Source organism: Dioscorea cayenensis, chromosome 17, assembly GCF_009730915.1.
Source record: "Dioscorea cayenensis subsp. rotundata cultivar TDr96_F1 chromosome 17, TDr96_F1_v2_PseudoChromosome.rev07_lg8_w22 25.fasta, whole genome shotgun sequence".
In the NCBI taxonomy this organism is placed as follows: domain Eukaryota; kingdom Viridiplantae; phylum Streptophyta; class Magnoliopsida; order Dioscoreales; family Dioscoreaceae; genus Dioscorea; species Dioscorea cayenensis.
In genome coordinates this window covers 10,905,723-10,977,078 of record NC_052487.1, presented here as the reverse complement: position 1 = coordinate 10,977,078, position 71,356 = coordinate 10,905,723, and the positions used below count along the sequence as shown (strand labels likewise).

The following is a 71,356-nucleotide window of genomic DNA, read 5'->3' as shown; positions in this document are numbered from 1 at the left end:
CAAACCCGTGCACTTACGGGTCACACGCAAGGGGTTTGTCAGACCCTCTATGTATCGTATGCACAAGCTATGCACCTTTATAACATCTGAAAAACACACCAAAACTCTCAACAAGAAGCCCCAAACTAAAAACAAGAAAATTTTATCCAAGGGATCGAATTGACAAACAAAGAAAGGCCGAAATACATCACTCTACAAAAGAATGAAAAAATCAAACTACTACATCCACCATCTCTTTCCAAGTCTTGATCGACCCTGGAGCTAATGAAGTGAGCCATATGTAAGCGCCCCCTTCCCTTAAACTGAATGAAAACAACCTCAATCTAATCATGACATCAGACACAGAGTTTATCTTACATGTAGAGCATATCTAGAGGAAGCTAGATTGATGATAATGGTGATCTTCATCTACTAACCCATCAAAGTGGACAGAATTATAAATCATTCCAATTGTACTGCCCCTAATCTCAAAGTTGTTCATTGGCATTGTTAGATTGCACACTAAATTCATGGCTGGTGAATTATGGCCTCTCATAACTAGATAATGTCCTCCCAGGATTGGCCATAACTAAGGGTTCACTCTCTTCAATTTGATTCCCTTATTGTCCTAAACTTTCTAACCATTTCCTCAACCTTTGATGCAAGCTTATTTCAATTTCACTATCTGCTTCCAACAATCTTGATTGATTTCTTCTTTTCATCCAAATGATTCCTTGCACCAACCAAATAAGCAAAAAGTGTTAAACCAAAATAACTCAATCCATGGAAGAGAATAAAAGAAGTAATGATATAGAGACAACAAAGGGAAAATAATAAATATATACAATAAAGAAAAAATAAAAATAAGAGAAACAAATAAAATAAAATGGCTAAATCAACAGCTCCGAATTTTCTGAGTATTCCTTGAGTCCCAGGCAATGACGCCAAAAACTTGATTGACTACCTGTAAGTGCACGGGGTCGTTGAGTAATACCCTATGTGTCACATAGGGGTCATATTCCATGTTGCCAAGGAACTACCCTTACTTCTTTTCACTTGTTCTTTAACTGATGACAATGCCCCTTGCGTGTGACCAGCAAATGCTCTGGTTTGTTGAAGTAATAAATCCCAGGTGAGTGGGGTATTGTATCCACTGGGAATAAGGAATAGAAACACCAAGATTTCTACTTAACTAAGTGGAAATGAAACAATGATTTTGTCGATAAAGATCAAAACAAATAAACTAAGGAAAATAAGAAAGAGAGGCACAATAAAATAAGATAAAAGACAATCGATAAAAGTAGGGTACTCGGATATTGTTCCTCCTAGGATTATTTCTTCAAGTGAAAAACTAACTATTATGCTTCCTAACTAATTCTTAATGAGTCATGGACATCCTTAAATACACGGTCCCAAAACTAATGTCAACCGTGACTAACTCTACACTATGCCGCGGCGCAGAAATCAACAAGTCTCAACACCTCACACTGTGTAAAGTTGCAAGATGCTCTAGGGATTCCAACTGCTAAACCCTATTCCTATATGTAGATCTAACCGTTTGGTCCAGGGGAAAGACCCCTAATCACAATTAAGCCCCAGGTATTAAAGTTACTTCAACGCTTCACTCTATTGCTGGTGTAACTAAGCCCCAGCGAAGTTCATAGCATAACCCTTCACTCTATTGTGATCACAAAAAACTATTTGAATACGGAGGAAGGATAAATCACACCGGAGGGGAAAGGGGATGCTCCGCTACCTCTCGACTCACCCTCTCGTCCCTCTCCAATCTTAACCCTCATTATGTGTTACTCGCTCACAAGGATTACCAATGTAGACTCTCAACCCTAGTGTCACTCTAAGGGAGAAATCATTCAATAAGCATTCAAGATTGGAACTCAATTAAAGACACCAATTAAGAGAAACATAATAAAAGGTTAATGAAACAAATACATCCTAGCGTTCACAAATCCAAGTACCCATGAGGGGGTTTAGCTCTCCATGGAGCAAGATACAATTAATAATGAAATTGAAAGTAAAAACATGCAGTCCATGTTAAAACCCCCTTGGTATTCATGTCGATGGTCTTGTCGAGCAGCCTCGTCTTCTCCAAAGGTCCCCTTGTCAAGCCTAGGGACACCTCGTAGGATCGGTGCTAACAAAATCTCCCCCAATAACTATCTTGCAAGAAAAACGTGGTGTGAAAGCCGTAGAACCACTCCAAAAGACTTGCCAAAGCCTCTCAAACCCCTAGTCACCAGCCTCCCAAAAGTTGGAGAAAAGTTAGAAGAAAGGATGAAAGATTACTTCTGAAATCAGGGTTGTTCACGGCTTTATATATGCTGGAATCAGGAATCCACACGGGCGTGTGGAATTTCTCCACACCCCCTTGTGGATTTCTAGAAATCTGATTTTCTATGGGCTTTGAAAAGTAACTGTTACAGTAAATTGTTACAGTGATTTACTACATTGCCTGCTATAGTACTCCACCAGAATACTCCCGAATCCACACTTTTCATCGATGTATCATAAACGGGCACACGTCTATGTCGTAGATCGCATCGCTTCTTCAATAAAAGGTCTCATTGGTGAAGATCTTGGTATCATTACACAAGTCGGGACACGCAAATGTGACTACCTTTGAGCCCCTCCAAACCTTTGTAATTGTTTGAGCGCATGGAGGTTAGCACACCTTCACGTATCCTCAATCACAACTTGTGTCTTCACATTTGTTCACTCCAAGACTTTAAGAACAGTACAATCGCAATCCACTTTGGCTTCTTTCTTTCATATTTTGCTTCACAAACCTTCATGCACAAAAGTTCACAAATACACATGCATTAGCGCTAAAACCTGATAAAAGTAATGCTTATTGTAAGAAAGAGAATACTTCATATGATTAATACACAAGCACTTATCAAACTCCCCCACACTTAAGCTTTTGCTTGTCCTCAAGAAAAAATAAAACATTGAAGCATAGAAGAAGAAAATATTGAAAGTACTTGGCCTTAGGTTCACCAAAGCATGCGAGGGAAGCATTCTACAAGTAACGGAAATTTCAACACTAAATATGAAAAATCATTGCTCTAGCTAAAAACTCAAATAAAAAAGGACAACAAACGTGAAATTGTGTAAGTGTGTGAACTCACTCAAATCAACCCAAAGTATACTCATCAAAGTTCTAAGCATAAGGGGCTTATTTATATACAAAACAAAGTAAAGAGCTGGTAGTAGCCTCACACATCCTCTAAAGTAGCCTTTTCCAAAGCGGCCGCTAAGATGGCTTTCACACTTTCGAGATAGTAGCTCTTTCTACCGGGGTAGTAGCTTTCACGTAAGAATACAATCATTACAACTAAGGTGAACCACCATTGGCTATGTCAGCATGTACAATGAAAGTATAAGTATAAAGGACATGTGTAAAGCAAACTCCCGCCCACACTTAAGATGTACATTGCCCTCAATGTACACATGCAAGTATAATAAAAGTATAGCAATTAAGCATACATGTGGGAGTGGGCAATTAAAACAATACTCCCCTGAACTCCTAGTGGTGTGTTTGATGAAGCTAAATTCCTTGGGAGTGGATTTCCAACGGGTGGTGAAACACACACGGCCAAGTGTAAAAACACATTAGCCATGCCCATGACTACTTCTCAATTTCCATACTGACAAGACCATCTACACGCATGCACAAGAGGGATTCAGTGAAGCTCTACAAAAACAAACTAAACTTGAGTATATAAAAGATAGAGCAATAAAATACAACTCGAGAAAAAAATAAAAGATAAACTCAGAAAGAGGATCCTTTATGAGTATACAAGTCCAAAGTAGAATATGGAAATGGAATACAAAAATGTTAAAGTAAAGAAAAGTAAAGATGCATCAAGTATCGGTGTCTGGCTGAGGCTCCTCTACTGCTGCTGCTAATGTAGGTGATGATGCGAATGGTGGCGGATCAATCGATGCCTGAACTAGTGATGGTGGTGCTATGGACGCCTCAGGGGTTTGGGGTCTCATGATGAATGGTGAGGCGATGTCTCACTCAAATAGTTGCTATAGGATGTCGAGACGTGGCATCACCTCTATGTGTTGAGCGCCTTGTGTGGCACGAACCTTGGTGATCTCGGTCTGTAACACACCTACAGCACTCTCAAGCCTCTCAAAGCAATCGTAGGCTCAAGATAGGGAGAACATGCGCACTGGTGGTGGCTCCTATGCTGCAGGGGGTACCTTGGCCTCCATATGCTCCAGCTGAGGCTCTGGAACTGGCTAAGACCCCTCTATTGTCACTCCCTCGGCCTCTGCTATCTCAAAAGGGGGCATGGTCATCATATAAACTCATAGTCTGTATCTCCTGACCATCCCCATCAATCTCATAGTGTATATGCCAAATGGACTTGGTACAATGGCCTTCTCGGCCCTCCTAATAGCATCTAATAACCCCATCCCCATGATGAGTCTTTTGATGTAGGGGCCTGAGAACAGAACACCGACTCTGGCATACTGGCTCTAATGACGAAGATAATCGCCCACAATATGCCCCAGATGAATCAGCTCGCTCTACACCATTGAATATAGATAAAGTAGCTCCTGCCGACTCAGAACACCTGTGTTGTCACCTCGGTCGCTCAATGATCTACTGAGAAATGCATGTAAGTATCTGTAGCTCAGCCAAAATAGGCATGTGGCCTTAGACACTCCAGGCTTATACTATCCCTGTCCACATAAAGTGGTATATGCTCTCTGAGGAGTCAAACTACAAGGGTAATCAGTTGAAAATCGCTCATACTCCTCAGTGGCAGTATAAGTCTCGTCATATAGTCCCAACCGGATTGAAAACTGTATGATGCTCATAGTATAGTGATGTCCAAATACTCTGAACTGTATCCCGTCAGCACTATCAAATCTAGCATATGATCGGTCAAACTCAAATGATGAGAGAACCTCTAATGTCAGTGCACGGATAGCTGGCTCCCTGATCGATAATAACCTCCTCCAGCCACCCACAACCAATAGCTCCTCAATCTCATCAGCTAACTCGTCTCCCCGCTGAATCTCTCTCAATGCACTCAAGTTTGGAAATCTAAACTATCCAAACTTGAGTTTAGCTAATCGAGCAAAGTGAGCCTGATGCAACGGAATCGAGAAATCTATGTGCTCTGGCTCAGGGGAGGTCTCTCGGGGGCGCTTGCCGGCTGCTTTCTTAGTCCTAGAAGCTATATCTACAAGTATTGAAAAGAAATTCGATCAATTAAACTCACAAAACAATACTGTAAGAATCCACACAGCTGTGTGGAAATTCCATACGCCCGTGTGGATCCTGGGGCATGCAAGCCGCACGGTCGCATGATAAAAATCCAAAAATACACCTTAAAATCATTTCTAAACTCTTTCTAAACATACATAGGCCATATAATCACAAAAACGAAGCAACATTCACCATTTTAATCAACTAAACTCAAGTGTGGTGAAGAAAAGAGAGAAAGAAGTTATACCGATGAGATGAAAGCAAAAACTTTAAAGAAAACCCGCACTTCTTGATGTTCTGTATATCCATACGGGCGTGTGAAAATTACCCAAGCCAGTGTAATCCCACAAGGGAACCTCACAGGGGCAGACACACTCCCCTGTGTGCTCTCGGGATAACACTCTGAACCTCTGAACGCAACCATACGAGTGTGTGAAAATTACCCACGCCCGTGTATAACTCTCGGAGTATGCTACTGTCTAGATACTGAGTCTATCCAAACCGAAGTCTCGACAGATGCACAAAACGAGCCTAATGCTCGGGAATAGCGAAACTCATGTCCTCAGACTCGGAGGATGATTCCCGCGGATGTTTCTCTGCTTGCTTCTTTGACTTAGGTACCATATCCTCCAAATTTTTAAAGGAAATCAATCAAACAAGCTGGACAAATTCTGCTGCAGAAATCCACACGGTCGTGGGGAATTTCAGCACGCCCGTGTGGATCCGCAGGGCATGAAAAACCGCACAGCTGCGCCTCAAAAAGCTAACAAAACACTTCTAAAACTCTTCTAACTTCTTTCTAAGCATGCTCTTAAACTCTAATTGCAAAAACGAAGCATTCTTAGCAAGTTCATCGATTAAAATCAAGAATTGGCAAAGAAAATTAAAGATAGGGGCTTACCGACGAGTTGAGATGAGGAGAATAGGAATAGGCCGGAAAACCAAGTTAAAATCCTCAAAAATCGGCAATACGAGGTCGGAAATCAATGCTAGAGTATTCTGAAAAAAGTGGAAAGGATGTAGATGAAGAAAAACAAGTCTTCTTTAAAAAGAACTCGCGCCCCTTGGAATTCTGTATATCCACACGGGCGTGTGGAAATTCCACATGCCCGTGTGTCTCCATAGTGGAGAGCCACAGGGGCAGACTCACGCCCCTGTGTACTCTCGGGATAGCTCTTGCGGTCTCTGAAAACACTCGCACGGGTGTGTGGAAATTACCCACGCCAATGCGCTCGACCCACCGGGGAAGCCACACGCCCCTGTGCGCTCTCTGTCTAACCGAGAGAAAATCACTAAGTGTTTCACACGCCCGTGTGGAAATTCCGCACGGCCGTGGACAATCACAGTCCTAACTTACAGGGGTGAGGCATGCCCCTGTGTGCTCTCGGGATGGAGAAGGGATCATCTGCAGAAATCCACACGGGTGTGTGGAAAATACCCACGCCCGTGCGTTGGTCACAAGGTTGCCCACAGGGGCGAGTGCACGCCCCTGTGTGGTCTCGGGAAAAATCCCCATGTTTCTACAGAACAACGCACGCCCGTGCGGTAATTCTGCACGGTGATGCCATAATCGCCAGGTCACTCACAGGGGCAAGTGCACGCCCCTGTGCCTTCTCTGGATAACTTGAAAAACTCTGCAAGCTCTGCAGAAATTCTCTAAACATGTTTACACATTCAAGGCTGCTCTTTTATGCAATAATTACCGGTGAAAAACAATAGAAACAAACTCAAACGAATAAATATTCACCAAATCTACATGAAAACACACGATGACACAGAAATCCACCAAAATGAACATAGCACAAACATCTACACATGACGACACCAACATTTAACAAGTTATTTACGCAAAACTAAACTATGACTAGGAAAAACAGTAAACACTTGGGTTGCCTCCCAAGAAGCGCTTGTTTAACGTCACTAAGCTTGATGTACCTTGTCTTACCTCACAGGGGTTCATAGATGGAAGTTGCCCTCTTACCCATGGCTTGAAAGCATGATGATCAAAGTCTCTTGAGAGCCGAAGGTGAAATGTCGAGCTTAGGACTACCTAGAAACGGTTCACCATTCGGTTCGCACACACCTCCAACATTCTTGGAGTGTTTCTGGTGGTGTCTCCTTGCCCTCTTCATCTTTCGGAGCACCTTCTTTAAGATCCCCGGCGTAGACGGTTCTTCTTTAGTCGAACCAAGTATCATTACTTCTTCGATTTCCTCCTCTTGGTCGAACAAATCCTCATACGGGTCCGGATTGAACATTTCCTGCATGTATTTATCAACAATCTCATCAGTAGTGCCTAAAAAATACAAAGTATCATCAAAATGAAGAGAATGCCGCATGGCTTCAGCAAGGCGGTATGTGAGCTTGTCATCTCCGACTCTCAAAGTTAGCTCCCCACCGTCCATGTCAATCAATACTTTGGAAGTCCACAAGAATGGTCTCCCAAGTATCAAGAGTACATTTGCATCCTCATCGACGTCGAGCATTACTTTTCTCGGCCTTTTACACTAATATGTATTTTTGTATGTTACTTTCGTGCAGGTAGGGTTGTGAGGCCGAGTATGAAGGAAAGAAGCCAATGTGGATCATAATGCACCGATTTTAGAGGAAATCTTGCTAAGGTTCAAACGCGAAGACATAGGTCGGGTGCGAGACGCTAGAGTGTATGCCAACCTCCTCGTATTTGAGTTAGCACAACCATTTGGAGGGGCACAAGGGCAGTCACACTCAAGCACTCTGACTTATGCACATAGAACAAGATCTCCACCAACTTGTCCGTCATTAAAGAAGCAAAGCGATCCATGACGTGAACGTGTGCCCGTTTGCGTCACCTCGATGAAAGTATGGACTCGGGAAGTATTTTAGGCCAGGTACTGTAACAAAACATTGTAGCGAAAGTACTGTAATAGCACTGTTCCAAGCCGGCCGAGAAAATAGGAATTCAGAGAATCCACACGGGCGTGTGGAAATTATACACGCCCGTGTGGAAATTCCACATGGGCGTGTGAAAAATCCACAGGCCCGTGTAGTCGCCCGATTCTAGCCCTATTTAAAGCCGATTCAGTCCCGATTTCAGCATTCTTTTCTCCATCTTTTCCCAAACTTGAGAGAGGGTTTCGGCTAGGGTTTTGAGATATATTAGCTAAGGTTTTGGAGAGGTTCTATGGCTCCGCCATCGCCATTCCTGAGGAAGAAGGTTGGTAGGGAGCTTCCATCGAGGTGTATCATATACCGGACAAGGGAATCCTTGGACGACGAGTAGAGGACTTTCCAAAAGACCATCGACATGACTATCAAGGGGGTTTCTCTATGGATTCATTGCTTTTACATTCTATTTCTTTGATTGTACTTAGCTCCATGGAGAGCTAAACCCCTAGTAGGTACTTGGGTATTTGTGAACCCTAGGATGTATTTGTTTCATTGAATCTCTTTATTATGCTTTCAATTAATTGATGTTTGTTGTGATTTCCAACCTTGAATGCTTGATTGTATGAATATTTCCCCTAGAGTGACACTAGGATTGAGAGTTCTTGTTGGTAACCTTGTGACTGAGTGACACACCACGAGTGTTAGACAAAGCTAGGTTGGAGAGGGTTGAGAGGGTGAGTAGAGAGGTACAGGAGTGTCCCCTTTCCCCTCCGATGTGATACATTCTACCTCCGTTCCTCGAGTTCTTTGCGGCCATAATAGAGCGAATGGTCTAAGGGATGACTCTCCGCTGGGCTTAGTTACGCTTGCAACGGAGTGAAGTGTTGAGGTGATCTTAGTATCTAGGGCTTAATCCAGGTTAGGGACCTTCCACCTGGACCAAAGGGTTAGGTCTATAATTAGGAAGAGATTTATCACTTGGAATCCCTAGAGCTCTTTGCAACTCTATTCGAGTGCGAGGTTGAGAGGTTATCTAATCTCTCCTCCGGGACATGTATAGAATTAGGCATAGTTGACCTTAGATTTGGGACTATGTAATTAAGGATTTCCATGACTCACCATTAAATTGATTAGGAAGCATAATAGAGGGTTCTTGCACTTGAAACAATTATCCTAGGTAGAGCATAATCGGAGTACCCCATCTTTATTGATTGCCTTACCTCCTCCTTTACTCGTGCTCTCTTACTTATTGGTTTTACTTTTGAGAATTGAATTATTGTCACACTTATCACTATTGATCTTTCACATAGCTAAGAAGCGGATTAAGTGTTTTTATTCCCTACTCCCTGTGGATTCGATACCTGTTCATCGGGGATTATTACTTCGACAAACCCGTGCACTTGCATGATATACGCAAGGGGACCTTGTCAATTACATGGAATGATAAAGCTTCCGGGTCTTTCTTCTTGTTCGGCATGTTCTTTTGCAACACCGCCGAGCAAGATGCATCTAAAATCACTAAAGCACTCTCCTCCAACTTCCTCTTGTTAGTCAACAAGTCTTTCAAGAATTTTGCATACTTAGGCATTTGAGCTAATACCTCGATAAAAGGAATATTGATGTGGAGTTGCTTGAATAAACTCAGAAACTTCTTGTACTGTTCATCCCCTTGGTCATTCTTCAATCTAGAGGGATAAGGGATTCTCGGCGTGAAAGGTGGGGTTGCCACTTCCTTCTCTTTGCTTGTTCCCTCTTCAACGTCTATAACCTCGGGTGCGTGTTCTTTTGGCTTCTCACCCGGAACCCTACCTTCAACCTCACGACCACTTCTCAAAGTGATTGCCTTCACATGCTCTCTAGGGTTGGTCTCGATATTGCTCGGCAAGCTTCCATGTGGCCTTTCCGAGAGAGACTTCGCAATCTGCCCCGCCTGATTTTCAAGGTTATGTAAAGTGGCGGTGTAATTGCGAAGTGTAGCCTCAACTAATTCAAACCTTGTATTTGAAGATTGCACAAATCTAGTCAAGGCCTTCTCCAAATCATTCATTCGGGTTTCCAAACCAGAAACTCTGTTTTCCACGTTCGGGGCTTGTTCTTGGAAACCAAGTGGCCCCATGGCCTTTTGTGGATCTTGGTTACTCCACAAGAAATTGGGATGATTATTCCAACATGGATTGTAGGTATTGCTATATGGGTTTTCTTGAGTCCTCATACCATTACCTACAAAATCGATGTTCTCAACCGAAGATGCATCACCAATAGAGATCGGGCAATCGGAGGGAGCATGCCCTCCACCACATCCGGTACAAGTACTCATGGCCGCTACTCTGTTTAAAGTTAGAATATCTAACTTCTTACTCAAATTTTCCACTTGCGCCGCCAATGAAGTTACTATATCTATGTCATTAAGACCTGCCACCTTTTTCTTCTCCCTGGCATTCCATTGGTAGCTGTTTAACCTCATTTCTTCAATAAATTGACGGGCCTCATCGGGAGTCATGCTACCTAAGGTACCTCCTACTGCCGCATCAGAGAGTTGTCTTGTACTCGGATTCAACCCATTGTAAAACGTCTGAACAATCATCCACTCCGGGAATCCGTATTGTGGGTACCTTCTCAGGAGCTCCTTTAACCTTTCCCATGTCTCGAATAGAGACTCCAATTTCGACTATACAAAGAATGACATCTCATTCCTAAGCTTTGCAGATTTTCCAGGAGGGAAATAACAGGCTAGAAAAGATTCTACCATCTCCTCCCTTGTAGTAATCGAGGCTCTAGGTAATGAGTGTAGCCACTGCTTTGCTCTCCCTTTTCGGGAAAATGGGAAGGCTCTCAACTTGATGGCATCATCCATCACCCCGTTTATCTTGAGCATATCACACACCTCGAGAAAGTTCTCTATGTGACTGTTTGGATCCTCATCGGCTAAACAATGGAACTGTGCGGATTGCTGCAACATGTGGATGAATGCCGGCTTTAGCTCAAAATTCTGAGCTGTAATTGGGGGTCGCGCAATACTCGATTGTGTGCCCAAAACTGACGGTCTAGCATAATCAGAGAGTGTCCTCTGCTGCTTATTCTCTTCTACCATATTATCTAGCACTTCAACTTCCAAATCAGCTAGATTAGATTGTTCTTATACAGGTCTTTTCCCTTTTCTTCTAAGTGTTCTTTCAAGCTCGGGATATCCTCCAATCAATATTGAGGGGTTCCCTCGGGTCATCAACCAGAAGCTGCACAAAGGAAAGAAAACAAATCAGAATGATAATAGAAAAGAAAATGTGAAATAGAATGGATAAAGGAATAGCTAAGGAAACAAAAGTGCAAAGTATCTCTAAACCCCTCTTCCCCGGCAACGGCGCCAAAAACTTGACAAAAGTGCATGGAGTTGTCGAAGTAATAAATCCCAGGTGAGTGGGGTATCGTATCCACAGGGAAAAGGGAATAAAAATACTTAATTTGGTTCTTAACTATATGAAAGATGAATAGTGATATGTGTGACAAGATTCAATTCTTAAAAGTTAGATAACCCGAAAGAGAGCAAAAGTAAAGGTGAAGGCAAGGCAATCGATAAAGATGCGATACCCGGGTATTAATCTGCCTAGCAAAATCGTTTCAAGTGCAAGAACTCTCTGTTATGCTTCCTAACTAATGAAATGGTGAGTCAGGGACAATACAAATGAAAATCGTTTCATTTGGTTCAGAAGAAAGGTCCCTAACCACGATTAAGCCCTAGATGCTAAAATCACCTCAACGCTTCACTCCGTTGCACTCGCAACTAAGCCCCAGTGGAGGGTCATCCCTTATCTCATTCGCTCTATTATGGCTGCAAAGAACTCGAGGAACGGAGGTAGAATCTATCACACCAGAAGGGAAAGGGGACGCTCCTGTACCTCTTGACTCACCCTCTCAACCCTCTCCAATCAAGCTTTCTCTAACTCTCGTGGTGTGTCACTCACTTACAAGAGTTACCACATGAACTCTCAACCTTAGTGGTCACTCTAAGAGAGTATTCAAACAATCAAACATTCAAGATTCGAACTCACAATCACATCAATTAATTGAAAGCATAATAAAAAGACTCAATGAAACTAATACACCCTAGGGTTCACAAATACCCAAGTACCCACTAGGGGTTTAGCTCTCCATGGAGCACAATACAAACGATAATGAAAAAAAAATGTAAAAGAAAGCAATCCAAAGGAAAAAAAACACCTCGATAGTCGTGGTGATGGTCTTGTGGAGAGTCCTCTACTCGTCACATGATCCCCTTGTCCGGTATAAGATACGCCTCACAGAATCAATCCAACGGAAGCTCCCTTACCCACCTTCTTCCAAAGAGATAACGATGTCGGAGCCGTAGAACCTCTCTAAATTCTTAGCCAATACCTCTCAAAACCCTAGCCACAATCCCCTCTCAAGTTACGAAAAAGATGGAGAAAAGAATGTTGAAATTGGGGTTAAAATCGGTCTTAAATAGGGCTGGAATCGGGATTCCACAAGCCCTTGTGGATATTCCACACGGGCCAGTGGAATTAAAGCACGGGCGTGTGGAATTTCCACACACCCGTGTGGCTTCTCTGTTTCACTCTTTCTTCAGCCAGCTGTGAACAGTACCTGCTACAGTAACGGTCCGAAATACTCCCGAATCCATGCTTTCATCGAGGTAGCGTAAACGAGCACATGTTCACATCGTAGATTGTCTTGGTTCTTCAATAAATGGTCACGTTGGTGGAGATCATGCTAAATATACACAAGATGGAATACTAGGATGTAACTGCCTTCGTGCCCCTCCAAATCATTGCCTTAGCTCGAATACAAGGAGGATGGCACATATTCTAGCATTCTAAACCCGACTCATGTCTCTGCGTTTGAGCCTTCTCAAGATCTCCTCCAAATAATGCTTAAAACGATCTACATTGGCTTCTTTCACAAATAATCAGCCTCACAACCCAACCTACATAAAAGTACAAAAATACACACGCATTAGTGATAAAACCTGACAAAAATAATGCCCATCATAAGGAAAGAATGCTTCGCATTCTTATCGCACAAGCACTTATCACCTACTTCACGAAATAAGATTATTGTCACAAAAAGTTGCCGCAATTCAACTGCAGTTACCCACTGAGCATCTTGCATTCAAGCATTTGACCATTCATTGTCATCTCCTAATAGTCCCAAAGTAAACAATCTTCTCTATAAGTCTGTAATGTAGTGTCATTAATTATTCGTTGATCATCATATGTTTGTGCTCCTTTAATTTCATTTAAAAATAACCTTAGGAAATATAATTCTCTTGATGCTAGATGCACATGAATTATTCTACCAATTGTTTTACCACCATTCTAAAATGCCATTTCTTTTGTTTCTTGTCCGAAGTAAATTTGGTTGGGAAATCAGCATATAAAACCCCTTCCTCTACCACCAACTTCATTAGTAAGCATCCATTATGTGAATATGGTTTTCTCAATATATGAGTTGCTACAATACCATGACTAGATTGTTTATTACTAAAATAAATATTGTGCTCTTTAGGTAAGCATATAAGAAGTCATTGGGCAAAAAGTTCTCTATGGTGGATTGGAAACTCAAAAAGTCTCTAACAACTCTCATAAGACAATAGTTATCAATAATCTAGATAGTTTTGGATCTCATCGATTTTGTTTGGTGTTGAAGTTTCAAACACAACTCTGACTCTATCAGAGCCTTTACTAATGTATTCGAGAAGGTATTTAACTACTCTTGTCCAGTTATAGATCTCTATATTGATATGAGACTGATATCAAAATATTAGATCACCATTATGTTGTATGGCAAAGCGATTATCTACTTCAATGTTTTTTTTGTATTGCTGTTATTGATGTATCTCTTCTCCTGTACTGAGGAAATCCATCTTCATCTATCATTGTTGAAGTTCTAAATTACTTAGGATAAAATTTCTTACATTTTCCATATACCATGCATGATCCTTGTAAATTTGTTGTGCACAAGGTCCATGCATTAGAAATGAACTGACAGCCTTATAACCTATGGCGCTAATTTCCACATTAGGACGTTCAACCAACACTATGCTATCAATCTCACCTAGAGTTATGAATGTATTTTCTCTTTGCAACCATAGCCAAATATGGACGTGTGGCAACCCTCACTTTTGGAATTCAACTATATGAACAACTTTAATAAAAAAAAATATTGCTTAGAATAAAGGTGTATTTCATTGAGTTTAAAAAATATTTAGACATAGTTGAAAATAACCATTTTAAAGACATTATCAAATGTTATTTAAATTTGTTTAGAATTAGTGAAAGATTGGTTTCTAATAGTATCTAAAGAAATGCCATTATTATCTAAATCCAAGCATATTAACAGAAGGACTATTACATAATTATCATCGAACAACATTCAAAAATAAGAAATCTATTATTATAATATAAAGTAAGTTCATTTCATTGATTAAACTTTTAGCATTTGATTATGAATGATGTTCTAATACAATTGCATAAAATATGTTTATTGTGTTTTTTTTTTTTTTACATATGATTTTCTTTTCTATTTGTTTTTCCTAAGCAAAGATATTTGATCTTAAAATGTTATTATCGCACTTCTCAAATCAACAGTAATAAAAGGTATTAATGATAAGTGCTTGTGTGATAAGAATACGAAGTGATCTTTCCTTATAATGAGAATTACTTTTCTCTGGTTTTAATGCTAATATGTGTGCGTTTATGTTACTTTTATGCATATAGGGTTGTGAAGCCAAAAATTAGAGAAAGAAGCCAATGTAAATCGTGAATGCACCATTTTGAGGAAGTCTTCAGAAGGTTCAAAAGTGAAGACATAAGTTGGGTTTAAGATGCGAGAATGTGCGCCAACCTCCTTGTATTCAAGTTAGCACAATGATTTAGAGGGGGCACAAGGGCAGTCACATTCAAGCATTCTTGCTTGTGCATGTATAGCAAGATCTCCACCAATGTGTTTGTTTATTTAAGAAGCAAAGCGATCTACTGCGTAAACGTGTGCCCGTTTACATTACCTCAATGAAAGCATGGATTCGGGAGTGTTTCGGGCCGGTACTGTAGCAGATACTATAGTAATACTGTAGCAAATACTATAGCATGTACTGTTTATAGCCGGCCGAAGAAGGAATAAAATAGAGAATCCACACACGCCCATGTGAAAAATCCACAGGGGCACCCACATGGGCGTGTGGATTCCCGATTCCATCCCTATTTAAGGCCAATTTCAGCCCCGATTTCAGCATTCTTTTCTCCATCTTTTCCCCAACTTGAGAAAGGGTTGCGGCTAAGGTTTTGAGAGGTATTGGGTAGGGATTTGGAGAGGTTCTATGGCTCCAACATCACGCTCTGTTGGGAAGAAGGTTAGTAAGAGAGCTTTCATCGGCACCGATCAGGCAAGGTGTATTCTAGACCAGACAAAGGGACCCTTGGACGAGTAGAGGACTCTCCATTAGACCATCGCCATGACTATCAAGGGGGTTTTCTATGGATTCTTTGCTTTTACATTTGATATCATTGATTGTAATTAGCTCTATGGAGAGCTAAACCCCCTAGTGGGTTCTTAGATATTTGTGAACCCTAGGATGTATTCGTTTCATTGAACCTTTTTATTATGTTTTCAATTACTTAATGTTTTATTTGAGTTCCAATCTTGTATGCTTGATTGTGTGAATACTCCCTTAGAGTGACACTAGGGTTGAGAGTTCTTGTTGGTAACTCTTGTGAGTGAGTAACACACCACGAGAGTTAGACAAAGCTAGATTGGAAAGGGTTGAGAGGGTGAGTCGAGAGGTAGCCGAGCGTCCCCTTTCCACTTCGGTGTGATTTATTCTACCTCCATTTCCTGGAGCTCTTTGCTGTCATAGTAGAGTAAATGGGCTAAGGGATGACCTTCCGCTGGGGCTTAGTTGAAGGGCAACGGAGTGAAGCGTTGAAGTGATTTTAGCACCTCGGGCTTAATTGTGGTTAGGAACCTTCCACCTGGACCAAAGGGTTAGGTCTACATCTAAGAAGAGGATTTATCACTTGGAATCCCTAGAACTCATTGCGATTCTATACGAGTGTGAGGTTGAGAGGTTATTCAATTTCTCCTCCGGGGCATGTATAGAGTTAGGCATAGTTGATAAGTGCTTGTGCGATATGAATTTGAAGCATTCATTCTTTATGTTGAGCATTACTTTTCTCAGGTTTTTACACCAATATGTGTGTTTTTATGTTACTTTTATGCAGGTAGAGTTGTGAGGCCAAGTATGAAGGAAAGAAGCCAATGTGGATTACAATGCACCGATTTTGGAGGAAATCCTGCTAAGGTTCAAACGTGAAGACATAGGTCGATGTGAGATGCTAGAGTGTGTGCCAACCTCCTCGTATTCGAGTTAGCACATCCATTTGGAGGGGCACAAAGGCAGTCACACTCGGGTATTCTGACTTATGCACATAGAACAAGAGCTTCACCAACGTGCCTATCATTGAAGATGCAAGTGATCCACGACGTGAAGGAGTGCCCATTTACGTTACTCCGATGAAAGTATGGATTCGGGAAGTTATTCAGGCAGATACTGTAGCAGAGCACTGTAGCGACACTGTAGAAAGTACTGTAGCAGCACTGTTTACAGTCGGCCAAGAAAACGGGAGTTTAGAGGATCCATACGGGTGTGTGGAAATTATCCACGCCCGTGTGGAAATTCTCCACGGGCGCGTGAAGCATCCACGCCCGTGTAGTCGCCCGATTCCAGCCCTATTTAAAAGCCGAATAAGCCCCGATTTTAGTATTATTTTCTCCATCTTTTCTCCAACTTGAGAGAGGGCTTCAGCTAGGGTATCGAGGGGTATTGGCCAAGGTTTTGGAGAGGTTCTACGGCTCCGACATCGTCATTCCTTAGGAAGAAGGTTGGTAGGGGAGCTTCCATCGAGGCGTATTCTATACCGGACGAGGGAATCCTTGGATGACGAGTAGTGGACTTTCCACAAGACCATCGACACGACTATCGAGGGGGTTTCTTTATGGATTTATTGCTTTTACATTCTATTTCTTTGATTGTACTTAGCTCCATGGAGAGCTTAACCCCTAGTGGGTACTCGGCTATTGTGAACCCTAGGACGTGTTTGTTTCTTTGAAACTCTTTATTATGCTTTCAATAAATTGATGTTTATTGTGAGTTCCAACCTTGAATGCTTGATTGTATGAACATTTCCCCTAGAGTGACACTAGGGTTGAGAGTTCTTGTTGGCAACCTTGTGAGTGAGTGACACACCACGAGTGTTAGACAAAGCTAGGTTGGAGAGGGTTGAGAGGGTGAGTCAAGAGGTACAGGAGCGTCCACATTCTCCTCCGGCATGATAGATTCTACCTCCGTTCCTCGAGTTATTTGCGGGTATAATAGAGTGAATGGTCTAAGAGATGAACTTCCGCTGGGGCTTAGTTGCGCGTGCAACGGAGTAAAGCGTTGAGGTGATCTTAGTATCTAGGGCTCAATTGTGGTTAGGGACCTTCCACCTGGACCAAAGGGTTAGGTCTATAATAAGGAAAAGATTTATCACTTGGAATCCCTAGAGTTCATTGCAACTCTATGCGAGTGCAAGGTGTTGAGATTGTTCGATTTCTCCTCTGGGACATGTATAGAGTTACGCATAGTTGACCTTAGATTTGGGACTATGTAATTAAGGATTTCCGTGACTCACCATTGCATTGATTAGGAAGCATAATAGAGGGTTCTTGCACTTGAAACAATTATCCTAGGCGGAGCATTATCCGGGTACCCCATCTTTATCGATTGCCTTACCCCCCTTCTTTACTTTTGCTCTCTTACTTGTTGCTTTTATTGTTGAGAATTGAATCATTATCACACTCATCATCATTGATCTTTTGCATAGCTAAGAATCGAATTAAGTATTTTTATTCCCTACTCCCTGTGGATTCGATACCCGCTCACCCGGGATTATTACTTTGACAAACCCGTGCACTTGCGGGATATACGCAAGGCGATCTTGTCAAGTTTTTGGCACCGTTGCCGGGGCAGCTAGGCGTTTAGAGATACTTTGCACTTTGTTTTCTTAGCTATTTCACCATACATTCTGTTTCATATCTTCTTATTCTATCATCATTCTGATTTCGTTTTCTTTCTTGTGGTGCAGCTCTAGGTTATGACCCGAGGGAATCCCTCAATATTGATTGAAGGAGATCCTGAGCTTGAATGCACACTTAGAAGAAAATGGAAAGAACCTGTACAAGAACAGTCTAATTTAGCTAACTTGGAAGTAGAAGAATATGAAAACATGGCAGAACAGAATAAGCAACAGCGAACACTATCTGATTATGCCAGACCTTCACTATTGGGGACACAGTCGAGTATTATGCGTCCCCCGATTACAGCTCAGAATTTCGAGCTGAAGCCAGCATTCATCAATATGTTGCAGCAGTCCGCACAATTCAACAGTTTGGCCGATGAGGATCCAAATAGTCATATAGAGAGCTTTCTCGAGGTGTGCGACATGCTGAAGATAAATGGGGTTACGGATGATGCCATCAAATAGAGAGCTTTCCCATTTTCCCTAAAGGGGAGAGCGAAGCAGTGGCTACACTCATTACCTAGAGCATCGATTACTACTTGGGAGGAGATGGTAGAAGCTTTTCTAGCCCGTTATTTCACTCCCGGAAAATCAGCAAAGCTTAGGAATGAGATCTCATCCTTTATTCAGTTGGAATTGGAGTCTCTATTCGAGACGTGGGAAAGGTTCAAGGAGCTCCTTAGAAAGTGCGCGCAACACGGATTCCCGGAGTGGATGATTATTCAAACTTTTTACAATGGTTTTAACCTGAGTACAAGGCAACTCTTGGATGCGACAGCAGGAGGTACCTTAGGTAGCAAGACCCCTAATGAGGCCCGTCAGTTGATTGAAGAAATGGGGTTAAATAGCTACCAATGGAATGCTAGGGAGAAGAAAAAGGTGGCCGGTCTCCATGAAATTGATGCGGTAACTTCATTGGCGGCCCAAGTAGAGAATTTGAGTAAGAAGTTAGATCACTTAACTTCAAATAGAGTGGCGGCCGTGACTAATTGCGCCAGTTGTAGTGGAGGACATGCTCCCTCCGATTGCCCGATCTCTATTGGAGATGTTTCTTCAGTAGAAAATGTTGATTTTGTAGGTAATGGCATGAGACCTCAAGGAAATCCATATAGCAATACCTATAATTCAAGTTGGAAGAATCATCCCAACTTTTAATGGAGTAATCAAGTACCATAAAAGGCCATGGGACCACCGGGTTTCTTCGGTGGAGAACGTTGATTTTGTAGGTAATGGCATGAGACCTCAAGGAAAACCATATAGTAATACCTACAATTTGGGTTGGAAGAATCATCCCAATTTCTCATGGAGTAATCAGGGTCCACAAAAGGCCATGGGGCCACCGGGTTTCCAACAACTACAATAAGCACCTCAGGTGGAAAACAGAGTCTCAGGTTTGGAAACCCGAATGAATGACTTAGAGAAGCACTTGACTAGATTTGTGCAATCTGCAAATACAAGGTTTGAATCAGTCGAGGCTACACTTCACAACCACACCGCCTCTTTGCATAACCTTGAAAATCAGGTGGGGCAAATTGCGAAGTCTCTTTCTGAAAGGCCACATGGAAGCTTGCCGAGCAATACAGAGACCAACCCCAGAGAGCATGTGAAGACGATCACTTTGAGAAGTGGTCGTGAGGTTGAAGGTAGGCTTCCGAGTATGAAGCCAAAAGAACATGCACCCGAGGTTATAGAGGTTGAAGAGGGGAAAAGAAAAGAGAAAGGGGTGGCACCCCCACCTTTCAAGCCAAGAATCCCTTATCCCTCTAGATTAAAAATGACCAAGGGGATGAACAGTATAAAAAGTTCCTTGGTTTGTTCAAGTAACTCCACATCAATATTCCTTTTGTTGAGGCATTAGCTCAAATGCCTAACTATGCGAAGTTCCTAAAAGACTTGTTGACCCAAGAGAAAGTTGGAGGAGAGTGCTTCAGTGGTTTTAGATGCTTCATGCTCAGCAGTGTTGCAAACGAACATGCCGAACAAGAAGAAAGACCCGGGAAGCTTCATCATTCCGTGTAACATTGGCAACTTATGTGAGGAAATGGCATCGGCGGATTCAGGGGCAAGTATCAACGTCATGCCATACACCTTCTTCCAAAAGCTAGGCTTGGGAAAGCCTAGGCCTACTCGGATGACTTTATAGTTGGCGGACCGAACGGTGCGACATTCGAGAGGCATTATCGAAGACGTGCTTGTTAAGATGGACAAGTATATTTTTCCGGTTGACTTTGTAGTGCTAGACGTCGATGAGGATGCAGATGTACCCTTGATACTTGGGAGACCGTTTTTACAGACTTCCAAAGCATTAATTGACATGGACGGCGGAGAACTCACATGAGAGTTGGAGATGACAAGCTCACATATCGCCTTGCTGAAGCCATGCGGCATTCTCTTGATTTTGATGACACTTTATACTTTCTAGACACTACTGGTGAGCTTGTTGATGAATACATACAGGAGATATTCAATCCGGATCTGTATGAAGGTTTGTTCGACCAAGAGGAGGGACATGAAGATGTAATGATGCTTGGATCGATGGAAGAAGTACCATCTACCCCGGGGATCTTGAAGAAGGTGCTCCAGAGAATGAAGAGGGCTAGGAGACACCACCGGAAACACTCCAAGGCTGTTGAAGACGTACGTGAACCGAAGAAGTTGGGCGTATCATTGTTAGGTGGTCCGAAGCTCGATAATACACCCTCTACTCTTAAAAGACTTTGCACATCATGCTTCCAAGCCATGGGTAAGAGGGCGACTTTCATTCATGAACCCCTGTGAGGTAAGACAAGATACGTCAAGCTAAGTGACGTTAAACAAGCACTTCTTGGGAGGCAACCCAAGTGTTTACTGTTTTCTTATCTTTTAGTTTAGTTCGTTTGCATGAGTTAAGTGTTGGTGTCCTGACTTTTATATGCTTATGCTGCGATGTTATTGTGGGTTTTTAAAATCATCGTGTGTTTTTTTTTTTGAGGAATTGGCGGAAGTTTGGTCGTTTGGGTTCTATTTCATGTTTTTTACTGGTAAAATTTGCATAATAGGGCCAGCTCTGAGTGTGTAAACATGTTCAGAAATTTTCTGCAGAGGCTGCAGATTTTTCTAAGTCATCTAGAGAAAACACACGGGCGTGTGGAATTTCCACACGCCCGTGGGGGTTGCACTACGAGCTCATCCAGAGAAGGCACAGTGGCATGCAGCTACCCTTGTGAATGATCATGCGACTGTCACACGCCCCTGGGTAATTTCCGCACGGACGTTTGGATTCCTGCAGAGTTGGGCGGATTTTTCTGAGAACACACAGGGTCGTGGACTCGCCCCTGTGGGCAACCTTGTGAACCATGCACGGGCATGGGTAATTTCCACACGCCTGTGTGAAACTCTGTAGAGGAGTTCTCTTGATCCCGAGAAAACACAGGGGCTTGCAGTTGCCCCTGTGAATTGGGCATGTGAATGTCCACGCCCGTGTGGAATTTCCGCACGGGCGTGTATAACACTTGGTATTTTTCTCGGATGTCCAGAGAAGCCACAGGGGTGTGCGTCTTCCCCTGTGGGTCGGATGCACGGGCGTGGGTATTTTCCACACGCCTGTGCGAGAGCAGTCAGAGTCGAAGAAGTGTTTTCCAGAGAGCGTACAGGGGCGTGCATGCGCCCCTATGGCTCTTTTGTAATTAAGCGCACAAGCGTGGATAATTACCACACGCCCGTGTGGATGCACAGAACGCCAAGGGTCATGAATCCTTTTTAAAAAGGAATCATTTCTCACTCTCTTCATGACCTCTATTCGGTTGAAAACACTCTCCCATCATCCTCCGACCTCCTAGCACCAATTTGGTGGATTTTTCTCGAGTTTTTCCTGGACGGTTCTCCATTTTCTTATCCCATCTCGTTGGTAAGCCCTATTTATCATTTTCTTTGCCAATTAATGGTTTCCATCAATTAATTTGGTTAATAATGTTTCGTTTCTTCAATTAGAGCGATGATTCATGTTTAGAACGAAGCTAGAAGCATTTTTACGTTGTATTTTTTAGAATTTGGTAGCGCGGCCGTGCGGTTTTCACGCCCCGTGGTTTCACACGGGCATGCAGAAATTCTACATGACCGTGTAGATTTCTGCAGCACTATTTTCTCAACTTGTTTGATCAATTTTGTTTCAAATTTTGCAGACTATGGCACCTCGATCGAAGAAGCAAGCGGATAAGAGGCCACGTGAGTCATCTACTAAGCCTGAGGACATGAGGTTTGCGATTGCAGAGCATCAAGTTTGCTATTAGCGCTTGTCAAAACTTTGATTCGGGCAGACTCGATTCCTGGACACAACTATACTACGAGATCTATAGTAGGGAGATGAGCTCGCTGATGAGGTAGAAGATCTCGTTTCAGTAGGTGGTTGGCGACAGTTATTGACAATCAGAGAGCCAGCCATCCGAGAGTTTGCATTGGAGGTACTATCATCATTCAAGTTTGATAGATCATACGCGAGCTTCGATAGTTTAGATACCATTCAGTTCAGAGTATTTGGACACCACCATACCTTGAGCATCACTCAGTTTTCAGTACTACTTGGCTTGTATGAGGAGGCTTTCACATATACGGAGGAGTATGCGCAATTACTGACTGATTATCCTGGAACCTTGACCCCGCAGAGAGCTTACAGAGCGTTATGTGGTCAGGGTCAGTACGAGCCGAGGGTGTCCAAGGCCACGTGCCTTTCCCAACCTGCATACAGATATTTACATACCATCATAAGTAGGTCGGTGAATGGCCGTGGTGACAGCACCGGTGTTCTGAGCCATCAGGAGCTACTGTACTTGTACTCGATGATGCAACGCATACCGATTCACTTAGGGCACATCATGGCAGAGCACATCAGGCATCAGGGCATTATGCTAGACTGGGAGTGATCTTCTCGGGCCCCTACATTACGAGATTAGTGTTTTCATGGGTCTCTTGGATTCGATTCGCGGGGCAGAGAAGATGAGTATACCTGCTCCCCTGAGTCTAGAGATGATGAGGCTGATGGGCATGATCCGGAGGATTCGGACCGGGGTTTTTGCTTTAGTGCGACCAGCTCCAGAGATAGCTGAGGAGGTGGGTGATGAAACCGGGACATCTCAACCCGCTCCCGTGTCTCAGCCAGCCCTGATGGGGACTGAGGTACCTCCAGTAGAAGAGGAGCCACCCCCCGTGCGTATATTTTCACCATCTCGAGCTTATGATCACTTTGAGAGGCTCGAGAGTGCTTTGGGGGTGATACGGGCTAAGGAAGCTGAGGCTCGAGCCGAGATTGCAGATATTAGGGACACGCAGGCCACTCAGTACACAGAGTTCATGGCACGTTTCGACGTATTACAGCAGATATTAGAGCGCGACGTCGCCTCATCATTTGTCCTACGGCCGACGACTCCTCAGGCCCCTCAGTTCCTCCAGCATCCTCATCCCCTACCCCGGCCGAGGGTTCTCCTTCTGAGTATATGTTCATTTTGCATCATCGAGTTGTATTCATTGCTTTATCTTTCATATACACTCGATTTATTTTGTTTTTGTTGAGCTTCACTGAACCCCCTCGTGTATGCGTGCAGATAGTCTTGTCTTCTTGGGAATTGAGACTTAGTCATGGGCACGGCCAAGGTGTTGAGGCACTTGGCCGTGTGATCCTCTCAACCCGTCGGAACACTACTCCCATGGAATTAGCTTCATCAAACGCAACACTAGGAGTGAGGGGAGTATTGTTTTGATTGCTTCTCCCATATTTGTTTTTGAATGATATACATTTTGACTGAGCATGCATGTGTACATTAAGGACAATGTACAACTTAATTGTGGGTGGAGGGAGTTTCATAGTGCACACATCTTTTCTATTGTTCTTGATTGTTATATGCACACATAGCCAATGGCGGTTCACCTTAGTTGCAAGGATTGTATTCTTGAGTTTAGGAGAATTTCTAACATTGAATGTTTTCATGCTCTAGTTCTTGCTTGAATTTCTAGGAATTTTTGCCCGATTTACACTTAGTGCACTACTCACTTTTTAAAATTTGTTGGAAACTCAAGTTCGATGGTAAAGGGACTAGTTATAGTTGTTTCTTGTGTTAAATTCTGAAAAAAAAAATGGAAAATGAAAAAGAAAGAACAAAATAGTTTTATTGTTTATTTGTGCTTGTTGGGTGGAAAGAGCTACCACCTATGAAATATGAAGCTACTCTCGTAAGTCGGATACTAGCTATGCCCTAATGAGAGAAAGAGCTATCGCATAGGATGAGTGAAAGCTACCACTCCGATAGAAAAAGCTACCACCTCGAAAGTGTGAAAGCCACCTTAGCGGCCGCTTTGGAAAGGGCTACCTTAAAGGATGTGTGAAGCTACTACCATCTTTGAAATTGTTGTCACTTGTGTAGTTAAATAAGTCCCTTATACTTAGAGCTTTGAGGAGTATACCTTGGGTTGACTTGAGTGAGTCCACATACTTTCATGATTTCGGGTTTTTTGTCCTTTTTTATTCAAGTTTTTATCTAGAGTTTCGATTTTTCATATTTAGTGTTGAAATTTCCCTCACTTGTAGAATGCTCTCTTTGTATACTTTGGTGAACCTAAGACCAAGCACTTCCAATATTTTCTTCATTGATGCACATAACGTTTTAATTTTTGCTTGAGGACAAGCAAAAGCTTAAGTGTGGGGTAGTTTGATAAGTGCTTGTGCGATATGAATGCGAAGCGTTCATTCTTTATGTTGAGCATTGCTTTTCTCAGGTTTTTACACTAATATGTGTGTTTTTATGTTACTTTTATGCAGGTAGAGTTGTGAGGCCAAGTATGAAGGAAAGAAGCCAATGTGGATTACAATGCACCGATTTTGGAGGAAATCCTGCTAAGGTTCAAACGTGAAGACATAGGTCGATGTGAGATGCTAGAGTGTGTGCCAACCTCCTCGTATTCGAGTTAGCACATCCATTTGGAGGGGCACAAAGGCAGTCACACTCGGGTATTCTGACTTATGCACATAGAACAAGAGCTTCACCAACGTGCCTATCATTGAAGATGCAAGTGATCCACGACGTGAAGGAGTGCCCGTTTACGTTACTCCGATGAAAGTATGGATTCGGGAAGTTATTCAGGCAGATACTGTAGCAGAGCACTGCAGCGACACTGTAGAAAGTACTGTAGCAGCACTGTTTACAGTCGGCCAAGAAAACAGGAGGTCAGAGGATCCATACGGGCATGTGGAAATTATCCACGCCCGTGTGGAAATTCCCCATGGGCGCGTGAAACATCCAAGCCCGTGTAGTCGCCCGATTCCAGCACTATTTAAAAGCCGAATCAGCCCCGATTTTAGAATTCTTTTCTCCATCTTTTCCCCAACTTGAGAGAGGGCTTCGGCTAGGGTTTCAAGGGGTATTGGCCAAGGTTTTGGAGAGGTTCTACAGCTCCGACATCGTCATTCCTTAGGAAGAAGGTTGGTAGGGGAGCTTCCATCGAGGCATATTCTATACCGGACGAGGAAATCCTTGGATGACGAGTAGTGGACTTTCCACAAGACCATCGACACGACTATCGAGGGGGTTTCTTTATGGATTCATTGCTTTTATATTCTATTTCTTTGATTGTACTTAGCTCCATGGAGAGCTTAACCCCTAGTGGGTACTCGGCTATTGTGAACCCTAGGATGTGTTTGTTTCTTTGAACCTCTTTATTATGCTTTCAATAAATTGATGTTTATTGTGAGTTCCAACCTTGAATGCTTGATTGTATGAACATTTCCCCTATAGTGACACTAGGGTTGAGAGTTCTTGTTGGCAACCTTGTGAGTGAGTGACACACCACGAGCGTTAGACAAAGCTAGGTTCTAGAGGGTTGAGAGGGTGAGTCAAGAGGTACAGGAGCGTCCCCATTCCCCTCCGGCATGATAGATTCTACCTCCGCTCCTCGAGTTATTTACGGCTATAATAGAGTGAATGATCTAAGAGATGTACTTCCGCTGGGGCTTAGTTGCACGTGCAACGGAGTGAAGCGTTGAGGTGATCTTAGTATCTAGGGCTTAATTGTTGTTAGGGACCTTCCACCTTGACCAAAGGGTTAGGTCTATAATAAGGAAGAGATTTATCACTTGGAATCCCTAGAGTTCATTGCAACTCTATGCGAGTGCGAGGTGTTGAGATTGTTCGATTTCTCCTCCGGGACATGTATAGAGTTAGGCATAGTTGACCTTAGATTTGGGACTATGTAATTAAGGATTTCCACGACTCACCATTGCATTGATTAGGAAGCATAATAGAGGGTTCTTGCACTTGAAACAATTATCCTAGGCGGAGCATTATCCGGGTACCCCATCTTTATCGATTGCCTTACCTCCCATTTTTACTTTTGCTCTCTTACTTGTTGCTTTTACTTTTGAGAATTGAATCATTGTCACACTTATCACTATTGATCTTTCACATAGCTAAGAAGAGGATTAAGTGTTTTTATTCCCTACTCCCTGTGGATTCGATAATCGCTCATCCGGGATTATTACTTCGACAAACCCGTGTACTTACGGGATATACGCAAGGGGACCTTGTCAAGTTTTTAGCGTCGTTTCCGGTGAGTATTCGTTCAGAGATACTTTGCAATTTGTTTCCTTAGCTATTTCACCATATATTCTATTTCATATCTTCTTAGTCTATCATCGTTTTGATTTTTTTTTCTTTCTTTTTGGGTGCAGCTCCAGGTTATGACCCGAGGGAATCCCTCAATATTGATTGAAGGAGATCCTGAGCTTGAACGCACACTTAGAAGAAAAGGAAAAGAGCATATGCAAGAATAGTCTAATTTAGCTGATTTGGAAGTGGAAGGATATGAAAACATGGCAGAAAAGAATGAGCAACAGCGGACATTATCTGATTATGCCAAACCTTTAGTGTTGGGGACACAATCGAGTATTGTGCGTCCCCCGATTACAGCTCAGAACTTTGAGTTGAAGCCGGCATTCATCCACATGTTGCAGCAATCCGCACAGTTCAACGGTTTGGCCGATGAGGATCCAAATGGTCATATAGAGAGTTTTCTCGATGTGTATGATATACTAAAGATAAACGGAGTGACGGATGATGCCATCAAGTTGAGAGCCTTCCCATTTTCCCTAAAGGAGAAAGCGAAGCAGTGGCTACACTCATTACCTAGAGCATCGATCACCACATTGGAGGTGATGGTAGAAGCTTTTCTTGCCCGTTATTTCCCTCTCGGAAAATCAGCAAAGCTTCGGAATGAGATCTCATCCTTTGTTCAGTTGGAATTGGAGTCTCTATTTGAGACATGGTAAAGGTTCAAGGAGCTCCTGAGAAAGTGCCCGCAACACGGATTCTAGGAGTGGATGATTGTTCAAACCTTTTACAATGGTTTAAACCCAAGTACAAGGCAACTCTTGGATGCGGCAGCAGGAGGTACCTTACATAGCAAGACCCCCGATGAGGCCCGTCAGTTGAAGAAATGGGGTTAAACAGCTACCAATGGAATGCTAGGGAGAAGAAAAATTGGCCGGTCTCCATGAAATAGATGCGGTAACTTCATTGGCGGCTCAAGTGGAAAATTTGAGTAAGAAGTTAGATCTTCTAACTTCAAATAGATTGGCGGCCGTGACTAATTGCACCGGGTGTGGTGGAGGACATGCTCCCTCCGATTGCCCGATCTCTATCAGTGATGTTTCTTCGGTGGAGAACGTTGATTTTGTATGTAATGGCATGAGACCTCAAGGAAAACCATATAGTAATACCTACAATTTGGGTTGGAAGAATCATCCCAATTTCTCATGGAGTAATCAGGGTCCACAAAAGGCCATGGGGCCACCGGGTTTCCAACAACTACAATAAGCACCTCAGGTGGAAAACAGAGTCTCAGGTTTGGAAACCCGAATGAATGACTTAGAGAAGCACTTGACTAGATTTGTGCAATCTGCAAATACAAGGTTTGAATCAGTCGAGGCTACACTTCGCAACCACACCGCCTCTTTGCATAACCTTGAAAATCAGGTGGGGCAAATTGCGAAGTCTCTTTCTGAAAGGCCACATGGAAGCTTGCTGAGTAATACAGAGACCAACCCCAGAGAGCATGTGAAGGCGATCACTTTGAGAAGTGGTCGTGAGGTTGAAGGTAGGCTTCCGAGTGAGAAGCAAAAAGAACACACACCCGAGGTTATAGAGGTAGAAAAGGGGACAAGCAAAGAGAAAGAGGTGGCACCCCCAGCTTTCAAGCCAAGAATCCCTTATCCCTCTAGATTGAAAAATGACCAAGGGGATGAACAGTACAAGAAGTTCCTGAGTTTGTTCAAGCAACTCCATATCAATATTCCTTTTGTTGAGGCATTGGCCCAAATGCCTAAGTATGCAAAGTTCTTGAATGACTTGTTGACTAATAAGAGGAAGTTGGAGGAAAGTGCTTCAGTGATTTTAGATGCTTCATGCTCGACAGTATTGCAAAAGAACATGCCGAACAAGAAGAAAGACTCGGGAAGCATCATCATTCCGTTTAATATTAGCAATCTAGTTGAGGAAATGGCATTGGCGGACTCAGGGGCCAGTATCAACGTTATGCCATACACCTTCTTTCATAAGCTAGGCTTGGGCGAGCCTAGGCCTACTCGGATGACTTTACAACTAGTGGACCGAACAGTGCAATATCCGAGAGGCATCATTGAAGATGTGCTTGTCAATGTGGACAAGTACATTTTTCCGATTGACTTTGTAGTGCTAGACGTCGGCGATGATGCAGATGTACCTTTGATACTTGGGAAACCGTTCCTGTGGACTTCCAAAGCATTGATTGATATGGACGACGGAGAGCTCACATTGAGAGTTGGAGATGACAAGCTCACATACCGCCTTGCTGAAGCCATGCGGCATTCTCTTGATTTCGATGATACTTTATACTTTCTAGACACTACTGATGAGATTATTGATGAATACATGCAGGAAATGTTCAATCCAGATCTGTATGAAGGTTTGTTCGACCAAGAGGAGGGACATAAAGATGTAATGATGCTTGGATCGACGGAAGAAGTACCATCTACCCCGGGGATCCTGAAGAAGATGCTCCAGAAAATGAAGAGGGCTAGGAGATGCCACCGGAAACACTCCAAGGCTGTTGGAGATGTTCGTGAATGGAAGGAGTTGGATGAATCATTGCTAGGTGGTCCCAAGCCCAATAATACACCCTCTACTTTCAATAGATTGTCCACATCATGCTTTCACGTTATGGGTAAGAGGGCAACCTTCATCTATGAACCCCCGTGAGGTAAGACAAGGTACGTCAAGCTTAGTGACGTTAAACAAGCGCTTCTTGGGAGGCAACCCAAATGTTTACTGTTTCTTATCTTCTAGTTTAGTTTGTTTTCATGAATAACTTTTTAAGTGTTGGTGTCTTGCTGTTTAGATGCTTTTACTGAGATCTTCTTGCGAGCTTTGTGTATTCATCATGTGTTTTCATGGGGAACTGGCGAAGTTGTGTCATTTGAGCTTTATTCCATGATTTTCACTGGTAAAACTTGCATATTAGGGCAGGCTCTGAGTGTGTAAACATGTTCAGAAACTTTCTGTAGAGCCTGCAGGTTTTTCTAAGGCATCCAGTGAAAACGCACGGGTGTGTGGAATTTCCACACGCCCGTGGATTTGTATTGCGAGCTCATCCAGAGAAGGCACAGGGGCGTGCGGTTGCCCCTGTGAACAACCATGTGAATATCGCACGCCCATGGGTAATTTCCGCACGGGCGTGTGAATTCCTGCAGAGTTTGGCCGATTATCCCGAGAGCACACAGGGGCATGAAATCGCCCCTGTGGGCGACCTTGTGAAATGTACACGAGCGTGGGTAATTTCCACACGCCCGTGTGAAACTCTATAGAGGAGCCCTCTTCATCCCGAGAAGACACAGGGGCGTGTGGGTGCCCCTATGAGCTGGGCCTGTGAATAACCACAGCCGTGTGAAAATTCCGCACGGGCGTGTAGAACACTTAGTGATTTTTTCTCGGATATTCAGCGAAGCCACAGGGGCGTGCGTTTTCCCCTGTAAGACATTCATTTTGAGGGCGCACAGGCGTGGTTGATTCCCGCACCCCCGTGTGGATCTCCAGGAATTAAAAGATTGTCTGATCTCCCAATACATTAGTCACACCTTGTTCTTAAGCTAACTCTAAGCTGCCCAACGAACATCTTCCGACATTCTCCTGCCCTCCTATTGTTGTCTTTGAATCGATTGATTGTGCATTATGCGGATTGTAGGGGTGTTTAGCTTCAACTCGTCGGTAAACCTTTGTTTCATCTCGTCATCGATTTCCTTTGAGTCTAGCTGATTACTTGCGATTAAAATGGATAATGCACATTGATTTCTTACTAAAATGATTATGATTTGTTTTTGAGAAGATCTGGAAGTGAGATAGGGGTGTAGCTGGAAGAATGGCTACAAGGGCCATGCGTTATCCACGCCCCATGAATGTACACGGGTGTGTGGAATTTCCGCACGGTCGTGTGTTATTATTTTCCTGCAGTCTGAATGAAACTTATTGATTTTCTTTTTCCAATAGATGCAGGTATGGCCACCAAATCTAAGAAGGCAATTGCTAAACGTCCTAGAGGGCCTGCCCCTGAGCCAGAAGTTATGGAATTCACACTTCCTGCGCATCGAGCTTGGTTTGAGCGGTTAGCGAAGCTTAAGTTTGGTCAAACGCGAATCCCGGATGTTAGGTCACTTAGGAAGGTGCAACTAGTAGATGACATGGCTGATGAGGTAGAGAAACTATTATTGGTTGGTAGTTAGCACAAGTTATTGAATATTCATGATCCCGATATCCGCTCACTCACTTTAGAGGTGCTTGCTTCATTTGAGTTCGACCGCTCTTATGCTCATTTTGATAGTGTCAGCGCTATTTAGTTCAGAGCTTTTTAGCAATATCATAGTATGAGAGTCACACAATTCTCCACTAGACTTGGTCTATATGATGAGGCGTATACTGAAACTGAGGAGTATGAGAGTCTTCCAATTGATATGTCGGGTTTATCTCCCAAGAAGGCGTATAAAATACAATATTGTAATTTGCGATATGAACCAGGAGTGTCTAAGGCCTCATGTTTATCTCGACCTAGTTACAAATATCTTCACGCCATCATAAGCAGGTCAGTGAATGGTCACGGTGATAGCTCGGGAGTCATAAACAAGCAAGAACTTCTGTACTTATACTCCATGGTTCGGAATGAGCCGGTCCATCTGGGGCACATTTTAGCAGAGTATTTGAAGCATCAAGGATAGTATCCCAAACTAGGTGTCATTTTCTCGGGTTCATACATTACTAGACTTATTTTGGGATGGGTCTACGAGACACAATCAGCGGAGCCGAGAAGACGATAATACCAGCACCACTTGGGTTAGAGACAATGAGGCTCATGGGATTGGTCAATAAATATCCAAATGGTGTTTATGTGCTGAATATACCATTCGAGGATACAGGTGACGAGCCTCAGTCAGTACCAATGGAGACTGAGGCACCTCCAGCGGCGGAGAACGTACCCCCCATATGTTTGTTTACACCACCTCGAGCCCATGGTCGCTTTGAGAGGCTCGAGAATGCTTTAGGAGTGGTATGGACAGTGGTCTCCGAGATCAGGGCCACGCAAGCCACTCAGTACACAGAGTTCATGGCATGTTTCGACGTATTACAGCAGATCTTAGAGCAAAATGTCGCCTCCTCATTTATCTTGCGTCCGAGGACTCCTCAGGCTTCCTCGGCACCTCCAGCATCCCCATCACCTATTCTAGCACCACAGGATCTACCACATGCTTCTCCACCACCAGCAGCAGTAAAGGAGCCGACAGAGCGTGACACCGACATTTGACTTTATTTTTCAGCATTTTCTTTATTTTGCATTTTATTTTAGACTTGTATTTTCAGAGAGGATTTTCCTTCTGAGTTTATTCGTATGTTGATTCTCGAGTTATATTCATTTCTTTATCTTTTATATACTCGGGTTGATTTTGTTTTTATTGAGCTTCACTGAACCCTATCGTGTATGCGTGCAGATGGTCTTGTCATCTTGGGAATTGAGACTTTGTCATGGGCACGGCCAAGGTGCTTCGACACTTGCCCGTGTGAGCTTCACAACCCATCGGAACATTACTCCAAAGGACTTAGGTCCATTAACCGCGACACTAGGACTCAGGGGAGTATTGTTTTGATTGCTTCTCCCACATATATTCTTCATTGATATACATTCTAAGTGAGCTTGCATGTGTACATTGGGGACAATGTACAACCTAAGTGTGTGTGTGGGGGGGAGTTTCATAGTGCACACATCTTTTCTATTGTTCTTCGTTGATATATGCTCACATAGCTAATGGCTGTTCACCCTAGTTGCATTGATTGTATTCTTGAGTTTAGAAAAAATTTTAACATTGAATATTTTCATGCTCTAGTTTTATTTTAATTTTTAGGAATTTTTGCCCGAATTACACTCAGTGCACTACTCTCTCTTTAAACTCTATTGGAAACTCATGTTTGATGTTAAAGGGACTAGTTATAGTTGTTTCTTGTGTTAAATTCTGAAAAAAAAATGGAAAATGAAAAGAAAGAACAAAATAGTTTTATTGTTTATTTGTGCTTGTTGGGTGGAAAGAGCTACCACCTATGAAGTATGAAGCTACTCTCATAAGTCGGATACTAGCTATGCCCTAATAAGAGAAAGACCTATCTCATAGGATGAGTGAAATCTACCACTCCGGTATAAAGAGCTACCACCTCGAAAGCGTGAAAGCCACCTTAGCGGCCGCTTTGGAAAGGGCTACCTTAGAGGATGTGTGAAGCTACTACCATCTTTGAAATTGTTGTCACTTTTGTAGATAAATAAGTCCAGTGTACTTAGAACTTTGAGGAGTATACCTTGGGTTGTTTTGAGTGAGTTCACACACGTACATAATTTCGGGTTTATTGTCCTTTTTGATTCAAGTTTTTAGCTAGAGCTTTGATTTTTTTGTATTTATTGTTAAAATTTCCATTACTTGTAGAATGCTCTCTCTGTACACTTTAGTGAACCTAAGGCGAACCAGTTCCAAAATTTTCTTCATCTATGCACCGAATGTTAATTTTTGCTTAAGGACAAGCAAAAGCTTAAGTATGGAGGAGTTTGATAAGTGCTTGTGTGATATTAATGCGAAACATTCTTTCCTTATGTTGAGCATTACTCTTCTCGGGTTTTTACACTAATATGTGTGTTTTTATGTTACTTTCGTGCAGGTAGGGTTGCGAGGCCGATTATGAAGGAAGGAAGCCAATGTGGATCATAATGCACCGATTTTGGGGGAAATCTTGCTAAAGTTCAAACGCGAAGACATAGGTCGGGTGTGAGATGCTAGAGTGTGTGCCAACCTCCTCGTATTCGAGTTGGCACATCAATTTGGAGGGGCACAAGGGCAGTCACACTCGAGCATTTCGACTTATGCACGTAAAACAAGAGCTCCACAAACTTGTCTATCATTGAAGAAGCAAGTGATCCACGACATGAACGTGTGCCCATTTGCGTGACCCCGATGGAAGCATGGATTCGGGAAGCTATTCAGGCCGGATACTGTAGCAGAGCAGTGTAGCAAAGTACTGTAGTAGCAATGTTTACAGCCGGCAGAGAAAACAGGAATTCAGAGAACCCACACGGGCGTGTGGAAATTATCCATGCCCGTGTGGAAATTCCACATGGGCGTGTGAAAGATCCACAGGCCCGTGTGGTCGCCCGATTCCAGCCCTATTTAAAGTCAATTCAGCCCCGATTTCAGCATTCTTTTCCCCAACTAGAGAGAGGGCTTCGGCTAGGGTTTTGAGGGGTATTGGCTAGGGTTTTGGAGAGGTTCTACGGCTCTGACATCGCCCGTCGTTTGGAAGAAGGTTATTAGGAGAGTTTTCGTCGACACCAATCCGGCGAGGTGTATCCTAGGCCGGATAAAGGATCCTTTGCGACGAGTATAGGACTCTCCACAAGACCATCCACACGACTATTGAGGGGATTTCTCTATGGATTCATTACTTTTACATTCTATTTCTTTGATTGTACTTAGCTCCATGGAGAGTTTAACCCCTAGTGGGTACTTGGGTATTTGTGAACCCTAGGACGTATTTGTTTTATTGAATCTCTTTATTATGCTTTCAATTAATTGATGTTTATTGTGAGTTCAAACCTTGAATGCTTGATTGTATGAACATTTCCCCTAGAGTGACACTAGGGTTGATAGTTCTTGTTGGTAACCTTGTGAGTGAGTGGCACACCACGAGTGTTAGACAAAGCTAGGTTGGAGAGGGTTGAGAGGGTAAGTCGAGAGGTACAGGAGCATCCCCTTTCCCCTCCGACGTGATAGATTCTACCTCCGTTCCTCGAGTTCTTTGCGGCCATAATAGAGTGAATGGTCTAAGAGATGATCCTTCGCTGGGGCTTAGATGCGCGTGCAACGGAGTGAAGCGTTGAGGCGATCTTAGTATCTAAGGCTTAATCGTGGTTAGAGACCTTCTGCCTGGACCAAAGGGTTAGGTCTATAATTAGGAAGAGATTTATCACTTGGAATCCCTAGAGCTCGTTGTAACTCTATTCGAGTGTGAGGTTGAGAGGTTATCTAATCTCTCCTCTGGGACATGTATAGAGTTAGGCATAGTTGACCTTAGATTTGGGACTATGTAATTAAGTATTCCCATGACTCACCTTTGCATCGATTAGGAAGCATAATAGAGGGTTCTTGCACTTGAAACAATTATCCTAGACGGAGCATTATCCGAGTACCCTATCTTTATCGATTGCCTTACCTCCTCCTTTACTCGTGCTCTCTTACTTGTTGCTTTTACTTTTGAGAATTGAATCATTGTCACACTTATCACTATTGATCTTTCACATAGGTAAGAAGCAGATTAAGTGTTTTTATTCCCTACTCCCTATGTATTCGATACCCGCTCATCCGGGATTATTACTTCGACAAACCCGTGCACTTGCGGGATATACGCAAGGGGACCTTGTCAAACCCTAATAAGAGAATTCCCGGCCCCCCCATTATAATCGTAGGAGGATTTGGTCGGAAGAAATTCCTGACCTATAATCGTAAGGGATTAAGGGCAATCACTGAGGAATTTGAGATTACCTACTTTACGAATCTCTTGGTTCAAAATCACCACTGCTTTATAACCTTAGCATTCTTCAAGCATTAATAGCCCAGAGGGAATCCGCATCCATGACTGTCTTTTCCTCTAGATTTCTCACTCTTTCATCCTGAAATATTTGCATCTCCTTTAGTAGTTTCATTCCATTTTTCTAGTTTAGGACATCTGTACTCTGATTTGTAAGCTAAACAACAAGTGAAGAGGAAGAATGTGTAGCTCCTTGGCCCCGTGGAATATGACCCTTGTGTCACTCACAGGGTATTCCTTGACTGTCGCGTGCACTTGCGGCTGTTCACACCAATTGACAATAAATTTTATAAAAATATCAAAAATTAAAAAACATAAAAATAAGATAATAGAAGGCAAAGAAACATAAAACATTGTTCATCCATTAATATTCATACATAAATTTAAAGTAAGCAATCAAAGTATTTTAGTATGGATGTGATCGTTAAACTACATTAACTTATCAATAAGTTCATGATTAAAAAAGATTGAAAATTCATTCTAACTTTATTTGTATACTAAACAAAAAATTTATTGTTATACATTTTCTTTGTTTTTCATAAAAGCAAACAAATTTTGCATGATAATTCATAAGAGTTTATAACTATTAAATAATTAACAATTTTTTTATAATTGACAAATTAGTGTTTTAGTCTTTCATCAATATTTGAATCAAGGTATTGTGAGTACAAAATAAATAGCATAACAAGGATGTTAGTTTTGCCATGGAATAAAAGCGCAATGAGGTAAGAATAATATAAGTATTGATATAAGTGGGGGATATTATTATAAAAATTGTCTTACATCAAATTCACTAATAATTAAAATATACTCTAAAAAGAAAAGAACACATTGCCAATAAGAAATGGATAAAAAAATTTGCATTCAATAACTTGCTCATTGATGTTAGTATCAGCATATTATAAAAGCACAATGAGGTCAGAATAATAAAAGTATTGATATAACTGGGGGATATTATTATAAAAATGGGCTTATATCAAATTCACTAATAATTAAAATATACTCTGGAAAAAAAAACCTTGCCAATAAAGAGTGTGTGTGTGTATGTATGCGTGTGTATGTGAGTGTGTGTTTTTAAGGATAGGTACTAAATTAAGTTTTCACTATCTCAACAATTTACTTTATTATTTTTTTAAATAGTTTTTATATATAGATTTCAGTATTAATTTATTTATCATTTTTATTAAGATAGTATATATATCTAAACACCCAAGATATTGTACAGCTTTTACTCAAACCTACATGCACGAAAGTATCACAAATACACATGTATTAGCGCTAAAACCTAATAAAAGTAATGCTCATCGTAAGAAAAGAATACTTCGTATCACATAGCTTGACGTACCTTGTCTTACCTCATGGGGGCTCATAGATGAAGGTTTCCCTCTTACCAGTGACTTGGAAGCATGATGAACATAGTCTTCTAAAGGTAGAGGGAAAGTTGTCGAGCTTGTTACCACTTGAGGGATCCTTACCCCCGTTCCGTTCTTGCGTATCCCCAACAGCCTTAGGGCATTTCTTGTGGCGTCTCCTTACCCGCTTCATCTTCCGGAGCATCTTCTTCATGATCCCCAAAGTAGATGGTACCTTTTCCTCTAGACCAAGCATCATCACCTCTTCATTCTCCACTTCTTGGTCTAGCAAACCCTCGTACGGGTCCGGATTCATCATTTCCTGCACATGTTCATCGATTAGTTCATCGGTAGTGTCAAGAAAATACAAAGTATCATCAAAGTCAAGAGAATGTCGCATTGCTTGGGCAAGGCGGTATGTAAGCTTGCCATCTCCAACCCTCAGTGTTAACTTCCCGCCGTCCATGTCGATAAGTGCCTTGGAAGTGCGCAAGAATGGCCTCCTAAGTATCAAAGGAACATCTACATCTTCATTGACATCCAACACTACGAAGTCTACAGGAAATATATACTTGTCCACCTTGACAAGCACGTCTTCAATGATGCCCCTCGGATGTCTCACCGTTTGGTCCGCCAACTGCAATGTCATCTGAGTAGGCCTAGGCTTTCCCAAGCCTAGCTTCTGAAAGAAAGAGTATGGCATGATGTTGATGCTGGCCCCTGAATCCGCCAATGCCATCTCTTCACCCAAATTGCCAATGTTGCACGGAATCACAAAGCTTCTGGGGTCTTTCCTCTTGTTCAGCATATTGTTTTGCAACATCGCCGAACAAGAGGCATCTAAGATCACCGAAGCACTCTCCTCCAACTTCCTCTTATTGCTCAAAAGGTCCTTCAAGAACTTTACATACCGAGACATTTGAGACAATGCCTCCACAAAAGGAATGTTGATGTGCAATTATTTGAATAGACTCAAGAACTTCTTCTATTGCTCATCATTTTGCTCGTTTTTCAATCTTGAAGGATAAGGGATTCTTGGCTTGTAAGGTAGGGGTGCCACCTCTTTCTCTTTGTTAGCTCTCTCCTCAACCTCTATGACCTCAGGTGCTTCAACATTGGTTTTCTCACTTGGAAGCCTACCCTCGACCTCACGACCACTTCTCAAAGTGATCGTCTTCACATGTTCTCTCGGGTTAGTCTTGATGTTACTCGGCAAGCTTCCTTGTGGTTTCTCCAATAGAGACTTTGCAATTTGCCCCACTTGATTTTCTAAATTGTACAATGAAGCTGTGTGGTTGCGAAATGCAGCCTCGACCGATTGAAACCATGTATCCAATGATTGCACAAATCTAGTCATGGCTTTCTCTAAGTCGGTCATTCTAGTTTCCAAACCTGAAACTCGGTTCTTCAAGTTCGAGGCTTGTTGTTGGAAACCCGATGGTGATGTGGCCTTTTGTTGCCCTTAGTTGTTCCAGAAAAGATTTGGGTGGTTCCTCCAACCCGGATTGTGGGTGTTGCTATAAGGATTGCCTTGGTTTTTTATTGCATTACCCACAAAGTCAACTTGCTCAACGGAGGATGCACCACCAACGGCTATCAGGCAATCGGACAAGGCATGCCCCCCTCCACATCCATCACAACTCATTACGGCCACCAATCTAGGTGAAGTTAGAGTGTCTAACTTCTTACTCAATGCCTCCACTTGGGCCGCCAACATTGTAACCGCATCAATCTCATGGATGCCGGCCACTTTCTTCTTCTCTCTAGCATTCCATTAGTAGCTATTCAAACCCATTTATTCAATTAAATGCCGGGTTTCTCCAGGGGTCCTGCTACCTAAGGTACCTCCTGCTGCTGCATCAAGTAACTGTCTTGTACTTGGGTTGAAATCATTGTATAAAGTCTGAATAATCATCCACTCTGAAAACTCATGTTGAGGACATTTTCACAGTAGTTCCTTGAACTTTTCGCATGTCTCAAATAGAGACTCCAATTCCATTTGCACGAAGGAAAAAATCTCATTCCTAAGCTTTGCAGATTTTTCGGGAGGGAAACATCAGGCAAGAAAAGTTTCCGCCATCTCCTCCCATGTAGTGATTAATACTCTAGGTAATGAGTGTAGCCACTGCTTCGCTCTCCCCTACAAGGAAAATGGGAAGGCCCTCAATTTGATAGCATCATCTGTAACTTCATTGATCTTGAGCATGTCGCACACTTCCAAAAAGTTCTCTATATGGTTATTTGGATTCTCATCGGCCAAACCATTAAACTTTGGCAACTGTTGTATAATCTGGATGAATGCAGACTTTAGCTCAAAATTTTGAGCTGTAATCGGGGGCCGCACAATGCTAGATTATGTGCCCAAAACTGAGGGTCTGGCATAATCGGTAAGCATTCTCTGTTGCTCATTCTGTTCTGCCATGTTTTCTGGCCCTTCACCTTCAACCTCAACTAGATTTGACGGTTCTTGCATAGGTTCTTTTTCCTTTTTTCTGAGTGTACATTCAAGTTCAGGATCTCCTTCAACAATTGTCGAGGGGTTCCCTCGGGTCATAACCTGGAGCTGCACCATAAAAAAAAAGAAAACAAAATTAGAATGATGATAGAATAAGAAGATATGGAATAGAATGAATGGTGAATAGCTAAGATAACAAAGTGCAAAGTATCTCAAAACGCCTACTCCCCGGCAACGGCGCCAAAAACTTGACAACGCCCCTTGCGTGTTACCCGCAAGTGCACGGGTTTGTCGAAGTAATAAATCCCAAGTGAGTAGATTATCGTATCCACAAGGAGTAGGAAATAAAAATACTAATATTGCTACTTAACCAAGTGAAGATGAACAATGATTATGTTGATGAAATGTAATGTAAACAGAAATAAAAGAAACAAGAATGAGAGGCACAAATAAGTGAGAGTAAAGACAATCGATAGAGGTGGGGTATCGTACAATGATCACCTTAGGACTAATGTTTCAAGTGCAAGACCAACTATTATGTCTCCTAATTGATGCTTAATGAGTCATGGACATCCTTAAATAAATAGTCTCAACACCTCACACTATGTAAAGTTGCAAGACGCTCTAGGGATTCCAGGTGATAAACCCTATTTCTATATGTAGATCTAACCCTTTGGTCCAGGCGAAAGATCCCTAGTCACAATTAATTCCCACATGTTAAAGTCACTTCAACGCTTCACTCTATTGCTCGCGCAACTAAGCCCTAGTGGAGTTCATCCCTGAGCCCTTCACTCTACTATGATCGCAAAGAACTCTTGGAATGTGGAGGTAAAATAAATAACAATGGAAAGGAAAGGGGACACTCCACTACCTCGCGACTCACCCTCGCGACCCTCTCCAACCTTGCTTTGTCTAATCCTCATGGGGTGTCACTTATCCACAAAGGTTACCAAGATGTCTTCTCAACCGTAGTGTCACTCTAAGGTGAAATCATTCAACAAGCATTCAAGATTAGAACTCAATTAGATACATCAATTAAGGAAAGCATAATAAAAGGTCAATGAAATAAAAACATCCTAGGGTTTACAAAATCCAAGTACCCACTAGGGGGTTTAGCTCTCCATGGAGCAAGATACAATCAATAATGGAATTTAAAGTAAAAACAAGTAATCCATAAAAATACCTCCTCGGTATTTGTGTTGATGGTCATGTGAAGTAGCCTCTTCTTCTCCAAAGGTCCCTTTGTTCTGCCTCGAGCACACCTCGCTGGATCGATGCCGACGAAAGCTCCCCCAATAACCTTCTTCAAAGAGAAGCGCGGTGTCGAATCTGTAGGACCACTCCAAAGACTTGACAAAAGCCTCTCTAAACCCTAGCCGACGGCCTCCCAAAAGATGGAGAAAAGTTGTAGAGAAGGGTAAATGATGGCCCCCAAAATCGTGTTGTTTCGCGGCTTAAATAAGGCTGGAATCAGGCATCCACACTGCCCTATATATTTTTCACACGCCCCTGTGGAATTTCCACATGGGCATGTAGAATTTCCACACGCCCGTGTGGATTCTCTGGAATCCTGATTTTCGGCAGGCTGTGAACAGTAACTGCTACAGTGTATTGTTATAGTGCTTTGCTACATTGCCCTGCTACAGTTCCCCACCAAAACACTCCCGATTCCACAATTTTCATCGAGGCAACATAAACTGGCACACGTCTATGCCGTAGATCGTGACGCTTCTTCAATAAAAAGCCTCATTGGTGAAGATCTTATTATCCATACACAAGTCGGGATATGCAAATACGACTGCCTTCGTGCCCCTCCAACTCATTATAATTGCTTGAATACATGGAGGTTGGCACACATTCACGTATCTTTGAACCTAACTTGTGTCTTCATGTTTATTCCTTCAAAGATTCCACCAAATAGTTCATTTATGATCTACTTGGGCTTCTTTTCTTAATACTTAGCTTCACAAACCTACATGCACGAAAGTATCACAAACACACAAGTATAAGAGCTAAAACCTGATAAAAATAATTCTCATCGTAAGAAAAGAATACTTCGTATTACTAATACACAAGAACTTATCAATGGATGTACATGAATGCTTTAGCATTGAGGAAAGATGTCAAGCAAATAAAAGAAAAGTAGGTAATTTTTTGGTTAGATTGTTAAACACCACAATGTTAAAAAAATAAGCTAACCCTTTTTTATTTTAAATAGGCCCAAGAAATTTGAATACAGATAGAATAAGAAAAGCCAAAGTTGTTGAAGTAAAAGAAGTTGAAGATGATAGTAATGATAATGAGGATGAGGAAGAATATGAGGAATTGGTTTTGTTCAATGATGATAGAGATGAGGAAGAAGATTAATATGACTTTGACTTAGCTGAATTCTGATTATAACAAACGTTTTTATTTAGTTTTTATTTGTTTGGCATTGATAAAGTTATACATTAATTTTTAGACTTGTGAAATTTGAAGACTTATTATTAGTTATTTCGGAATCACCAGATTCATGATTTCATTCAATTCCCGATTCTGAAAATAAACTTGCCTATTCACAATTCAATTCATGATTTGACAACTTTGCTTTCTACCATAAACAATGTCTCCAGTACCATGGTTCCTTAAAAGATAGGAGTATATTCACAAGAAGAAATATTCAAACATTATAATATTTAAAACATAACCATGAAAAAGCAAATGAGGAATAAGAGAGCAGAGCCATCCATAACGCTTACTAATGCAAATCTCTTCAGCATTTTAGCAAAAGATCTATGATCACCACTAAAATGCATGCCTTTACCACCACTAACTTATCCTAATCAGAAAGATAGGTTTTTTTTTTAAAAAAAAAAAGAAAGGTAAACCACAACAACTAGAACACCAATCAGCCAAGAAGCACTCTTAGAAGAAACTCCTCTAATTAACAATGAAACGGAACAAAAGAAATCAAGAATAACAAAATAAAGTAAAAATAAAGAAAACAAGATTAAAGCGAGATGATCCTTGGACATTGAGTTGGGGAAAAGCAGCAAGAACCAAATAGCTCACAAAAACAAAGGGAAAAAAAGATAGGGGGGAGGTGAAATATAAAGGCAACGACACCTATTGACCTTGCAAAAGATTTACAATCAATTCAATATTTAAAACTAATTTACCAAAACCACAATTTACAACAAAATAACATGGAGCATGTTAGCACAATACATTATTTAACCACTAATACAAACTTTGTAATTAAAGGAAAGTAGTAAAGCTTTACACCCACATCAACATGTAAAGAACAATTCAACAACAAGGACTAAATCAACATACACATTATTTAAACACTAATACAATCTGTAAACATAAGAGTAAGTAGTCAAAGTAGTTATCTACTATTTTTCAGAGAAAACACATGTGCTTCTTGTGCTTTAGAAATTTTCCATCCGACTTTCTTGTTGTTCATGTCTTCAAATTTTTTTATTCAAGCTTCTTCTTTCCCTTGTTTAAGAATGTGCATTAATTTCACCATCATTAATTACAAAGATTAGTAACAACATTATTTTTTGTTGTTCATGTTTTCAGACTCTAACCACCTATATTTCTTACTTGGAGATTCTACTAAAGCTAGGTGTACTTGAATCTCAACTTGTATAAAAGATGTAAGTGTTTCATTTGTGTCACTTTAGGAGCTTGTTTTTGTTTTCTGCAATTTATCTTCGATAGGGGATTCTTTGTGTGATACCTTCATTTTTGGTGTTTGGATTGTCCTTCTGGTTGAATTACCTTTGTTCTGTAAATTCTAAAATTCAAGACATCATCTTCAATCGCTTTTGGTTGCAATCCAACAATAAAAGTGAATTTGTTTTCTTGACTATAGCAATAATTTTCTCAAGAATTATTGTCTGTGATACTTTTTCAGTAGGTTGCATAAAATCTACATTAATATTTGTTATAAATTTAGTTTGTTTGTCAAAAGTTGTAATTTCAAGTAATCTCCACGCATTCTTATTGCGGACGCTGATAGGCAGAGGAGATAGCACGAGGGTCATCAACCTCCGTGACCTAAATTTCCTCTAGAACATGGTGGCTCGACAGCCGATTCACATCGGCCATGCCCTTGCCTGCCAGCTGCCTCATCAAGCTCAGAACCCCAAGCTAGGGACCTTTTTCTCGGTCCTTATATCACTAGACTTACATGGGATCTGGGTCTGATCGACCTCTACATGGCCATGCGATGAGTTGGAGGTATGCATCCACTCAGATTCACCACACTCATGTCTATGCATATGATAGACCAGCAGGACATGGTGGTCTATGGGTCTGACTCAGAGTCTTTGGATGATGAGGAGTCTCTCCCGGAGACCACTGCTACTGTTGTTCCTCCCCGATCATAACTCTAGTCCCAACTTTTGGCGCTCCTGGTCCACCGACCGTAACACCAATTCCATCCATCTCACCAATAATTAAGGAGTGCCTAACCCATATTGAGGAGGGTCAAGCGAGGATTGAGGGTCAGCTCTGACAGATTTTTGTGAATTTGCAGCACTAAGACCCTCCATTCACTCTGATACCTGCTTCACCGACTATTCCAGCTCCAGTGGCACTGGAGCCTCCTTCTTCTCCATGGACATCATTAGTATTCCATCGTTCATACACCGAGCTAGAGTTTCCCTATTGATGCTTGTCACTCTAATTTTTATTTTCATCACTTTTGTACTTTTTATTTTCAGTTGTACATTTTACTTTCTATTTCAGCAAGAAACATCTATTTTGCTGCGTTTGCAGTTATATTTTGATCATAGTAGATTTTAGTTTATTGCATTTTAGTTTATTCTATATTTAATTTGTTTTCATCTATTTCTACGTCGGGGTTTAAGGTGTTCGGGTGTTGTTTTGGCCTGGACAATTCAGAGCTTGGTCAAGGGTAACTTCATCACATTTGTCAACCCAACTAAGAAACCAGGGGAGTACTACTATCCACACAGTCTTTTAATTTTTTTTATTTTTTATTATTTCCACTTACACATTTGCATGCATACGTACATTGGGGATAGTGTACATCTTTAAGTGTGAAGAGGGAATGTGTGATTTCTTTGTTCTATATTGTGAAATGTTTTTGAAAATATGGTGCTTGTGCTTTATATACATACTAGTGTAGACCTTTGGAGGAATTGCACTTACTTGTTATAGTTTATTTAGTCTAGGGACATGATATGTGTTAGTTTAGCATTTTTTTCAATGCATCTCAAGAGTTAGGCTACCATGTGTGTTTTGCTCTACCTTATCTATCTTTTGGGTACACTTTGCACCTTATGTCTAGAAAGTGATGTTTTATAGTAGGGGTATCATTAGTTCTATTTATTTTCTTGCTTTAGTTAACATGTGTTTACAATTGAAAGAGCTACCACCTTTTTAGTGTGTAGTCACTCCCAACAAGTCAGATACAGAGTATGCCTTAGTGAGAGAAGGCTGATTCCTTAGAAGTGTGAAATCTACTGACTGTCAGGAAAAAAAAGTATTCTTGTGTAAAGAGTTATGTAAAGTATAGAGGTAAGTTAAATAGAACCCGAAAAAGTTTTTGCAACATAATCTAGACTATAAGATATTGGACCAAGTCACTGACACTTGGGAGAGTATTTTTCGCCGTAGAGTAGACTACTCTTTGTAGAGAAGACCCATGTTATCCAGCATTTAATTGTTCCCTTGTGCTATTCAAACTCCATCTCTTGTTGTCTGAGGTCAAGCAATTATCATGTTTTTCATTTTTATTTTTTTTATTTTTTATTTGTTTGAGGACAAGCAAATGCTTTAAGTGTGGGGAGGTTCGATAAGTGCTTGAATGTGAAGATTTTATATATCATTTATACTACATTAAGCATGGTATTTCACATGTTTAGCACCAAACCAATACATAATTTCATTCTTATGTTCACCATAAGCTTTTATTCTATCTTAGGGCCATATAAGAAAATATGGAGGCGTTTCGAAGCAAAACAAGTCAACTTGCTAAACCAGAGCATCACCACGACTCACAACGGCATGGTAACATTTTACCATGACTATTATCCATTTTTATCATGATCGTTATCAAGCCTTGCAAGTGTGTAATCATAGAGAACAACAAAGAATTCATAAGGGCCTCAATAACGGTCATTGTGAATCATAACGATAGTGATCAATCCACACAACGCCAAGATGGACCATGTCAAGTAACGACTTGGGTCCCAAGCAACAAATTTACTCACCACGTCCTCCACAACGAGCGTGGTTAAACTGTGGTAGACTTGATACTATAAATAAGCTAGGGTTTTCAATCAAAAGGAAGATCTTTTGTCGAATTGAGTAGAGGTTGCCAAATTTTTGGAGACCTATGTGGTTAGAGACAAGTTCCATCAAGATTTAAGTGGATTGCGCTGAGTTTCTCAAGAGGAAGTCAATGTGCATCAATAGTAGAGGGTGTGAAAAGAAATTTGATGTCATCTTTATGATCTTGGGATCTTCTCAACCTCAACCATCGGAGATCTATTGGAGGGAGTAAGTTTAGGAATTCTTTTGCTATTTTTTCTTTGGATTATTGTTATTCATCAGTTGATTCTTGTATATCCATTAGAGGACCCGAATTGGAGGGGAATTTCATGTCAATTCAACGTGATTATTTCTTGTGATTCTTTATTGGTAATTCAATATTATTTATAGTCTTTGGTGATTCAATACATGTTTGATTACTGATGTTTTGTTGATGTTGTGAGGAAGATTGGACCTTTTAGTGGAGTTCTTGAACTTAAGGCAAACATAGGAGGCTAGGGTAGAAGAAATTTCATATTAAGTTCCTAGGGTTTTAGACCTGGTGACAAGAGATTGGGTCTAGTAGGCCCTTGAATTCCCCAGTCCAATACTAGATCGAATTGTTATCTCTTAAAGCAATTTCATAGGTAATTATTGATTGAATCGTCATACGATTACCCAAACTTCTTCCAATTGCACTTAATGATCCTCAACTGTATTTTATTAATTAATTCGTAGAAGTAGAATTTATAGACACCGTAGACATTTAGGCTATTGATTAAGAAAAAAAGAATTAATAGAAGTCTCTGGCCATTCTCTAAGGAATACAACCCTCGTGCCCACCCATGAGGTATTACTTAACAACCTGTGCACTTGCGATATACACAGATTTAACCCTTAACCCCACACATCAGTCAACAAGTAATGAAAGAAGCTTGCTAAATGAGTATGAATTTATTTTCAATATTTATTAGAGCATTTAAATAATCATAAATATGGTTAAATATTCAATTACAAATGTCAAAATTAGCGCAAAGAAATGAATTTTCAATTACCTTGCTTCTTTTCGGAAAACATCTCTTTTCTCAATAATTTTTTCATATTTGGTTAATTGAACACTTAATATTAATCCAATGGACACTAGAGTTAAAATTGGATCTACATAATAAATATATACATTAGTTTATAGTAAAAAAAATAATATATTTAAACTTTGTAGTAATAATTATACCTATAAAAAATTTGTCAGAATTTACTTGTGGTGCCCTTTTTCTTCGATCTAATAATTCAAAGTAATATCAAGGATAAGGAGTACGATCATTAGGTATTAATGTCAGCTGTGTAATGGAGCTAAAGAGGATAGCAAATTCTCTTGTGGTTGATAAATATATTGGACATTCAGACGAACTACATGGAATTAAGAAATCTTGTACATTGCACCTTCCATAAGTTTTTCTTGAAACTTTTGGCAATCAAAATCTCTAAATTGTATATGTATTGGATCTCCCTAGCAATGATACTTCTATTGTAAATTGCAGTATATATGTACAATGATTTGTTATATTAATTAAAGCTATTAAATAAGTATCTATATTTTTTAAAATATCTCTAAGTATTTGAGTATTAGTTGCCAAGAATACAATACCAATAAATCTATCAGAAGTTTGGACATAACAATCCCATATCCTTGTTACCCTAATTTTTCACCAATTGGTTTTGGCCAGGGTGCTTGAGTTGTGAAATATACTTCAAGCTCATTGCAAAACTTGTGTAAAGTAAAAAGATGTAATTAATTGATGTATTATGTATGAAAAATATTGTTGTATGAATTACTGAAAAAAGAAGAGGAAATTTAGTTATGGATTTTTTCCCCTACTTTTTTTTAATATGTGTGTGTATAGATACAACAAATGAAACTATATTAAAAAATATGTATAAATCAAGTATTATGTGAATATTAAATACTTTAAATTATTCATATATAACTAAAAGATAGCAACGAAAGACTCAAAAGGATAAATGCAAACATCAAAACAATAATAAGACCAAACTTGTAATTAGGAGCACTCGGTGATAACCACTTATAACTTCATTAGGCTGGTTATTTAAAAAAGAGTATTCCCAATATAAAAAAAAAATTGTCAATTATCATTAGCCTAAAGCCTACTCAATAATTTACTAAGCAAGGTTCATGAGGCTAATTGGTCCTTATCATAGAGCCAATAATTTCTTGTCAATACTAAGCACTTATGAATAGAATTTCTTGTGGTTTTTTTGTCACACCCACCCCTTCTACCGAAGTGAATGTGGCACCAAATAGTTAAAACCCAATTTTAAGTGGAATCAAACACCACTTAGAACAACAACCAACGCAACTGATAACCAATACACAAAAATACAAGTTTAAAGACATAAACACAAATGATACAAAAGACTTTTTATTGCGGGTATAGCCACTACAGGACCACGACAAAAGGACAAATGAAAGAAGAATCTCTACCACCATGGGTCTTACCCTGTCTGACTCTATACTCGTACACGTGATCTAATAGGGCCCTGCTCCTGCAACTATAACACATTTTTAGTTGGTTGATAATGGCTCAATAATTTCAAATAAAAACAATATAAAGTATATAAATATCGATTACTCAAATAAATGTTCCAACTTTCACAAATACCAAAATTGGCAAAATACTAGTTTTAAAAGCATTAACACATAAAACTCGTTGCAAGTCATCATCAAATCAAGTTTCCAAGATATAATTTTGTGAGAGACTGCTTTCCCAAAAATGACAGTTGTGCTTCGCCCCTAATCACAATCCAAGATAACATGATTTTGCGTGACTAAATATAAAACCACTCTCAAGTCAATGGCCTAAAAACACTCTTTGTTTTGGCCGTGGTCGCAACTAGGTTGAGAGGTGTCAAGGTCTTCATAACCTTGATGTTGACCCACAGAGAATCCGTGTGGTGACTCTAGATTCCCAATGTGTATCCAATCATGGCTCTTCACTCCCACCTGAACTAGGCCAATAACTCAGCCGATCTACAATCCACCTCAACAGCCTGGCAATGAACACCACCCATTACAATAGGGAAGGGCTCCTCCCAATCACCATCAAAACCTATAGAAGCTTAATAATACAATAGATGCATAATACCTATAAAGTACAGATCCATGACACCATCCTTATATCGTGAATGAAAACTGATTTCACAAGCATTGATGGTAAAAGTATATCAACATGCATACACGGTTTCATAAATATTTCAAAATCAAGGCATTTGTAACAATTAAATTAAATACCTTAAATGAATAATCAAAACATATATATAGGTATTTTCCACATTTAATACTATGAATAATTAGACAAAATCGAATGTATTGATACGATTGCTATGGCATAGCAAACTACAAATAAAAATAAATATCCTTTGACAATATAAATTATTAAACATAATATAATGAAATAATTATACAATTATTTCCAAATAGTAGCCATTAAGAAATTATTTCAAAATGGTAGTCACTACCAACTCCCTCCCAAGCTTGAACCCCATCTAACAAGATAACGGAATAAAATAAATATAACTGACTAATGATAGAATTGAACCAAAAAGAAAATACAAAAAACAAAAAAGACTCTCTAATTGGGCCCATTCACTCCAACAGGTTCAAGTTTGACCTTGCATAATCAAACTGGACTCCAATTTGCACTTAAACCAATTCAGTTTGGCCAAACCCTCTTGAACCAACTTGAACCAATCTCAATTTCACTAAACCAAGTTCAACTAAACCAACGAGCCTTGAACCAATTCCAATTCTTATACAAAATCTCTTGAACTGGCTTGGTTAAGCTGAACCCAATTTTTATGGAACTGGTTTACTGCACAATTATGACCCAAATTTAAAACTAAGCCCAAATCAATCCTCAACCACTTAACTTGGCCAAAATAATTAAAGCCCAACAACAAACTTATCTTGATTTGATCAAACCTATACCAAATCAATTCAACTGAACCCAACCACATCAACTTCAACTTGATTAGCCAAACCCAACTCCAAATCCATTTGAATGAACTCAACCAAATTAATTGGACTAAGCCAACTGTGGGATCGAAAATACGCTTCCTAAGCCAAATTAATCGGTGAAGAGACACCAGCTGATATATCGAATCACAAATGTTATTTTATTTTTATCTTTTGTGGACCCTTCCATTCCTAATAGGCAAACCTCTATTATTAATTACCCTAGACTAAAATCTTAGGAACCTCCGATTAAGGGCTCAAGTACAAGTAAAAGGCAAGAAAATGTGTGAATTATAAATTCTACTGTTTATTATATATACATATATATATTCACTACAACATTTAACTTTATATATATTATGTATCATTGGTGCTGCCTGTTCCTTGTCGCCATGTTGCATGCCTCGTTGTCGCCTTAAAATATAGAATTTATTATTGCCTTGAAATTTATATATTTATTTTAGAAATCGCTGCTGCCTCGAGATGAGCTTCCCTTTATTCATATATGTGCATGCATGCCATTACATGCATCTCATTATTTCTTATTTTTATGTGCATGATGGCCCCGGCCTTTAGGTACGTCAGCATGCATGCATACATTCTTCTCATCTTGAAACCTCCAGGTATATCTCTTGTATAGTGGGATCAATTTTTTTGGATTCTTATTTCCTAATGAACCATGTACGTATGCATACCATTGCATGCTTCTCAAAATTTATTTTTATTTATTTTATTTTATTTATTTATTTATTTACTTTTTTTTTTTTACACCATAGAACATCCTTAGAAATAATGAGGTACATATTACTCAAAAGCATATTTTCTTAATCACATAGCTCAAAAGCTTCAAGCCACCATTACCACCACGTTCTCAATTCTCCTATATATGCATGCATGGATAGTGGCGGCTTCCTTCATATGCCATGAACGTTCCTGGATTTCATACGGATTTTTTATATGTGTATATATATATATATATATTTTTTTATTTTTTTTTTGAAAAGACTTCAAGTTTTTGTAAGAGCCTCAATGGCAATCTTTGTGACCTTGTCTTGATGTAGTCAGCATTAAAAATTAGCTCCTCCTAATCTATGCCTCCCTTTTCTTCCACATATATTAATCATTTTAATGTTCCATCTTTCTAAAGACACCTTGGCATATAACTTTAAAGCAACTGATGGACAACATTTAATCTTGTACAAGCTGTGGCATAGATAGGATTGCATTAAACCTATGCATGCACACACTTTGGTGAATAGCATCTACTTTCTTAACATTATGGTTCTTGCTTAAGAGAGTATGCATTGAAATGGCAACTGCATATCTCCTCATCGACAATCAGATGCTCTTCTTCAGGTTTGTTCTCCATTTGAGCCAGTCTATACAAGCACCATAATCTCCATCAGGTATGAGATCCTTTCATAGATGGTTCCTCAAATGGTCATATTTCTTCTAACAAGCACTGAAATAATAATAATAATAATAATAATAATAATAATAATAATGATGATAACAATAATCATTGAGTACTATTTGACCATTATCATCACAACAATCAATTGCAATCACAAACATTCTTTGCCTCTTCTCAGGATCAAACATGTATGTGTTATTCATCAGGGAATGTGTATGATTATGACAATGTTGACGGAGAGCTTACACAATAGAACTAACACCATCATTGGTTTGGAGCCGACCTCTATCTACAAAGAATCTGATTGATAAGTCTTTAACATCCTTGAGAGTCACTTGGTTCTTCCTTGCATGCTATGACTTCCAAACTGATGGTAGTATGATGGCTTAGGTGGTGCTTAACATGTGATAAATATTTCTGGTAATGTTCAGGCCATGAGAGGGAGTGGATATTCTTCAAGCCATTCCTCCAGTATTCCATCCAAAGACTTTTGGATGGAAATAATTCAGGGGGGAAGCAGACTTTAGAATGATGACACTATCCATAGTGACAGTAACATTGTATCTTCTTCTAATTGGTTGCAAGATCATCCATTTCTTTCAGACTTAAGGTGGTCTTCATCTCTTATTACTCATCCCCTCAGTGTTTTTTGAACATGATATATATTGTTCTCGTTCTCGGCATCAAAATCATCTTCATATGAATCGCCATATGTCTGATCAATCCTTGCTAAATCGTCCCTTGAATGGCCTTGTCGGGATCTTCCTAGTGAATTTAGCATAGGACCATCACCATCACTATCACTTGTTGCTCCTTCTAGAGGCCTCAAGTTAACTCTAGATCTTTCTTTTTGAATGCCCAAACCTATATTATCATCTGGGTTCTGGTTATGAAGAAAGTAGGGCAGTTTTCGGCCAACCACAGCAGTGTATTTCTCCTTGTTATTGACCTCTGTCTCCACAGCTATCTGATCCACCATGATTTGATCTAAATTCCACTCATCCTTCACCAAAGACTCATACAGATCCATCCATCTGTAATTGTCGATGTAGTCTACATTGAAGAGATCTTCAGCATTCTCTTCTTCACCGGTGTCATTCTCTTTTAAAAGCTCATTCTCCCATACATCTTTGAGTTTAACGGTGGCGTTCTTCACACTCTCCAATGATGTTTTCTCTGGGAGCTGTGGAAACAGGCATGTCATCATCTCGCTAGCATCGTCGTCAGTTTAGCCAGAGAGCAGTTACGCAATCGTCACCCATCAGACACCAAACCGAGTATGAGCGAGGACGATGATGATGTCCTCATCAGGGGTGAATAGGCAGTGCTCCACGTTCGGTGAGAGTTGGCTGCACCATCGAAACCGGTATAGCTTGTCAGAATACCCACCAATCCAGTTGCTTATTAACGGCTAGTAACATGATGGCCTTTTGGTGTAGTATTTCCATCCTCCTTACTCCAGCCAGCCATGCGCATCACCATGAACGACCACTTGTGACTGCAAGATAACCTTCATTCTCGTTTCTTTATCCATCTATGATGATTGGGAGACACAACAACAGCGACAAGAGTAACAGCAGCGACGACATCATGTAGTAGTAGCAACAGCTACGGCATCAGGCAGCAGCGATGGCAGCAAGGCAACGGGCAGCAGCAGTGTAGGCGAATGCAGCAACCTTATATATATATACACATTTAGTAGAGAGAGCACCTTCTTTTTCTTTCTTCTCCTTCGATTCTTTCTTTCTTTCTCTCCTTTGTTCTTTCATCTTCTCTCGGGTTTGTTCTTGTCTCCTTTACTCTTTCTTTCTTTCTCCAAACTCTCGATCTTCGTTTATCTTTCGCTCTTCTCCTGGTTCTTATTTCTTCGCCTTCGTCTTCTTCTCTGATTCCTTCTCTCTGGTTCGCTCTTGTCTCTTTTCTTTCGCCCCCCCCTTCTTCTCCTCTTCTTCTTCTTCTCCTCTTTTTAAAGATTTTCGCAAGGCGGTTGGGCGGTTGTCGATCGTGAAGCGATGCGTCGGTTATGAGGCAATATGGAGCGGTTACGCATGCCCAGTTTGTAAACGCATGACAGCCACGATAAATTTTATTTTATTTATTTTAGTTATTTTACTCATATACATTACACACATATAAATTTTATCTTATCATTATATATTAAATATTAAATATTTATTATAATATTTATTTTTGATTGATCGTGGGGCGACCACGGCCCACGTCCCCACTTTTTTTGATGTATTTTATTGTTATTATTATTATTATTATTTCTATTTTTAATTTTTTTTTATTTTATCTTAATCTGATTTATATATATATATTGTTTTTTTGATTTTTTATTCTGTTTATCTGATTTGGATTTTTTTATTTTTTTTATTGTTATATTTATATTTATATATATTTATTGTTGCATATATATTTATTTTATTTTTATTATCTTTATCTGATTTTTTTGATATTATCTTTGTCGATATATATATATATATTATTTTATTATAATATATATATATATATATCTCATTATTATTATATTTATTTATTATTATTGTTATTATTATTTATTATGTATATATATATATATATTTCATTTGCCTCGTGATTTGTGTTCTTGGATGATCTTGAGATTTAGATCACCTCGACATCGGTGCTCTTGGCTGATTAGGAATTTGAATATATATTATTTTTTTAGATCGTCCGGAGATCTGTGCAGACCATCTTGAGATCGATGCTCTCAACCAGTCCTGAGATTTGTGTGTTTTGAATATTTTGGATCACCTCGAGATCGGTGCTCTCGGTTGGTCGAGGGATTTGAGTATTTTAGACTGACTTGAGATCGATGCTCTCAACTAGTCATGAAATTTGTGTATTTTTTGATATTTTGGATCGCCTCGAGATTGGTGCTCTCGGCTGATAATGAGATTTGTGCATTTTGGATATTTTGGATCACCTCGAGATTGGTGCTCTCGGCTGATACTGAGATTTGAGTATTTTAGACCGTCTTGAGATCGGTGCTCTCGACTGGTCCTGAGATTTGTGTATTTTGGATATTTTGGATCGCCTCGAGATCGGTGATCTCGGCTGATCATGAGATTTGTGCATTTTAGACTGTCTTAAGATCTGTGCTCTCGGCTAGTCTTGAGATTTGAATATTTTGAATATTTTATTTAAATTAGGAAATACATTTAATTTATTTATTATTTTTTATATAAACACCCACCATCTCAATTTGGCTAAACTTGACTAACTCTATTCCAACCATCATCATCATCCACTTAGCCCTAATTCCGGTTGCTATAGTACACTACAATAAATCTGAGAATTGCTTCACCATTTCAAGCATGATCCAACTCAAATACAACGACTTTACAAACAATAATCATCTAAAAACAACCACTTCATCGTCTCCATCAATACTTCTTCAAAAATCCATAATTTTCTCCAACCAATTGCCCACACATACATACACACATCTAAACATGTTAACCAAAACAAAACTATTAAAGTCCTTACCAAAGGATACTCCACTCTGGTGAAGTACCTCCGGCGATCTCCAACCCAAACTCCTCAAAGCCTCCTGGTTGTAATCCGCAAGTGCACGGGTCATCAAGTAATACCTCTCATACGAGCAAGAGAAGGTCGTATCCCCAGGGCCCGAGAAGCTACTTTTACTTCCTCTTTGCATGTTGTTTAACCTACAACTTCGAGTGGTACAATGAAATTACAAAGTAACAAATAGAATTCTGCTAAAATGTCTACTGCGAAAGCAAATTATGAGTGATAATCAATGAGAGAAAGTGGCCACGGATAAGGATCCCCTTGGGGCTACTAAAGTGCAAAGGATACTACAACTATCATGCAATTGGTAGTTTGGACCGAGAAAATCCTAAGTTAGGTTAACACGATGGTCATGGCAATTAACCACTAATCCGGTATGAGTATTGATACAGAATTTATTCCGATCAAATCCTCCTACGATTACAATGAGGGTAATGGATTTCTCAATTTAGGGTCAAAACACAAACTAGGAACAACCCTAAAGTTGGAGAGGTACAAAATACCCGATGGTCATGATGTATTCATACATGTATCTCTTCCAAGCGTGGTGTGTCTAATACAAGGGCGATGGTCACGCAACCTAGTATAACCTAGAAATTGATACACAGAGTTCTCATGCATACCAAAACATCAAAGAACACTAATCATGGATCACAAACATACCAAATGCAATAAAACAAGTCATAGCCTCCAACCTACACAAGTTCACCCCTAAGGTTCACCTACATCTGGTGATCTTGGAGTTTAGTTGTTCATACTAGCAATAAACAAAGTAGAATCCATGAAAATAACCAAGCAAATCAACATCAAACTCCCTCAAAGAACAAAGGCTAGATAACACTTGGAATCCCCTGTAGAAAGACTTCCCTCACCGTCTTTAACACTCTAGGATGTACCCTAGGAGTAGATCTAGCTAAATCACACTCTCCCTATCGATTTCCATCTCAGAGATGCCCTCTCTTGCCTTCTTCTACCTCAGATCGAAGATGGTGGTGATGAGCTCCAAGAACAAGGCTTCTTCTTTCTTCTAAAGATGCCCTAAAACCCTCTTTAAAAGATGACCTCAAGTTGGCTTGTGGCCTAGCTCACGATCAGTAAACGGGCCGTGTGGATCCTCAAAATTTTGCCAAATTTCCAGTAAGTTGCTACAGTGACTGGAGGTGGGCACGGGTCAGTTAACCGTCCAAGCGGGCCTGACCCGCCCGATTGCGGTTCATTGGCCCACCGACCCGGACCCGGAACGGCTAGGTGTAGAACCCGCCGAGCCGGTTTGGCCCGTCGAACTTGGCGAGTCCGGGTCATAGGAAGCCTGGCCCGGAACCAGTTCGGCTTCCATGTTGCCCCGGCAGGCCGTGGTGGCCCGGCGGGTCAACTCAGCGGGTTGGGCCCAACCAATAACAAAAATTAAAAAATTCAGAAAATTTAGAAAAAAAATAGGAAAAAATTCAAAAAACAGGTTGGGCCCGGCGGGTCGGGCCGGGTTACAACCGGGTCTGGCCCGGCGCGTTGACCCGGCGGGTCAACTTGCCGGGTTACTAGTTGTTGTCCCGGCCCGCCGGGTCAGTGACCCGGAGGGCCGGGCCGGGTTGCCGGACGGCCCGTGACAACCTCTAACAGTGACTGCTACAGTCTACTACAATACTGTTTCTTCAATCGGCTTGCGGTCGTCTTCACGGCGTGAGGTTCCCCATGAGGAATTCTAGACTTGGCTTTTTCTTCAAATCTTCGTGCTTTAGGCTGCTACAGTATGAGGCTCTAAAACGTCATTTTTGGTGTTCATTTCTTCTTGAATTGCATTGTCAAGCTCGCCTAGACTTCTTTTATGCCTACAACACAAAAGAAACTAATTTAACTATAAAAGGGCATCGATTCATTAAGAAAATACACAAATCATACACAATAAATATATATAAAATACATACATTTAGGCAGTTATCACCTCCAGTTTTTTTTTTCTTTTTATTTTAGTGATTTGGAATGCCAGGATGAGGCCTTCAGCTGAATCCATTATTTCCCCATTTTATCGTTATTTTAATTTCTGGCGCAATTCTCTTTCAGTCCTTAATAATAAAATTTTTTATAAAAAAAAGTCCTTGAAAAGTCACCAATCATCCCTACATCATAGAACAGTATTTTGAAAATGTCCCTGCCAACTTACCTCTCAGTCTTTGGGTCTCTAGAAACATTTCAGACCAAATCCTCTTATTTACTAATCAACCCAAAAATTTCTATAAACTCTTGCATTTAGGTCTTTGTGCTTTCCACTTGGGTTCCTCAATATAATTACTCTTCAGGATAATATCACTGCAACTGTGATAATATCATAAACATAATTTCTAATAGGTATCCAAAGGTTTAGGGTATTACAATGTTTTTCATTTATTATCCTACATAGTCATCAACTTATAGCTATATGTGCCCTAGAGCAAAAGTTAAGATCCTTCCAAAAGCAATAATAATCTTGTTATCTATAATTGTTTTTCTATTATGAAGCAACATTGGAACTATTTATTTTATTTATTTATTTATTTAAAGATAGGTATCATATAAGTCAGCTATGAAAAACGACCAATACCTAAATGGCAATTGTTAACATAGTTTTCAAGGGAAACTATTTTTCTTTATTTGTAAAAAAAAAGATTTTTGTTTTTAAAAATGCACACAATGGAAAACAATGAATCTATCATAGAGAATTTCACATTCTATATCAATCATTTATTTTGAAAAAAAATCTAGAATCAAAGAGCTCCAGAACCATCGGCAGCAACACTGTCAAGAAAATCAAGGGGTAAGTATTGTCTCCAGCCAAAAGGGGGCCTGGTCTCTGAAACTAGCCGAGCAGCCCCGAAGCATATCCAGATCTCTCTAAAAAAGCAACTACTAAAAAAGAAAAAAATTAAAAGAAAAAAATTCAAATCCCAACAACTATATATAAAAAAGGGAAAAATACCTAAAGGTTGCCCCAGATCTCTTGCTCTCTGTCTTGAAGAGGAAGAAGCTGACAAGAAAACATAGTTGCTTTGGTTCTCGTTCACCAAAAACCCTAAAACTAAAAACTAGTAAAGAAATCTCTAGAAATAATAAAAGGAGAGGAAATAACTAAAGATTGCATCAGATCTCTCGCTTTTCATCTTAAAGTGGAAGACACTGAGAGAAAGGCATAGTTGCTTTTCTCATTCACCTACTGGATCTTAGATTGGTTGTTTGGTGTTTGATTAGCCAATGTTGTCTGATAAAATCACATCCGTTTATTGTTGGTAGAAATAGCTGTGATGAGGTGGGATTAGTGTTTGATGTTGTAGAGAGATATGATGGATAAAAGCTTTGAAAAAGAGGAGAGATGTTGTGTTCGCTTGGGCCTAGTGTGTGATGTAATGTGTGATAGAGAGACACTTACTTTTAAATGGAGATAAGAGCATTAAAAGGGTGAGAAGATGTTGAGTCTAGTCAAGATGTAGAAAATGGGCGCTGTTAGTATAGTATGTGTGAATAGTTTAGTCCCACATCGGTTAAAGAGAAGAACGGGCATATATTTATATAATACAAGATAATAAAGAAATTAAGTAATTGAATTTGAGGAAAGTGCAAGTAGGCCCTTCAATATATATATATTTATATATATTTATTATTATAATTATATATTTATTTATTTAATCTATGAATGGGCACTTGGGGCATCTTGGGTTGAATTAAGATTTATTGTTATTATTTTTTTTAACGAAGAGATGCCAGGTATTTTCTCTAACAGAAAAAATTCAACCGTTGTTCACACATCTTCACCTTCTTTAAATATAGAAAAGTTCTCAAAGAAAATCATTACTTTTCTGCAAAGTTTGATCTTGGGATTTTGTTGTATCCTAAGGGAATTATTGCAAAACCTGGTGCAGACCTGAGGGTGATAAATTCCTAAAAGACAGTGTTCTATACGCCTCAAAATCCACTAAATTCTTCTTCAATCTCTGCTTTCTCTAACAATTTTTAGGAATTTATATACTGTTTGTTTTTACAATGGAGAAACACCCTGAAACTTCCTTCAAGGTGATGAACCAAGATTTCATGAAGCTTGATCGTTTTGATGGCACCAATTATACTCGTTGGAAGGACAAAATGATGTTCTTTCTCACTGCTTTGAAGATTTGGTACGTGCTTGATCCAAGTCTGCCAGAAGTTCCAGTCGCTACTCCTGATGAATCTGCAGAAGCTAAGGAAGAACGTGTCAAGCGTCAAGAGGATGAGTTGTTGTGTCGTGGTCACATTCTGAACACTCTTTCAGACCGTCTGTATGATCTCTTCACTTCTGTTCAATCACCAAGAGAAATCTGGAAAGCTTTGGAATTCAAGTACAACACTGAGAAACAAGGAGCAGATAAGTTCATTATTATGAAATTCTTTGAGTTTACCATGTTCGATCATGTTTCTGTATTAGATCAAGTGCATGAACTACAAATCCTAGTCTCTAAATTGAAGGACTTGAATATTGAAGTCAGTGAAGCATTACAAGTTGGGGCTGTCATAGCCAAACTTCCTCCAAGTTGGAATGATTACAGAAGAAATTGTTACATTCTTCTGAAAGTTTCTCTTTAGAACAACTACACAAGCATCTCAGAATTGAAGAAGAAACTAGAATTCGAGATGGAAAGAGATTTGGAAAATAATCTGACTCCAATGTGAATTTCATTGATGTGAACAAGTCCAACAGATTTGGAAAGAAGAGAAAATTCGTGGATGTCAATTCAAACACAGACAATATTGTTTCCAAAAAGAACAAGACATGTTTCATTGCAAGAAGAAAGGGCATTTCAAGAAGAAGTGCAGGTTTTGGAAGAAAATGAAGAAGGATCATGTTGTTGTTGGTTCAAACAACAAAGTTGGCATTGTTGAAGAACAAGTAAAAGACCTTGTGCCTATGGTTCGGATTTACAGATCTCTATGATAATAGAAGTTAATATGGCTGCGTTTTCAAACACCAATGGCTGGTGGTATGATTCTGGAGCAACCATTCACATTTGTAATGATAAGAATCAGCTCAATGACTACGAGATTGCTGCTGATGGACATGAAGTGTTAATGGGCAATCATAATGCTGTTAAAGTTCATGGAAAAAGGACTGTAGAGATTTTCTTCACTTCTGGAAAGAAACTCACTTTGGTCAATGTTCTCCATGTTCCTGAAGTTAGAAAAAATTTGGTGTCTGGAAATTTGCTATGTATGGAAGGATTTAAGAATGGGATCTTTGTTGGGAAAGGATATGCTTGTGATGGAATGTTTAAACTTTCTGTAACTCCAAATATTAATAATACTGAGAAAGTTTCTGCTTATATGATTGATTCATCAATTACTTTATGGCATTCACGTTTAGCACATGTTAATTTTAAATCATTAAAGTTTATGGCAAAACATGGATATATATCTTATGTAAATAGTGATCATGATAAATGTGAAATTTGTATTCAAGCAAAAATGACTAAGTTACCTTTTCCTAGAATAGAAAGAAATTCTGAATTGTTACAAATTATACATTCTGATATATGTGAGTTAAATGGACATTTGACTAGAGGAGGGAATAGGTACTTTGCCACTTTTATTGATGACTACTCTAAATATACTCATGTCTATCTTATGAAACATAAAAATGAAGTCTTTGATAAATTTAAATTATTTAAAGCTAATGTTGAAAATCTGAAAGAAAAATGAATTAAAATCTTTAGAAGTGATAGAGGTGGAGAATATTTTCCAACAAAATTTAATTCCTTTTGTGAACAACATGGAATAATTCATCAAAGAAGTGCACCCTACACTCCACAACAGAATGGATTGGCTGAAAGAAAGAATAGAACCCTTGTTGATATGGTAAATGCAATGTTGTTAAGTGCTAAATTATCTCATTCTCTTTGGGGAGAAGCATTATTAAGTGCTTGTCATGTGCATAATAGAATTCCCTCAAAAGTGACAAAGACATCTCCATATGAATTATGGAATGGCAAAAAACCAAATTTAAGTTATTTTCATGTATGGGGTTGTCTAGCATTTTATAGAGTAACAGATCCTAAAAGGACTAAATTTGGGCCACGAGCTATAAAGAATGTTTTTATAGGGTATGCTGAAAATTCTAAAGCCTATAGATTATTAGACTTAGAATCTAATGTCATTGTGGAATCCAGAGATGTTCAATTTATTGAAAATAAATTTTGTTATAATTCCACAAGTGAGTCAACTCCTAATACATTAGATAATTATAACAAGAAAATTAAAAGAACTAGCACAGTCAAAGAAGTTGAACCAAGGAAAAGTCAAAGAACTAGAAAAGAAAAGAACCTCCATCCTGATTTTATTTCTTCTCAAGCTTTAGTCTTTTTAGTCGAAGGTACAAGAACTTAAATAACAAAGAAAATTCCTATTTTATTAAATATAGAAGAAGATCAAACTCCTAAAACTTATAAAGAAGTCTTGCTTCAAGAGACTCGGTGTTTTGGAAAGAATCTGTCAATGATGAAATGGATTCTCTTATGTCTAATGGAACATGGGTTTTGGTTGATCCACACCCTGGTTGTAAGCCAATTGGTTACAAATGGGTATTCAAAATTAAAGATGGAAGTATTTTTAAATCGAGATTAGTGGCAAAAGGGCTTAAACAAAAGGAAGGAATTGATTATTTTGACACATATGCTCCTGTTGCTAGAATTACTTCTATCAGATTGTTATTTGCATTAGCATCTATTTATAATTTACAAGTTCATCAAATGGATGTTAAGACAGCATTTTTAAATGGTGAGATTAATGAAGAGGTATATATGAAACAACCTGAAGGTTTTATTCTACCAAGAAATGAACAGAAAGTGTGCAAACTAACAAAATCCTTGTATGGACTAAAACAAGCACCAAAGCAGTGGCATGAGAAATTTGATTCTGTAATTCTACAATATGGTTTTAAGCATAATAGTGCTGATAGATGCATTTATTCTAAGTTCACTAATAATTCTGGTATAATACTATGTCTCTATGGTGATGATATACTAATCATAAGTACTAACATGGAAGGAATAAATGACACTAAGGCATATCTATCCTCAAATTTTCAAATGAAAGATTTAGGTGAGGTAGATACAATCTTAGGTGTCCAAGTTAAAAGACATAGTGGGGGTTTTGCACTCTGTCAATCTCATTACATTATGAAAGTGTTAATTAAGTTCAATCATTTGAATATTAAAGAAGCAAATACTCCTTATGATGTTTGCATTAATTTGACTGAAAATCCTAAAAGAGCAATAGCTTAACTAGAATATGCTAGTGCTATAGGGAGTCTTATGTATGCTATGCATTGTACTAGACCTGATATAGCTTTTGAAGTTTGTAAATTATCATGATTTACTAAAAATCCAGGTGTGTTACATTGGAATGTAATAAAAACAGTTTTAGGATACCTTAAGAGGACAAAAGACCTGGGCTTATTCTATGATAGTTTTCCCGCTGTATTAGAGGGATACTCTGATGCTAGTTGGATAAGAAGTACTAGTGACAAAATGTCAACTAGTGGATGGATTTTTACATTAGGAGGTGGAGCTGTCTCCTGGGCATCAAAGAAGCAAACATGTATAACACACTCCACAATGGAGTCTGAATTTATTGCCTTAGCAACAGCAGGCAAGGAAGGAGAGTGGTTGAGAAATTGGTTATTAGACATAAAGTTGTGGCCACAACCAATACCAGCCATTTCTTTGCACTGTGATAGTCAAGCAACTATGTCAAGATCGCTCAATAAAATATATAATGGTAAGTCAAGACATATAGGTCTAAGGCATGAATTTGTAAGACAATTGATAACTGATGGTATTATTACCATAACTTATGTGAGATCTTGAAAGAATCTAGCAGATCCATTAACTAAAGCTCTATCAAGAGATTTAGTACGAAATACTGCTGCTGAGATGGGTCTACGACCTTTCAGCTAAACTTATCATTAATAGGAACCCAACTTTTATTTTAGTATTACCACTGATTTAGAAGTTTAAAGGGTAATAACAAGTTAGTGATAAGTGTTTTGAGTACTAGGTTTTGCTGATTAGCAAATTAGTACCATGGTCATTCAGAGGGTGAGTGTAGTAATTAAACATTCTTAATGAAGCAAAAAAATTTCACCTATTTAAAATTGAGAAGTAGTGCCGCTTCTATCAAAGTTATGTAAACTTTGTAAAATTTTATGAAGTCAGGATGGAGCACATTGCCTTAATAGTGCTGTTTTTTCATTCGATTGAGAACTTCTGTTTGAATGTCATTACTAGCGAAACATGTGTGACAATTCTGATTTGGCAGATAGAATCACAATTTAAACTTCAGTCACTTGTGATTTTGCTAAATTTTTGAATTACTTATACTGCATAAAGGTTTAAAATAAAAGTTACCTTTATAAATGTATTTAGCTATAATATGACTATATCAATTTCACACATACTAAGTGGGGGATTGTTAGTATAGTATGTGTGAATAGTTTAGTCCCACATCGGTTAAAGAGAAGAACGGGCATATATTTATATAATACAAGATAATAAAGAAATTAAGTAATTGAATTAGAGAAAAGTGCAAGTAGGCCCTCCAATATATATATTTATATATATTTATTATTATAATTATATATTTATTATTATAATTATATATTTATTTATTTAATCTATGAATGGGCACTTGGGGCATCTTGGGTTGAATTAAGATTTATTGTTATTATTTTTTTTAACGAAGAGATGCCAGGTATTTTCTCTAACAGAAAAAATTCAACCGTTGTTCACACATCTTCACCTTCTTTAAATATAGAAAAGTTCTCAAAGAAAATCATTACTTTTCTGCAAAGTTTGATCTTGGGATTTTGTTGTATCCTGAGGGAATTGTTGTAAAACCTGGTGCAGACTTGAGGGTGATAAATTCCTAAAAGACAGTGTTCTACACGCCTCAAAATCCACTAAATTCTTCTTCAATCTTTGCTTTCTTTAACAAAAGTGTGATGTGATGTGTGTCAGCGAGGGCTTAAAAAAAAGGAAAAATAACTTATTTTTAAATGGAAAAAGTTCGGGATATTATTATCAATTTTAATGGTTCATATTTCTTTATATTTTTAGCTCAAGGAAATTATTTACAAAACCAAAGAAATAACTCCAAACCGTATTTAAGAGCTCTTTACGGATAAACTTTATAGTAGGTATATATGACTAATTTTTTTTTATATATATATAATCTAGTACATAGAATTAAACACAAAAATAAACATCATTGGTGACAAACGTGATTTGACAAAAAGCATATCGCTACATAAATAAACCCAAGTGGCATAACTCAAGGTCTCCACATAATAATATAAATAATTATATGATATAAAAACAAGTATGATTAGTTTAGCACCATGTGCAACGAATTTCGATGTCTGATAAGCAATAAATAAATAAAATAAAAGAGTGCTGATGAACTGGATGTGAGCAGTCATTATCAAAAGTACAGAGAAGAAACCAACAAAGTTAGTGCAGATCCGTCTCAAAGCATTATATTGCTAAATTAAGCGCCTTGTGTCATATCACTTCTTTGTTAGTATGTTGGTATGCTCAATTAACCATATGCCTTGTGTCAAATCACTTCTTTGTTTACCAACAAAGTTTAGCACCATGACGTTCTTTGTGTCTACCATCTCAAATGGGCATTTAATATTTGTTATTTGATGGGAAGTTTGAATCCGGGTTAAAAATAACACTTTTTGAAGGTTTTGTTTTTTTTATGAGGGTATTCGACCTAAGCAGCAAAGATATTATTATTGAAACCTTAATATAATTATGTAAAAATATTATTATTGAAACCTTAGTATAATTAGTAAGAAAGAGTTAAATTTTTTTAAGACTATTTAAATAATTATTTTAAAAATTTAGAATTCAAACACTTGAGCTGCTGAACAATTATCACAGTTATAAAAAGTTTTTTGGTTATCATAAATAAATATTTGTAATTATCAAATATCAATTATTTGCAATGACATTTGTTTTAATTGCAAGTGATAATATTTTGCAATAGCATTCAAGTCGTAGCTTTAATGCTTGAAATAACAATGACATTTATTTTTCATTGCAAGTAATATATTTTGCGATGCCATTCATGTGGGCCCCATGTGTTTTTTTAAAAAAATTATTTAATTGTGATTGCATGACAGTTACGGGAGAGTTACAGGAGAGAAAAGAAAACTCCCTTTTCTTAAATTTTTATGTACCTTTATAATTTATTTAGGTTTTCAAAATCCTAGGCACCGCCTCTTCGTTTCTTCCGCGGTAGATCCCCGTTTGGATTAGGAACGAGGGAGAGAGATCTACCCTTTTCCCTCTTTTGTCTTTTTTTTGGTGTGTAGTGCTGGCGACGAAGACGAAGATAGGTCTCTTCGTCAAGAATTTTGTGTCATTTTATTGTGAGGTAAGCTTCCCCTTCATCGGATCTTTTGCCAAGTGTAGAATTGATTTTATTCTCTTTTTAGATCTTGATTTGATATTGTTGTTGTTTAGTTGTTTGTTTAGAGATTGAGTTTTTATTAATTTATTTATTTTTATAATCGGTTATAGTGTTATGCTGTTGTTTCATATATGAATATAGAGAGAGAAAGAGAAAGGTCAGCAAACATCATTGGAGACCTTACCAGTTTTTGTACAAAATTTAATTATTTATTATATAATTTCAAAGATACTGATGTTAAAATAAATGAACAATTCATTAAAGAAGCACAAGCAGAAGACATCTATTCCCATAAGATTCAACAGGAGATAGAAGCTGGCACTCAAGTTCACTTCCGGATCAAATAGGATGGTTCAATGAGGTTTGGAGATTGGATTTGTGTTCCAAATGACTCAGAGTTAAAGAAAGAAATCATGGAAGAAGCTCACTACACCAGTTATTCAATTCATCCTGGCAGCACTAAAATGTACAAGGATCCAAAGAGTACTTTCTAGTGGAATAACATGAAGCATGAGATTGCCCAATTTGTGTCATAGTGTTTAACCTGTTAGCAGGTTAAGGTGGAGCATCAGAGACTAGCAAGAATTCTCCAACCACTTTCGATTCCAGAGTGGAAGTGGGAGAATATTGCGATGGATTTTGTGTTTGGTTTCTTAGAACCCACAAGGGTACTGACAGTGTGTGGGTAGTAGTTGAGATATTAACCAAGTCCACACATTTCTTGGCATTGAAGACTAGCATGTCTTTGGAGAAGCTAGCAAAGTTATACATTGACCAGATCGTGAGGGTACATGGTGTTCTAGTCTCAATCGTGTCAGATCGGGACACCATGTTCATGGCACACTTCTGGAAAAGTTTGCACAAGGCTTTGGGATCTAAATTAACTTTCAGCATAGCATTTCATCCGCAAACTGATGGCCAGTTTGAGAGGACGATTTAGATTTTGGAGGATATACTTCGAGCTTGTATGCTTGATTTTGGGGGTTTATGGGATCAACACTTTCCTTTGATTAAGTTTTCTTATAACAATAGTTATCAAGAAAGCATCTAGATGGCTCCCTATGAGGTACTATATGGCAGGAGATGCAGATCACCTATTTGCTGGGATGACGTGGGAGAGAGAAGATTGTTAGGGCCAGAGATTGTGCAAATGACAGTAGGAAAAGTTCAATTAATCAGAGATCATTTGCGGGTGACACAGAGTAGACAAAAGAGTTATGCTGATAATAGGAGAAGAAGTTTAGAATTTGAAGTGGGAGACCATGTATTGTTGAGAGTTGCTCTAACCAAAGGAGTAATTTGTTTCGGCGTTAGAGGAAAGCTCAGTCCTTGATTTATTGGGCCATTTGAGATTTTAGAGCGCATTGGTGATGTGGCATATCGGCTTGCACTACAGCCAACTCTTTCCCGTGTGCATAATGTATTCCACGTTTCTATGTTGAAGAAGTTCATCGCAAATCCTAATCATGTAATACAATTTTCAGACTTTGAACTTAGCAATGATATGACATATGAGGAACGTCCAGTGAAGATCGTGGATTTCAAAGAGCAAACTTTGAGAAAGTGAATCATTCCATATGTAAAGGTTTAGTGAAGCAATCATTCAAAGCGTGAAGCGACATGGGATTTAGAATCGGAGATGAGAGAGAGATACCCGTACCTTTTCATCTGATCAGCTAAGAGTTTAGAGGACTAAACTTTTTTTTAGGAGGAAGGTTGTGGGTCCCATGTGTTTTTTAAAAAAATATTATTTAATTGTGCATGCATGGCAGTTACGGGAGAGAGAAAAAAAACTCCCTTTTCTTAAATTTTTATTTACCTTTATAATTTATTTAGGTTTTCAAAACCCTAGCCACGGAATCTTCATTTCTTCCGTGGTAGATCCCCGTTTGGATTAAGAACGAGGGAGGGAGATCTAGCCTTTTTCCTCTTTTTTCTTTTCTTTTTTTGGTGTGTGGTGATGGCGATGAGGACAGAGATAGGTCTCTTTGTCAAGGATTTTGTGTCGTTTAATTTTGAGGTAAGCTTCCCCTTCATCGGATCTTTTGCCAAGTGTAGAATTGTTTTTATTCTCTTTTTAGATCTTGATTTGATATTGTTGTTGTTTAGTTGTTTGTTTAGAGATTGAGTTTTTATTTATTTATTAATGTTTTTTTATAATCGGTTATAGTGTTATGCTGTTGTTTTATATATGTATATATAGAGAGAAAAAGGTTGGCAAACATCATGGGATACCTTACCAGATTTTGTACAAAATTTTATTATTTATTATATAATTTCAAAGATACATATGCTATGTTAAAATAAATGAACAATTCATTAATTTGAAAGAAAATTTTTAATATTGAACTCTTTATTGTGATTTGTATTAGTTTTGTCAAATTTTGGTTGAATCCATTCAGTACTAATTTGGCAAAAGATTTCAATTTAGGCTTTAAACCATATCCTAATCCCATACCCATACATCACCTGCCTTTCCCAACCTTAATCTTCACAATACTAGTATATGATGAGACATCTATACCATCAATGTCGAACATATTCTTGTGTATATTTAAATTTTTAGTCTTGGATGATGATTGGTTGGGGTCAGTAATCAGGTGGCCTTTATTTGCTCAATGATTATCATACGTTATGATCATGTTGTTGTGTCTGAAATTGTGTCCCTTTATCAATGACGTTATTGTTATCAGTTGTTCAAGACACCAGAAATTAGATTATCATGTCATCCTCATGTTAAAGGTTTTGCCAGAGTGTGAAGTCTGCCAGTTCGGCAAGGCATTATTAGTTTATTTATCTTTGGCTGATTGGGGTCTAAGTGTATGGTATGTGTTTGATTTAGTATCTAAATAGCCAGTTGGGCTTAATCAATGGTTATTGTTTTAATTTAACTTTGGAATCTAAGCCAAAATGTAATGTTTATGTTTAGGGTCTTCTGTCGAATTCTGATTTTAGTGTCCAAGTGGATTATATAGCTTGGGGATTTTTTTTCCAAATAAGTATACCACATATAAATATTAGTACAGACTTTTTGACTTTTGATAAATTGTCATTTTGATTTGTTTACTTAGTTATTTTTGGTAATTGTTTATTGTTATTATTATTATTATTCATTCAATTAAATTTTGTTTAATATATATTAAAGTTTTGACTGCTCATATATTTTGACTTTCGTGAGCATGTATGAAAAGGTTATGTTATTATTTAATTAATTATTTATTTATTTTAATCAGCTTTACAATCACATATGTTCTGACTTACGTGAGTTTTTATGAAATTTTTTTTATTTAAATTCTTTTTCAGAACTCCAATTAACATGGTTTCCTCCATTATAGAAACTAATGAATTATTTTGATATACTTGTTAAATATTAATTATTGTTGTCACATGATTGATTAAATTTTTAAATATTATTGTAAGACATTAGCAATATCTTAATTTGAAATATTTGGAATTATTTTCATCTATAAAACGGGATTACCGAATTTAAGTATTTCTGCATTGACAATAATTTTGACGTACTGATATATTTTTGTATAGAAATTCATAGTCCCCAATTAACAATGCAATAACCCTATCACTTGCCAAACACTGACCGTGTCAACACGTACTTCTGACATAGAAACTGTAGTTTCACACTGTTCCGTCGGTGAAAAATAACGGCTTTTGATATCTTGCCTCGGGTCACCGAGGGTAAACATATGAACTCTAAAATTTGACTCAGGTCACCGAGTTTAAATAAATGAGTTCTTATATGCTCGTTATTTTTGTTAATTAGATCTGTTTTAAATCATTTTTTATTTCTGTGTTCATTCTGATATTTAATTCATTATGTTACATTTTGTATGTTTGTAAAGACTATTAAACATTTTGTGATCCCGATAGTTTTAGTGGTTGCTTACTGGGGTCCCAAGCTCATTAAGTTGTTCTCTCTCTCTTTCAGATTAGGAGTATGGTTGGGTGGTGGCAGCTTAGCGGGGTCGTTGAGCAAGTCGTCGTCTAGTTCTTTATGAAGTTAATAAACTTCCTTTGTTGTTTACTTAGAACCTCTTGTCTTATATTTAAATGTCATGTGATTCACTTGTTATTTGTGCTCATTGTATTTTGAGCATTGTGCCTCTCTGTTGCTTTTGAAAGTTAATGTCTTGTTAAAGGTTGTTTTTATCTAGTGTGAGACAGGTATTGGGTTCTTGCGTGCCTACTTGGTCACAACCTCGTAGGTGTGTGGTCGTTTGTCAACGCTTCGGGTTTGAGGCTTGACAATTCAAGTCATAGCTTTAATGCTTGAAAAAGATTTATTTTTAGTTATATTAAAGGCTTCAAAAAAAAATATTTCAAAATAACTAAGTATTTTTCATTGCGGAGATAGCAAGGAAAGGAAGAGATTTAAAAGTAGGGTATTGGTTGAAAAAGTTGAATGGAACTCTTATAATATAAAATATTTATTAATAAATCAAAATTATTTAAAATAGTATTTTATTTTAAACTATGTGTTACATTCGCATATAAGCCTTTTGTATAAAATAACAATTCTGTTCACACCTGCTATTCATATAATTTTTGAGTAAATTTTTTGAATGACTAGTAAAACTTTGGTTTTATTTCAGTTAAGCATTAATTTTAATTTTGTATCAAAATGAATACAAAGTTTTGATTTCACTTCAATGATGATAATTGGCAATTTCTGCGTTTGAGCCTTAGCTCGAATATAAGGAGGTTGGCACACATTCTAGCATTCTAAACCCGACTCATGTCTCCGCGTTTGAGCCTTCTCAAGATCTCCTCCAAATAATGCGTAAAACAATCTACAATGGCTTCTTTCACAAATAATCGGCCTCACAACCCAACCTGCATAAAAGTACATAAATACACACGTATTACCGCTAAAAGCTGACAAAAAGTAATGCTCATCATAAGGAAAGAACGCTTCGCATTCTTATCGCACAAGCACTTCTCATCTACCATTTATATCTTCTGCATTTATCTTTTCCTCATGCGTATCACCACTGACCTCATCAAATTCACCTTCTTCATTGCTGAAATTATATTCTTAATCAGATAACCCACTATCCCAATACACTTCCTCTTGATTCTACATTTGGTTATCTAAATCTTCCCTTGTGGCATCACAACTATCGAACCCACCATCATTTTTCTACTAAATCATTCCTTGTGACTCTTTCTTCTTCCACTTTGCCACCACCATGACCACCATCATTATCTACTCCACCATATCCTTATCTCAATTCATTCTATGTATCCTCTACTTCTATGGCATCATCACCATTAAGCCCATCATCCTTTTCAACTGTATTGTTCTATATTTCTTACCCTAAGTGATCATCATTGTCCAAATCAATGTCAAATATATCTTTAATTACTCTTTCATCTACAATAATCCCACCACTACCATTCTATTGCTAGGTTCAACCAATCTAGTCATCTTAGCATAAATGTTTACCTCTTTGCAAAAGTCAATACCTTGGCCATTGTAAAAGCATCTGCATCAGTTTTAATCTCTTTGATACTCATTGTATCATTTATGAGATCTAGCCACCTGAAATTTCAACCTTCAAAATCTAAATTCAATTCATTTGCAATGCTTATAAACTTTAACCTAGACATCTTATGAGGCAATAGTAGTCAACATACCCACCTAGTTTGCGGTCAACCCACTTTTGCACATCATCTATAATGTAATGGACCACTATAGTAAAGTACTATGAATTGGGTTCTGAAATTGAATTAGGAAAAAATTATTAGCTAACTCATTTAAACAAAGTATGAACATGAAGCACATACATAGTTCATTTGAATTATGTCTCTAATTGGGCCATGGTGAAATTAATTTATATCAACTAGTTCTAAAAACCCCAAAATTAAATAGAGAATGTAGAACTATCTAATAGGTTAACAATGGAGATATGGTTGAAAATATTCCATGTAACAAATTGGGTTTGGTAAAATTTAATTATTTACAAACACAATCTAATTAACAAAAGCATACAAATGATATGCTCACATATATATTTTAATTTGTCAAACAACTAGAGATGGTATTGGAAATTATAAATTTAAGTGCAGATAGTACTAAACATGGTTAGGGGAAAAATATCAACCGGAATTAAAAATTCTAAATTTATATGCATATGGCGCACAACTACTAAACCTTAGAATTCTAAAATTGTGAACATGAAACACAAACATAGTTCATTGGAAATATGGCTAAAAATTTTTCATATAACAAATAGGGATTGGTACAATGGATTAATTATTCAAAGTCACTATCTAATTAACAAAAATATAAAGAAAATATACTCGCATGTACAATTGAATTTGCTAAACAACTATATATGGTACTCAAAATTCTAAATTTAATTACAGATAGTATTCAGCATGCTTAGGGAAAAAACACACCAACTAGATTTAAACATTATTAATTTATATTTATATGGCACAACTACT

At 38.9% G+C, this 71,356-nt stretch overlaps 4 non-coding genes across 4 annotated transcripts; 2 read left to right on the top strand and 2 right to left on the bottom strand.

Moving 5' to 3' along the window:
* Positions 1 to 10,689: 10,689 nt before the first annotated feature.
* Positions 10,690 to 10,796, top strand: LOC120281503. Its single transcript, XR_005542642.1, has one exon. It is a non-coding gene; the product is annotated as a small nucleolar RNA R71 (small nucleolar RNA).
* A 7,984-nt stretch (positions 10,797 to 18,780) lies between these two features.
* LOC120281486 lies at positions 18,781 to 18,887 on the bottom strand. The gene has a single exon (XR_005542626.1). It is a non-coding gene; the product is annotated as a small nucleolar RNA R71 (small nucleolar RNA).
* Positions 18,888 to 27,406: 8,519 nt separating this feature from the next.
* On the bottom strand, positions 27,407 to 27,513 carry LOC120281470. Its single transcript, XR_005542609.1, has one exon. It is a non-coding gene; the product is annotated as a small nucleolar RNA R71 (small nucleolar RNA).
* Positions 27,514 to 38,622: 11,109 nt separating this feature from the next.
* Positions 38,623 to 38,729, top strand: LOC120281504. The gene has a single exon (XR_005542643.1). It is a non-coding gene; the product is annotated as a small nucleolar RNA R71 (small nucleolar RNA).
* Positions 38,730 to 71,356: the final 32,627 nt, after the last annotated feature.